This window comes from Phragmites australis, chromosome 1 (genome assembly GCF_958298935.1).
Source record: "Phragmites australis chromosome 1, lpPhrAust1.1, whole genome shotgun sequence".
NCBI classification, from domain to species: Eukaryota; Viridiplantae; Streptophyta; class Magnoliopsida; order Poales; family Poaceae; genus Phragmites; species Phragmites australis.
In genome coordinates this window covers 32,664,879-32,721,042 of record NC_084921.1, presented here as the reverse complement: position 1 = coordinate 32,721,042, position 56,164 = coordinate 32,664,879, and the positions used below count along the sequence as shown (strand labels likewise).

The window sequence follows — 56,164 nt, the reverse complement described above, 5'->3', positions numbered from 1 at the left end:
CTGCTAGCAGTAACTCCATCTGGATGCACTGAATTAGGGAAAAAGTAAAAGAAAATTCCAACAGAATATGAGCATGTGTATAAAACTATTGTATCACACTTTTCTTCACATGAAAGGAAGTATGCATGGTGCTCATTTCCATTAACTACTATTTACCACTTAAGTATATATGCCTTGTATCCCAAAAAGAAGAAGAATCACGAGCCTTAGGTCACTGAAATGACAAAATAAAACTTCATGTCCCTTGTAAATGTGAAGAGGCCAAAGAATAAGGTAGGGCTTGTTTGGTTCATCTCTGACGCCAGCCCTGCTAAAATTGGCATGTCCACGCTCGTGAGGGCCGCTGCTTAGTTCGGCACCCGCGCCAGTGTAAATTTGCGCCCACGCGCAGCGATTCCGCGGCGACCGAATCTTTCGCCAAGGATTTGACGGGCGTCCTGGACTGAATTCAAAACAGCCCCTAATCCTCCTATTCCACAAACAAATGCCTGAACGTAACATGATATGAAATGAGAGAATGAACTTGTCCACATCATCGGATTCATAGTCAACAACACGGCGGTAATTTCTCTTCTGTTCTTGGCGCCCTTCTTTTCACGTATATTTGCGACTATTCTAAATCACTAGAACACTAGCTGGAAGCTTACGGAATAGGAGAATTCAGACACAATTTTTTTTTCATTCTTACTTTTCTTTTCTCGCAAACTTAGAGAATACCATATCCTAGCACAAAATGTCAATTCATGTACACCACATGAAAGTTCAGTACGTACAGAAGCTAAAAAAGGAAAGAGGGTAGGAAGAACATCAAACGGCTAGACAGCACTACTATTTGCAAAGATCGAACTACAAAACACTTCAGAAGTCACCTACCTAGTCAAGAATCCGATCTGCTTTATACTGAATTATTTGCCTGTGTCGTGTCGCCGCCGCCTTAGCCGCTGATGATCTGCCACCAGCGGCGGAGCATGGGCAGAACATCTCTCCTAGAGCGTATTTTCTTTTAACGAGCAGCAAGTACATCCACTATAGAGCTCCCAAATCCAGCGCGCGTCCTCGTCACACTAAACTGTCGAAGAAACACCACTTACTTGGCATCACCAATCACCTCGCTGGCATGGAATTCTCTGAGATTTTCCGCAGTGCAAGGAATATCGCGGCATAATTGGCACGATTGAAACTTGGCCATAAATGGAAGAATTAGATGTGTGTAGGTAGCATATGTGTGGCATGTGTAACCCATAACTGACAGTGCATGAGTTGATGTTTGTGCTGTTAAAAGAAGTTAGCAGAAGTTTGGTAGTATGAAGTGCAGAAAAGTGCTGATCTTTTTTCCTTTTGGTATCGCTGAGGAGCTGTAACCAACTGAGAAGGCAGACCAATTAGCAACTCAAATGGGGTACTGCAGCCAGCCAGGAAAAATAAGTGTATTATCGTTCACATTACACATGATAAAAGAGACCTTTTTGCAAGAATTGGAAAAGGTGATGGAAAGAATGGAACAAAGATAAGAAGATTATCCCCTTTTTTTTGCAAGCCTTCTCATTCGTCGAAACCGAGTTTGTTGTGCAACTCATGCTGTCGTGACACGTAATCGACGAGGAACAAATAGTGCATAACTTTTTTTTTGGCTGAATGTTGTGAACAGTTTTACTTGTGCTCAATAGTCAATGTTGCAAAGGGGCTGGTATCGTATTCCAATCCAAGGGCTATGTTGTGTTCGCCCATTTATGCCAACTGAGCTGGCCTTTGGCTATCTCCCGATAGTCCAGAATTTTTTTAAATAATATTTTTTTATTGAAAAATTGTAAAAATAATATCTATTTATGGAAAATTGGCAAAATAGTATCATGTGGGCAACCAAAATACCGACCAGCACCATGTTGGTATTTCGCCTATAGGCATGCCTGTATCATCATATGTTGCTTCAATTGGTGGTGGGCCCCAGCTTTTATTGCGTGGGCAATGCGACTGGGGTACATGTCGGCGGCCGGTATGCCGATAGACCCTGTTGGCACAACAAGTGCCGACAGGTACCCCTATATTAATGCCCGCGGCGCCAACCAGTTTCGCTTTCTGGTGAGCATAGTAGAGTAACGCGCGTGAGAGAAGAGGAGGAAGAGTAGTGCAAAGCAGACGGAGGACAGCATCATGGATTCTTGGAGGAACCACCACATGGGAGTGGCATACTGGCATGAACATCCATTCTACTGGTGTGGTAACGGAGCTCAGATGTCTACATCTTTCGATGTGTAGACTTTTGGTAAACGGTTCTTCATGTGTTCAAATCTTGATGGTGATTTTATGGTGCGTTCTTTTTTTTTCACTTCGTTTGCACCTCCGAACTTTATATTAAGAAGAATACCCAATGTTACATTTATCTTCCACATCCTTGTTATTTTAAGGAATGGATCAACATGGTGAGGCTACCTTACAATGGGGGATACATCAAAGAGGTTAAAACCAAATGTAAGTACGAGATTAGGATGGAGGAAGTGTGCTAATGGTAGGAGGCACATCAAGAGCACCAACGAGGGTGTCAACGGTAAGAACAGGAACGCAAGTTACAAGCGAGGAAGTTGTTGAGTGGCACATCATAGGAACTAGGACTAAAGAAACTCGGTCGTCTCATCGGTGCCCTCCCCGTAGCCCTTGATCCTCAGCCTCTCCCACCTCTAGTCGCCATTGAGTCGTATGGCTTCGGTTGAAAATCAGGGGAACCTTTTTTAGATGCATGGGGAGGAAGAGAACTCTATTCTGGTAGTAAATCCTACGTCGTACACTAATCATAACCTTAAACCCTATATATAATGGTAAATCTTAAGTACAACGGTAAATCTAACATTAAACCTTAAGTACAACGGTAAATCTAACATTAAATGGCGCTTGTCTTGGGCTTTTCAGATGTGGGCTTTTCAGGCTTAAGCATTCTAGACATTGCCTTCTCAGATGTAGACTTTTCAGATCTAGTTTTTTCAACTATAGCCTTTTTATATATAACCTTTTTAGAGGTAGATTTTTCAGAGGTAGGCATTTCAGACGTAGGCTTTTTAGATGTAGGTTTTTCAGACATAGCCTTTTCAGACATAGGGTTTTTAGAAGTAGGTTTTTTAGAGGTAACCTTTGCAAACATAAGCTTTTTAGACCGCTCCAGGTGTAGGAATCAATTCCTTGTCCCAACTATTCACCATGGACTCAGTCCATAAACCAACACGCATTTTCAGTATAAATAGTAGTCCATGAGTCCACTTCTTATACTCCCACTAAAATGGTCTCTGATCCTCTCCTAAAGAAATATATGATGCCTACTACACCTGCTGGGGTTGAATTTTTGATGTGCTGATGTGGAGACTTTTGTAAGATGAAGAAGTCCAGTGACTTCTCGGACACCTATGATAGGAGATTCTTCATATGTTCGAACTACAAGTACGACCCACCGGAGGGCAGCATCCATGGTGGCTACCGCCAGGTATACACCAATGGCTAGACTATATCACAACTACCTGTCACTTACCACTGATAATTTTGTTCTCCGTTGCTAGTCTCCACCACCACTCTATTACTTCATACAATAGGTGGATATTGAGCAGAGTTAGCAGATGTGTTCCTACTCCACAAGGAGCACTAGGCAGTATGGAGACGATTACATCAAATAGAAGCAGATGAGAGGAAGGAGGCTGAGCTCAAACGCATTCAAGAGGAGCATGCGCGCTTGAAGGATAAGTATACCATATATGCTATCGTGTATGTTGTTTGCGCGAATAAAAATATCATATTCAACTATTCCTGTTGGGTGATTCCACTTTAAATTGTTTTCTGCTCGACTAAATCCTTTTGGCTTATAGGTGTGTATGAAACTCCTCTTGCATTCCAAATAACCCAGAATTTTTCTCAGAGATATCGCCCCTCAAACGCTTTACCGAGGAAGGAGTATCTGAAGAATACAAATATTGTTGGACATATCTTTATCGCGAGTACTTGAATAAGATCTCTTCACTCTGTAAGCAAGAGAACATGGAAGAAAAGAACATCAAGTTACGAAAATGTGCTGGCAAAAGAATTAAAGGTTGTTAAAAAGTAAATATGGTTAAAAACATAAAGGTTGTTAAAAAAAATAAAAATAAATAATTTTTGGTATCTGGTTTGTTAACTAGGGCCTGTCAATAAAGCAGACAGGCATGTCAACCCACCAGAGGCTAAGAAGTCCTGTCGGCAAGAGCCCATGCTGATAGAACTCTCAGTCAGTAAGCGAAATGCCGACAATAGGCCTATCGGCAAGCGAAATACTAACATGGTGCTAGTCGGCATTTCAGCTGCCGATAGAATGCTATTTGGCAATTTTCCATAAACTGGTTTTTTTTTAATTTTCCAATAACAATATTATTTAAAAAATTCCAATAATTCACGGTACAAGTGCCTTTTTTTATAGTTCACGGTACAGGAAATATTAGCATCACCCAACCTTCTGACTCGCACAGTCTTTGTTGTCGAAATAGCCGTGATATTCTGAAGTTGAACGGGCGTTTGCACTGATCTTGACTGAGGTCAAGTAAAACCATTCTACGCCATCTGATGTATCGAAGTTCAATAACAAATCACAATTCAGGATGAAAACAGGTCAGGAGTTAGAACCATTGATAGAATAACTTTACCCGCAAAATAAATTTACATCAGTGCTTAGTATGAATAAAAGTAGCAAGTATATACCACAAGCTGTACCCATTACTCATTAGCGCTAGGAAAATGACATGGAGATTGCCACAGAATGCCAGAATTATTTAGAGCATAAGGATGGAAATAATGCATAATAAGCACTCTCGTAGTCATAGCAAGTCTGGTTTGAGATTCATCGAAGATCTAACACAGTCATCTTTTATTCGATGATGCTCTGAAAGAAAGGCTGTTGGAAAACTGCCCGCCACACTAAGCAGAGAAATAAGTGTGTTGCATGACTGTATTACATGTCCATCACATCCGATGGCCCATTAGGCAACAACAGAAAACAATCCAACAGTCATCTTTTTTTCGATGATGCTCTGAAAGAAATGCACAGGTCAACTCTGGAAAAGTTATTTGTTTGGACAAAAAATCCCTAGGCGAAAACTACCACCTGCTTGATGGCCAAATGTATATTTATAAAAACAAGGACGATGTAGAGCAGTCTGGTACCCTTGTGCTAAAAAAGTGCAAGTAAAATTGTCTGCCTCATCAAATTCTTATTTTCAGAACCACAAGGCATCCTTAGTGATGTGTGTTATCGTCATCATCATGCCCATCTGGATCTCCACCATCACCAATGACCTTAAGCTGTACAAGGCAAGCAACCAAACAGCTCTGTTAATGAACACTAGCAGATCAATACAGCTTGGCAGCATGTGCTACTGCTGTATATTGCAGATTGCAAATAAATTAATAATATGCCAATCAACGATTTGGCGATTTCAATTACCACAAAATATTGCGAGCAGACTGGACACTCATGCGGCTTATCTTTTTCCAACCAGAACCATACAACGTCATGTTCATCCTCTGCAAACAAAAAAGGTGAAAAGGGGAAAGAAAATCAAGTCAATTGTCACTTACCGGCCAGATAGTTTGCGCAACAAAAGAAATGGCTAGGACAACACTGAGTTACCTCCTTCACCACCAGGGCAACCAACTATCCTCTTGTTATAGTAAGACTCGATGACAGCTGGTTCCTCCTGCAGGTGCATCATCAACGTGAAATGATGAATATCACAGATGAATAACACAGTGCGTAATACTTATGAGCTCGAATTAAGTTAAGAGGAGGATAGAACAACTAAAATTCTCATGTTTAAATCCAACACCCCATTAACAGAATAAGACACATATCCAAATATTATAACAGTCCATGAGGTATTGCAACACAAACTGTAACTTAAAACTGTGGAGCAGCATTTACGCAAAATAAAAAAGGGGGAATCTGTACATAGTTTCAGATGCAAAAGCAAAAGCAAAAGGGTAAGTGGAACAGCACTGCGAAGTGATAAACACCCAATATTAGTGTACAGGTGTTTGAGAAAACTAGAAAGGACATAATGAGAATACAATAAAAGAAAACTTTTGATGGCATCAGCGCTGATGAAATATAAGTTTCCATAAAGGCTCAAATTTAAAAGCTTCATCTCTGCCAAGTAATCTGAATTTAAAGTATTCACAATTTCATTATGCAATACACTATCTGATGATCATATCACTAGCTTTCCATAAAATATACCTGCAGCTCAACAAATTTACACATGATCTACAACAATTCTAGAATTTCAGTGAGAAAGGAACAACTATTTTCCAAGAAACAAGCAGTGTTTAAAGAAGAGCTAGGCGGTAGGTGGGTGGTCAGGCTCATTTCCCAGCCCACCTAGGTGGCTCAACTATTCTCCATGGCAGGGAGCACAACAGACAGAAGGGAGGAGGGAGGAAGCCAGAGAAGTAGGAAGAAGAAAGTGGGAATAGGGGTGGACAAAAAGCGAGCTTCGCGAGCCAACTCGGCTCGGCTCGGATCAGCTCGTTGTATTTTGTAACAAGCTGAGGCCCGAGCCATCTCGTGAGCCAGCTCGCTAGCCTAGCAAGCCAGGCCTAGTTAGTCAGCCCACCCGATGCTTGAGGCCTAATAAACACTGCTCCATGTGACCACGCCATAGCTCTGCGTGAGTCACTCGACGCATCGGCAGCGCCCTTTTCCCTAGCCACTGTCGCCTCCAGCCCTCGACAACATGCTATCTGGAGCCCTCAACGTTGGCACGTCATGCCGCCTAGAGCCCTCGACATCGCACCACCCAACCCTTGACGCCCGATGTGGTCATGTGGGGTCTAATTGTGATGTCTGTCACATTGTCAGGTTCCATGATCTGATTGTGTCATCTATCACATTGTTGTGGGCAATTGCACATTTGTTTCTTAATCGTTGTGCTGAATCTGTGTCTATCCAATTGGTGTTGATGCAGTTGCCACTCCGAAGCAGATCTGGGAGCTGATGAAGGTGGATGGGCTCACAAATGGTGTTAGTGCAATACACGACATCGCAGCAAGCAGGGCCGTGTCGATGACTTCTGTGGACCGACTATGTCTGGCTTGCGAGCCTAACAAGCTAGCTCGCGAGCTGGACCAAGCCGGGTCGAGCCTATCTTTTAGCTCGGTTCCAAAAGGAGCCGAGCCAAGCCGAGGCAGCTCATTAGCATAATGAGCTAATCCGAGATGGCTCATTATCCACCCCTAAGTGGCAACGACTGGGTGTGAGGTGGAAGGAAGAGTAATAAGCCTAGTGCCCCATTATACCCTCATATGGGCCTTAGCTGCCTCATAGTCCCAGAAGACCCAACCTAACCCTAGTCCCACAGCCACGTTCTCCCACAGCTATTCGATTCAACGTCGTCTCCTTCATTATTAAGATAATTCCCTATGTGCCACTGAATGTTAACAAAATTCTCGATATGCCGCTGAAAAAATCATGGCCCCTTCCATGCCACCAATTTAGTTTTTTTATCCCTTAAGTGCCATTGCCATCATAACGAAGGTTATGGTAGTGGCACACAGGGGATGAAAAATTAAGTTTTTTCATCCCTTCTGTGTCACTGCCGTCACCTCCATTATGACGGCAATGGCACAAAGGGAAAGGAAAAAATTAAGTAATGGCATGGAAGGGACCATTATTTTTTCAGTGGCAAATCAAGAATTTCGTTAACATTTAGTGGAACACATGAAATTATCTCTTCATTATTCTCCTCCTTCCCTATCACCTCCTCCATTCTCTATCTCCCCATGTGCTCCTCCTGTGACACCACCCCTATCCCTCTACACCGCTCCTCTCTTTGGTGTGTCGTCACACCCTCATTCCGTCATGGCATGCAGTCGGCCAAGGATCACCACAAGCCACCTAAGGATCCATCACTCGACTAGGCAGCACCAGGGCCTAGTGTGCCGAAGGCATGGCGATTGGGTGCCACCAAGTTCCTAGGCGGCCACCACATTTAAACACTGGAAGCAAGGTGAACACCTTCCCAGATGATAGCACATGTGCCTATTTTGGGTGGATGATAACACAAGACTAGAGTGTTTACCCTAGCAAGAAACTAACATCGGCATGGTGATTTACAACCTTGAGATAGCAATATTAATGTTACAGCTCAAAGAACAAGAAAGTTGAATAAGTGGACTTGAACTCAGAGTTATACAAGGACGTTCTACAACACGTAATCAGAATCTTACAAGCTGTGATCCATAAAATGAATCTTACAAGTTGTGATCCAAAAAATGGATCTTACAAGCTGTGATATTAAAGCAGTGGTACATATCACAACCGGGCCAACCAGGACACAAAATTACTTAACAGAAAGGGGTCTTAAGTTGAACTGGAAGATGGGATTAAAACATAAATCATTTACACCAACAGCTGAACCATCAAGCTTTTACACCACCATATAACATTCCAAAACATAATTGTTGATAACAAACTCTTACTGCCATACAATACTTATGAAGTTAATAATTAGTGGCGTCAGTGTGCACAATGTCTCTCTGCAATAAAACTGTATAATAACAACATTGCCAAGATAAAACACCAGCTATTAAATATTCGGTTTTTCTTTTGCACAAAAATGTACAGATGTTCTGAAGTAAAGCAAGTGCATCTCACAATTCTATTAGTCTCCCGTCATTGCATTTTTATTTCCACATTCCAGCGTGGCTAGGCGAAGGGCATAGCCCAATGGCGTATCCCATAAAAACAGCTTGAAATAGAAAAGGAAGCATTTTACCATGCATATACATCAATAATTTGAGTCAGTCTAGGCAGGCATTTACTCACGTAGATGTAGATATAATATGGAACTTTGAATGTGATTGTATTTCTAAGCATAGTTTGAAGGCATCGGTGTATCGTCACTATGGCGACGCTATAGCACTGTGGTGGAAAATCAACGGTGACCACACTGATGCCATGGCTCCAGCGAGTATGGCGTTTGCCTAGTCCTCCGCCTAGATCTCCCCCGCCGGATCTGGGATCTCCGCCTTGCCGTGGCGCCATTAGCCCCTGCTACTGATCCGCCCACCCGTCGCCCAGCCCGCCACTCTCTGGCTGCCTGGAGAGTAGGGGGAAGAGAGGAGAGGGAGGATGGACGCTGCCTGGAGAGGAGGGGGAAGGGAGAAGAGGTGGCGACTGCTTGTACAGCTCGTGGAGACGACGGGGAAGGGGAAACTTTACTGCTAGGGCAAAGAATGGGAAGTAGTGGGCTGGTTTAGTGGGCTCATGGGCTTTTGTTTGGCTAATGCACCAGTTTTATTGTTTTAGATTCTTCACAGTGTGGTTAAGGTCTGCTTCTCTCTACACTGTTCTGAACAACTATGGTTTGTACTCTAGTTCTAGCTCTGTTCTAGTAAGGTACTAAGGTCTGTACACTGTAGTGTTTTAGTGATTGGTAGTGGTAGATCGTGATGCGTGTATGATGTGTGTATTTGCCACGGCGATGTGTGTATGGCGTCGCCACACCGCGCGACATAAACGTTGTAAAGGTGTGAAGGTGGTGGGTCGCTGCGCCTCACCACATCACCGTAACAACTATGTTTCCAAGTGACCAAGTATAATATGATATTGAGCAGACTTTACTGTGTACTATATCACACATGGTGTTAATGCATGGGAATTTGAAACAAAAATGATCCATCTAATATGATGAAAGTAATTCCCCATGAAACAGGCAAGCAGGCTCACAGAACTAATCATTAAATTAGCTAGGAAGATATGAATGATTTGCACAATTGCACCAACAGTACTAACAATCATTTAGCAGAAAAATTGGAACAGCCATCGATGCTACAGTAGACACAATGAACACAACACAAAATTTTGTAAAACAACGTTATACTGGTAAACAGGATTTATATCAGAGCATATTACAATCTGACAGAAAAAATATGAGTACCAACAAATGAGGCACCAAAAACAACATAACATACTGCATTTCCCCTCTAACAACAATGTCGAAGGTTTGGAGGGCAACACAAATCTGATCACTTACAAGCAATTTACCAAAAGTCCAGAACATGATCAACTCAGGAATATTCATCCCAGTCATTTCATTAGACTACCAATAAATAATGCACCAAATTACTCTAATTAGCCGCCGTGCATAACATGATCTCAGATTCAAAACAACAAAAATAACAATCAAATGTTCGACAGCCACCTCACCTTGGTACCGAAGGGACCGACGGGAGGATCCATGTCGAACCGCTTCTTACCCTGCAAAAACCAAACCAGATCGAGGATTCAGAACCCATTTTCACGAACCGAATCAACCAGCAGCCCACAACGGAACCCCAAAAAAGTCCGAGCCGTCTCACCTGTAGCTCAGCCTCGAGCTCCTCGCGCTCAAGCCCCGTGGCGATGGGCATGACGTCCTCCACCGTCGCCGGCTTGTCTCCTGCACAAAGCGAACCCACCACCACCACCACCACCAAACCGATCATCAGCGCCCGATGCCGCCAGATAACACGAGATCCAAGCGGGGGCGGGCTCACCTGAGAGTAGCGGGCTTGTGCGGCGGAAGGCAGCCGCGGCCGAGGAGAGCGGGGCGGTGCGGGCAGCAGAGGAGGCGGGTGCCGCAGGGGCGGCGGCGGCGGCGGCGGCGGCCCGCCGCAGCGCGGGGGCTAGGGTTTGAAGGCGACGCCACATGGCTGCGGGTGGGGTCGAGGCTCTCTCGTGGGTGGCGGCGGCCGAGGAGGCGGAAATGGAGAGGTGAGCTCGATTTGGTTTGACCCGGGGATGGAGACGACGGGGAGGGGAAATGCTAGGGCGGCGGAGGTGGGTTGGTGCGATGAGGTTCGTGCGAGAGGTGATGGACGGACGAGATCGGGTCTGAGGCGAGGGCGCATCCTCCAATGTTTGTCATTTTGCTCTAATGTTTGGAACTCTTCTTCTACCTAAGATGGGTGCCACAGCATAGTAGATTAGAAAGAAAAAAAAAACTCACCGATCTTCTCTCTCCTTCTCCGCGACCACTCCTTTTTCCTTTGAAACATAAGTTACAATTGTTCTGGTTACTCTTTTATGGTCATAGATTAATTTTTTCAATAGGTTAGATTTAGTTTCACATTGAAAATTGAGGATAGAGAAATACGATTAAAAGTTGGAGGGTCTCTTATCTATCAGGTTAATCTTTTGTGTTGAATTGGTTCAGGACCTTGATCGTGACTCTGGTTAGGCTTGTGCATTTAGCAGATCCATTAAAACATGAGTTGGGGCACTGTCTTGTGGGTAGTGAGTTACGTCAAACCGTTGCGCACTCTAACAAGTGGTATCAGAATCTAAATGTAGTGAAAATAGTCCTATTAGGTTATGATTGTGATTTTAGTGATTAATGATAATATATTTATTAGAACTAACATGTTTGTCAAGAATATATTTTTTAAAGGGGAGGCCCACACCCTCCAGCCACAAAGGGACTGAGAGGCGCCTCCGGGGGTGGGAGCCGGGGATCGAACCCGGGTCTCCCACTTGGGGACAGCCTCCAGGAACCACTCGGTTCAGCTGCCCCTTGTTTGTCAAGAATATATGTTAGTAGATCTCATAAATGTAATACATTAAGAAGTTAACGTTGCTCGAATAAATTTTGATTAAATTGGAGAAGTCTCAAGAGAATTGACCTCACCAGAAAGTCCAGTACGGAATAGTTTGCACTCACGGGAGCAATGTGCACAAAAAGCAGGTAGCCTCACTGTATAGTTCGGTGCTCCATGTGCTGAACTCACCGGAATAGTTCAAGTAAAGGGGGAGTAGGCTGAGGATCTCACTGGATAGTCCGGTGATTTACGTAGGGTAACACAGGAACATTTCTTGCAAAGAAGAATGCGAGTGCAGAAGATTAAATATGAACCCACCGGAAGGTCCGGTGTTTAGTTTGTGTACACCGGAGTATAGTACCAGAGCATTTCTTTCTGGAGTGACTACAAGTGCGGAAGAATGAAGATCAACTCACCGGATAGTGCAGTGATCACAGAGATAGTTGCACCAAAGTATTTTTAGGAAAAAGAAGAGAATGTTTAACTCACCAGATGGTCCGTTGTGAATTTATAGCTAGGTGACGCAGCTTGAAGAAGAGATCAATGAGTGATTCTAGCTTGTACCGAGTAGTATGTCAACACCTTGGAGTTTTGGTGACTCGCCGGCATCTTAGGCCTAGGTAGCTCAAACTTATTGACCCTTCGACTTGATGTGGAGTGGTGGTAAGACACGTGTATGGGGACGTGGAGACCATTGCTTTGGTGGCTCAAGCTTCGAAGTGATCACGACGGCAAGTGGCTGGAAGAGAGGATAGTGGTGAGATCTTGTCTTAGCGGCTTAGTGGCTCATCGTGTTTGAGATCTTGTCTTGGTGACTTGGTAGCTCAAGAACCGTGACCGAAGGAGACTTGATGACCGAGAGCACATCCTTTGTGGAGCATCAACGTGAACTAGGAGTGACACTTATGTCATCGATATCATAAGATAAAAATTCTTTGTGCCGAGATTGTCTCTTTACATTATTACGTTTCTGCATTTACATAGTTACAATTTATCTTATTAGAGTAGATTGCAATACTCTTAAACGGTAGAGTAGACATATTAGATAAATTTATATCATATTTAAATATAAAATGATATAGATTTATCTTGTGAAATTTTTAATACCAATTTATTTTAGATTTCTAAGTGTCATAATTAATCTCTCTTAAGACGTCACCGTTTCTCATACTAAGGTCGGCAAATCCAAAACATTTTCATGGCCGTACGATTGCGGGTGAGCTTAAAATATCTTCAGATCATACGTGTTGTGTGTGACGGGATAGATTGTTAGGATCTGATGTGTGACGAGGAAGATTGTTGGATTAATCCTGCATCACAAATCGGTACAGGTTCAGCAATTTAGTTCTAACAGACAATTCTGAAGCGTATCATGCATCAGAGATGAGTTTTGTAAGGGCCTCACTTAGTCACTTGTGCATTTGTATGGAGCTTCACCACACTCAAATGCTGAAGAAAATGCCCGCCCATCATCATAGATGGGGCCCGGCGGCAAATAATGAAAGTGGTGGTCGGCGAGCCACCCCGCTTCTGCAATAATGACCATTCGGAGCTCAAACCTTGTTGATGAGTCACATCGTCGATTATCTGAGAGCCTATTTGGGTTCTGTTTGGGATAGCTTTTTTCTGATAAGCTGGGTCGGCGGCATGGGATAACTTTTTTTCCAAGAACCTGCTCTCCCCTCCAGCTTCGCCCCATCACCTATCTAATCTAACGGTGGCTAGGGTTTTGGCGCCTCCTGTCCTGTGCTCGCAGAGGTTCTCGCTGATGGCGTGAGGCGTGCGGGCGGAGGTGGTGGAGGCCTTCGACATCAATGACGTCGCCAACGACGTCTACGAGCTCAACTTCGGACACCGCCCTGCCAGGTGCGCTCCGCTCTCACCCCAAAATCTTCTGCGCGATCGCAATCCTGAAACCGAAGCGAAATTGATTTGTGCTTAATCAGGTTTGCGGTTGGCACAGATTTAGACTTGACCCATTATGCCAAGGCGAAAAATTGCAGTTATGACGAGCAGTGAGGATTCATAAGCTTAGCTGCACCTTGCGCCACCAGATTTTCAGATAATGCCATTATGCAATCAAACTTCTACGCATGTATGCTTGATAATGTGACCAGAATTGTTAGTTGACTAGGGCTACGAGCGAGCTAAGGTCTATGGAGATGTCCTTAAATAGCTAAATGAGGACAAGCTTCATCAACTTTGCAAGGGAAGAGTGGTCACTTGCTTTTCTCATTTCTGTATGGTTATGCACCTGGCTCATGTACCGGCCTTCCAGAAGGATCTTGTCATTCTATTCTCATGCTATTTTTAAGACATTTTGATTGGATACGTGAATTAGCTGACCAGTGCTCTGATAATTTTATTAACCGAACAATTTGTATCATTCTCTAACTATAGGGGACCATTCAAACACTCACCGCTAGCGACCTAGACAAATACATGGCACATGCATGTCTTCTTTCTCCTCCATGTCAGCCATACACGGCAAGGTTTCCTTCTCGAACAGCTTTATTGTAGTGCTATCTGCTCCTTTTTGCAAGTTTGGTTGATGGATGAACCATCATGTAGGACTTCAGAAGCATTCAGCTGATGCTCATGCATTTTCGTTCATCAAGATTCTTAACCTCATGCAAAACATGAGCTATCCTCCGCAAATGTTGTTTGTGGAAAATGTAGTTGGATTTGAGGTTGGTATAAATTTTCTTTGAAGATTAGTTTTTGACCGTAATATTTTTACACTGGATGAGTCTGTGCCTTATTCGTTTGTCAGGTGTCTGATACACATGGCCAGTTGCTGGAGGTCCTTTCAAGTCTAAATTTTAATACACAAGAATTCATCCTAAGCCCCTTACAGTTTGGTGTCCCGTATTCTAGACCTTGCTACTTTTGTTTGGTAAGAACATTGAGTATCTTAGCATGTCTAGGCTGTGTCATGGCATTCTGACAGCTCTTATTTTCCAATGCCTTTTCATTTGCTCATCACTTCAAAACCACCGGATTTTACTGAGCAATTCTGTTATTACATGGCAATACTTGTATATACAGGCGAAACAAGAACCTATGTGTTTTCAAAATCCATCGGTCAATAACAAGTTGCTCCGGATACCCTTCTGGCTAAGCCTTAGATTGAACAGTACATCACAGAGCAGCCATGACCAGGATGAAGAAGAGCTGGAGCTAGTATGTAAGCCAATAATAGAGTTTCTTGGTAAGTAGGATTGTTCACTGACCATCTTTGACAGTAAGTTGCACCCTATGTTTATATTTAAACTGACAGGAAGTTTTGAAGAAGCTCATTCACCAATTTAGTTGTAATGAGTAACGGCACTGTTATCTTATGCAGTTAAGGAGGCTGATGGAGGCATTCCAAGAGAAACAGTTTTGCAAGATTACAGAGTCCCACTAAACTTGATTGAATGGTGGGGGAATGCTATGGGTATCCTTAATTCTTCCTTATACTGAATCACCTTCTTAATATGTTTTTGTTAGTCTTGTAGTGGAGTTTTTTTTATGTAATTTTCATTTATGCTTTATAACTAGTTTCTAGTAACGATTGATGAGTCCTTGACTATTTGCAAGATATTGTATACCCTGAATCAAAGCGTATGTGAAGGGGACAGGCTCATTGTTGGCTACACCTGAAGTAAGACTCGTTCTACTCCTCTTTTTGTTTAGTTTTCACTCATTTACACATCCTCTGGTGTTGCCTGCAAATCTTTTTTTTCATGAGTCATGACCTTTTATGATAACCTACATCAAATACTAGAACCTCAATCAGGTTCTTGAAGAGAAGAACCTCAAACAGGTTCCTGAACAGAAGTTTGAAATTTCTTCCCTGAAGGAGTTGAGCCTTCGGTTTTACACCCCTCGAGAGGTAGATGCTTTTTCACACTTCATATATTTACATCCTTACACTGGCTATCATTTACATTTGCTGTTCATATGGTTTTTCAGGTCGCTAATTTGCATTCTTTCCCTTCAAGTTTCTACTTCCCGGATCACATTAGCCTGATGCAACAGTGAGTTTCACTTCCACTTTACATTTCTGATTTAATTCAGTGAACTTCAGGAGCATTTGAACTGAAATCCATTTAAGAACATGAACAATACAGTTATTTTTTTATTAGAAATAAGAAATCTCTATCTGAATGATCTGTAATTGCCACTTGCCAGGTAACTTGTGAAATCCTCATTTTGCAGGTATGCTATGTTGGGCAATAGTCTTAGTGTAGCAGTTATGGGTCCTTTGTTGTGTTATTTGTTTGCTGAGGTATAGCGAAGCTCGGTCAGCCAGCTGGTGACATTTTACTTGACACAAACACTTTGGCCTGCTTTCTGCTGTTGGTCAAAATTTTGTCATACTTCAACCAAGGTTGGTGTCTAAGAATGGTATTCTCTTAAGCACTTCTTTTTGGGATTAAATGTGTTCGTCTCCAGTCCTCCACCTTCTGAATCTGATTGTTTTGGTATGACGACCATGCTCATTTTAATCATTGAATGATTTGCATGCCGCAGGATTTGGGGACTTCGGTTTGATCTACTGGTGGGGACACTGCAAAGAGGAGGCTGCACCTGCGCTCCCAAAGACGCTACATGCATGGTGAAACTCTGCCATGGATGTAACCTGCTATTGAGCAGGGAGGCTGTTTCTGCGTTTAGCCCTTCCTCCTGGCATATGTTTTTTCAGAACACGCCTGGGCGTGTTATTTCATTAAGAGGAGAAACGACAGAGTTACAGGAAAACAGCACGCGCTGCTCACTGTCTGGCACGGCCAGAGCCGAGAAACGGAACAACTAGCAAGGAAAATGCCTAAACAGCCGGCACATACAAAGCCTAGAAAACGAACACAAACACAAGTTAGCAGAAGACAACATTAGAGTAGCAAGCGACCGGAGATGGCTGCTGCGTGAAGCACAACAACCCTTCGTTGCCGGCAGACACCCAGTTTCTTGCTTCATCACATATCAGGGAGCTCAACTGGCCTGGCAGCATCGAAGACTGATTGAAAACACGCCAATTTCTCTCCTTCCATAAGCTCCACGAGGCCAAGATGAACATAGAGTCGAAGCCCTGACGCATGTTCTTGTTTATCCGTTTGCGCGAGATCAGCCACCAATCGACCAAGGCTGAGTCAACTGATGGAACAAGATGTTGAAGATGAACCATTCTCAGCAATTTGAACCAAACTTCCCGACTGAAAACGCAACCCAACAGCAGGTGGTGAATGGTTTCAGAAGCCTGACCGCAGAGGGAGCACGATCCTCCGTTCCTAAGGCTATGACGTTGGAGGCGATCATTTGTCCAACACCGATCGAAGAAAGCTAGCCAGAGAAAAAACTTGCACTTAGCAGGAGCCTTGGACTTCCACAGTTGCTTTGCCCCCGGCAATTCTGTCTGACCAAGGAAAAACGCCCTGTAAGCAGAGGACAACGAGTACTGGTGTTTAGGAGACCAGCACCAGATGAAACTGTCAGGGTCTTCAGTTAACTGAACCGATTCCAACAAATCCCATATTGTCAGGAACTCGATCAGAACTGTGACCGAGAGGGCCCCAGCAATGTCACGAACCCATCGACGATTACACAGAGCATCAGCTACCGTTCGCGACCTCACATTGCGCATCGAGACCGCATTGAACAGATTTGGCGCCAAATGCTTAATTGCGCTTCCTTCGATCCATTTGTCGGACCAAAATAGCGCCTTGCGGCCATTTCCAACGACAACAGAGACCGAAGCTTCAAACATAGCAGTAACGATGTAGTCACCTTTCATCGGTAGAGAAACCCAAGTACGCGAATCATTGACACGGCGAAGCCACTCCCACCGTAGCCGAAGCGCGTAGCCAAGCAATGTAAGATCATGAAGTCCCAAACCCCCCATGGAAAGAGGCCGGCACACTCTTGGCCAAGCAACAAGGCATCGTCCACCAGAGACTGAATCGGAACCACTCCAGAGGAAGGCACGGCGGAGCTTATCAATGGCTTGAATTGCCTAGGGCGGCAAGCAAATTGCGATCGATATGTAAATAGGGATAGCCGTCAAAAGTGACTTTGGTGAGAACAACCTGGCCAGCCCTGGACATCAAGCCGGCTTTCCCAGTTGGGAGGCGATCAGCAACGGCGTCAACCAACGGTTGTATGTGGCATTTACGAAGCTTCCTCAAAGTCAATAGCACCCCCAGGTATTTCACCGGGAAGTCAGCGACGCGACAGGGGAAGAAGGACTGCACCAAATCTAGATCCGTTTTAGAGCATCGTATTGGAGACACTTGGCATTTGTTAAGGTTTGAATGGAGGCCGGATGCAGCAGCAAACAAGTCCAATATAGCTCTGATCAAGACAAGATCTTGCTCAACTGGTGAGAGAAAAACGACCAAGTCGTCCGCATATAAGGAAGACCTGTTCTTGATTTGCGGCATTCCCAAATTTGCGAACAAGGAGGTACTATCCGCGCAGGAGATCATCGCATTGAGAGCTTCCATGACCAACACAAATAGCAGCGGGGAGAGGGGATCGCCCTACCGAAGGCCCCGGGCATGACAAATGCGATTGCCTGGCCTCCCATTTATCAAGACCTTGGTGCTTGCAGATGAAAGCAAAAGGGCCATCCAGTCAATCCATCGTCTTGAGAAGCCTAAATGCTGAAGGATGTCAAACAAGAATATCCAGGAAACGGAGTCGAAAGCCTTGGCAATATCAATCTTCAGCAATAGAGACGACCGACCCTTTCTATGGAGAAGTTTGGCACCAAGATCAACCGCTCTAAAGTTGTCGTGGATGCGGCGACCTTTAATGAATGCCGACTGATTCGGCCGCACCATTGCAGGTAATCTCGGTGCGAGCCTTAGAGCAAGGGTCTTAGTTAACAGCTTGCAGAAACTGTGAATGAGGCTTATAGGGCGGTAGTCTTTGAGCTCCTGGGCATTTGGCGACTTGCGAAGCAGGAACATGTATGAGTTGTTGACGAGGTTTAAGCTTCTCCCATCCAGGGACCAAAGGGCATTGAAAGCTGACATAACATCCTATTTAATAACCTCCCAAGCAGTTTTGTAAAACATCCCCGTGAACCCGTCAGGCCCGGGTGCCTTCTCGTCCAGCATATCTTGTACAGCCTTCCAGACCTCCTCTTCAGTGAAGCAAACATCAATGCCTGCCAAATTATGCGAGGGGATGTTAAGCGCTTCAAAATTCAGAGCGACCTGTCTGGGCTCTTGTGCACCCAACACGGCACTGGAGTAATCAAATGCGGCCTCGGCCTTGCCCTCCTCGGTGACAACCGAGAGCCCCTGAACTTGAAAGCTGTCAATGAAATTTTTTCGACGACGATGGCATTCTTGAAGGTGGAAGAACTTCGTGTTCGCGTCCCGCTCCGCAAGGAACAAGATACGCGATCTTTGTCTGGCAATTGTCCGAGCCAAGGATGCAAGGCCTAAGCTTCTACATTTGAGCTCCCTCCAGAGCTGGTGCTCATCCTGTGAAAGGTGAAGGCGATCCATAGCCCATTCAAGGCGGTAGATGACCTCTCTAGCGATTGCCAATTGTAGACGGATACTTCCAACAAACCTCTGACTCCAACTCTTGAGAGCTTTGGCAGTATTGCGAAGTTTCTGATCAAGGACACGGAAGGCATCCACACCATCTGTTGCACACTGCCAGGCCTCCTTTGCCGTGTCCAAGAACCCCGGAAAACGGGGCCATATGGACTCGAAACGAAAGCGATGCTTAAAGGTTGAGCACCAGTTCGTATGCAGCAGGATAGGGGCGCGGTCGGAGTAGTCCGAAGAAAGAGCTCGCAACCGATGGTCGGGGAATTCCTCTTCCCAGTCAACCGAGGTGAAGACCCGATCAATATGTTCAAGAGTAGGGTGCACTCTCTCATTGCTCCAAGTGTATAAGCGACCTTGAAGATGCAATTCTTTTAGCTCCAACTCGTCCAGGAACCGCCGGAAGCGCCCCATAGCCCAACGATTCAGCACATTGTTGTTTTTGTCTTGAGCACGATATACCATATTGAAGTCACCGCACAACATCCACGGTCCGATGCAACCGGCCCTAAGATCTTTAAGCTCCTGAAGAAAAGTGACTCTGTCCGAGTCACTATGGGGGCTGTATACCGTGGTGAGCCACCAAGGCGTGCCACCAGACAAGCACACTTTGATTGAGATAGAGTATTGTTTTGGTGTTACATTAGCGACCGTCCAGATATCCGACTGCCAAGCAACGAGAATGCCCCCTCGGGTACCCATTGCCGGCAAGAAGCAGTAGTCATAGGCCGAGCCCAGCATTTCCATTGCAATAGCATTATCAACAACATTCAGTTTAGTCTCTTGGAGACAAAGCAAGGAGATGCGCTCTTGTTCTACTGTTGCATGGACGACATCGCGACGAGCCCAGGCATTCAACCCCCGGACGTTCCACACAAGAATATTTTTGCAGTCCATTGAAAGGGAGACGACCGAACATGGTGCTGCGCTTCAAGCGGCACCTAGCGGAGCCATGGTTCCCGACCTGTTGTCTGGCGCACCCTTGGAGAAAAGCTCATGGATAGCTGCTTGGTGAGACGCAGATAACGGAGCCTCGAACACACGTTCATACTCAGCAATAGCAGCTGCGTCCGGCGGGCGGGAGGCAGAGGTAATTCCAAGGCTTCTCATGAGGACATTCTGAGCCTGAGTAATGGGATTGGAGACCCTAGTAGATTGCGCAGCGACTCGTTTACTTCTGCGAGGCATTGAGACCGCGCCACCCTCAGGAGCCTTAGGGCGACGTCGTGGCGGCGCCGAGGCTAAAATCGACTACGCCACCGGAGTACCCAAAGATGCGATGAACTCGGACACCAAAGTGTTCACCTCCAGCTCCACCGCGTGAATCTTAAAAGGGAGCGGCGGTGGGGCAAGTGACCCAACTGGACTATGCGAGGGCGCGATCGGAGGTACCAAATCCGTAACAGGGGTAGCCGTTGAGACGTCAACAGCTCGCCCGCCAAGAGAGACTGGTTGAACATGCAAGGAGGACTCAACGAAGGGGGTAGGCTCGAAGGAAGGAGCCGTTGGGGTCATTCGAATGCAGCCGACTGACGCAGCCCTCACTGGACGGAACGGGAGCGTGCATGTCGGGCGCCCGCGGCTCACCAGATGGTGGGGCCGGGTCAGGGTCATTATCCTGTCCGTCGAGAGCCAAGACATGAGAGAAACACGTGATCGCGCGCAAGGGCGTCGACTGGTCATCGTCCGACAGCGCGGATCGCGTAGTGACCTCCGTTAGCATGGGGTCCCAGGACTGGTGCAGAGGCTCAGACGAAGAGCAAGGGCCAACCGGCCCCTCGAACACGTTTCGGCGCCGCTCCGGGATATGATCGACCCCAGATTCCAAGAGCATAGGGTCAAACAGACGCCTTGTAGGCATGTGGCACGCCGAGCAGGAAAAGCAGAGTGGGTCACATGACGCCCCAGAAACCCTCCGGGCATCAGGCTTCACGGGCGACGGATTCACGCGTTGTAGCATGGCAGGCGACAGGGCGACAACCTCGTTGCAAATCTTTGCCTTCTGACACACGTGACCGAAGCGGATTGGGCCCACTAGCGACCCAGCCAGGCACCTCCACGGCGAACCGTCACCGGAGGGGAGGAGTAGCAGGGAAGCAACCCGCGGCGCGCGGGAGCCGCTGGTAGCACCCGGAGGCCCGGATAACGTGGCCGCCGCACCAGGAGCTCCTCCAAACCTAGTTCTTTTTGGCCATGGCGAAGAACGACCACCGTCCTCAAGGCCCGGAAACTCATCTTCATCACTATCCCAATTGTCTGGAGGGGTGCCGTCAGATGATGAACTGGAAGGCCGGCGCCAGTCCTGAACCTCCAAGATGGTGACCGTAACCTTGTAACGTAGACCTTCGAGCTTGGAATGCAAGACCTCCTCAGGGCAGAGAAAGAGGCCCTCCTTGACGTACACAGCAACAGGCTCTGGCACGAAGAGGGAGGCTTCAACCGGATGAAATCAGGATCAGAACACCAAGCAACGACCCGAAAAGAACCAAAATCTTGTCTTGCTGCAGTATCAGGCGTAAGGAGAAGGTCAAAACAGGAGTTGCCAAGGATGCGCTCCGCCGTGGCTAACTGCCACGCATGGGCAGGGATGCCCCTGAGCTCAACCAAGACGCGAAATCTCAGAGCGTCGGCGGTTGCCATCGATTGCCTGAGCCATTGACGGAACCAGACCTGGAACGGTAGGCCAGGCGGAATTGGGGCGTGCAGAACAAGATCATGCGCGACCGGATCAGAGAAGATCACGAGGAAGTCTTCGAGGCAGCCTTTATGGACGGAGAACACCGCCGATGAGACGCCATAGAACTCTATGATCAGCGACTGAATCTGGTCAGCGGGCACTGCTGGCCTCGTACCCACAACCTGCACCGCAATTGCAAGCGCCAGGCGGTTCTCTTCACGAACAAGTTCCTCGGACCGTGGAACGTTGCAGAACACAAGTTGTGGACGGCGCTCAATGGCTCCATGCACCGATGCAGATGGAGATGGAGCGCAAATGGAGGGCGGCGAGCAGGCACAACCGATTTTACGGGAGGCAGTGGATGGAGTGTCGGAGTTCTCAAGCGACCCAACGACAGGTGCGGGAGCTGGCGACAGATGTAAGCGAGCTTGTTGACGAGGCCTCGACGAAGGACTGGCCGGAGAAGGCAAGGCCGCAGGAGGAGAGCGTGGACGCCTGCAATGGCGAGCCTGGTGGCCCTCCTACCTGCAGCGCAGACATTTGGACGGGTTGCGGCAGTCAGCAGCCACATGGTCGGGGGAGAAACAGTTGAAGCAGAGGCCGACGAGGTCCACCGGAACCGAACGCGAGGGAGGTGGCGGGGGACGCGAAGGCCGCTCCTGCCTCCTACGCTTTCCCACCACCAGCTGCCACCCGTCAGCATAAGGAGGCGACATACGTGCGGCTTGAGGCGCTGCGTCTGGAGGGTGAACCCTCGTCTGGGGGCGTTGATCGGCGGCTACAATCACGGACTGCAACCTGCGAGAGGGTGGCACATGTGGCTGCGACCCTAGGCGACCAAAGACTCCTTGAGGAGCCAACAACAGCTTGTCGGAAGAAGCGACCGGAGCGCCCTTGCTGCCCTCGAGGGCGCGCGAAGGACGTGAACCCGAGGGTACGTCGGAGGCAACGGAGGACGCAGAGGAAGGGCTGAAGAGCAACCATTCCGGGAGTTCATGGCCAGAACGAGATGGGCCGGCTTCCCCAGATCTGAACGGAGAAGCAAAGGGGTTAAGGCGCGAAGACCTGGCCAGAGATCCGTGCCCAGGTCTAGGATCGGTAGGTGGTGAGGTGGTGGTTGCGGCGGAACGGCGTGGAGGAACCTCCGGCGGCGGAGGAGGAGGGCGAGAGCTCATCCTCGCCCGGGACCACGTTACTCACCTCACCACCACGGTGAGTTTTTACTTCCTGACGAAGTGTAACAACTGACCCAGTGATGTGTACCTGGTCTGGACGAGGTCGTTGTAATGATTGTGGATCTTAACTTGAGGACTTCAACCCTGTAAAAAGTTGTAACCAGTGGCCAATCGAGCAGATCAACTCTTGTTTTTCTAAATGTCTCTGCAAGGTCTGGCTTTCATCATGCATCGTCAGTAATCGCCAGTGATCTCCCATAACTGTCAGCCAACTACTGCAACGGAATGCAGCAAAGCGATTGCATCTCCTGCTGTACAGGCGCAGCTACCTGCAGGGCTGTGACTTGGAAGCTGGAATGGCTATGCAGCACAATGCCAGCAGCTCATCAGCAGAGTTCAAAGTTGTACGCCAAGGCTCTGTTCACAAAATTTTCACATGAAGCAGTTCAATAGGAATTTAGAAAAAAAAATGTAATGTTAGTAGAAAGATCACATCAAACTGTTCAATGTTTACTGGAATTGAACAAAATTCCGGTGATTTTTGGGAGTCTGAACAAGAAAAGAAGCATCGCGACTTCGCGAGTGGCAAGAAGAAAGCCCATCTCTTCTTTCCAAACCCTAAACCCCTTACCCGCCACCATGCGCCTGCCACGGCTCCTCCGTGCCGCCTCCTCGTCGCCGCTCCCACGGCGCCGCCTATGCACCGCCGATACCACCACGGCATCTTCCTCTCCGGCCGCGCTACCGCAGCCCGCCGAGCCCCTCTCCGCCCACTTCTCCAGACCCCGCGCCCCGGGCGTCGCCGATGGCCTCGACTTCTCCCTCCGCGTGCTCCTCGCCTCCTCGTCCACCCACCCCCACGCCTTCCTGCTACTCCGATCCGCCGCCCTGGACGCGCGCCTCGCACCCGACGCCCTCGTCGACGCGGTCCTCTCCGCCGCGGACGCCGGCTCCCCGGCCGCGCCCGCGCTCCTCAGCCGCCTCCTCGCCTGCCTCTCGCGCTCCGGCCGCGACGGCGCCACTGAGGCAGCCGCAGCCGCCTACGCTCGCATGGTCGCCCGGGGCGTCGTCCCGGACTCCAAGTCGCGCACCGACCTGCTCGTCGCCACGGCGCGGGGCGCGTCGGCCGCGGACGCGCTGGCCCTGTTCGACGAGATGCGGGGCAAAGGGTGCTACGCGGACGCGATGATGTACGACGTCCTGATGCGGGCCTGCTTCAAGGAAGGGTTGCACAGGGACGCGGTCAGGCTGTTCGACGAAATGGTGGGCGCCGGGATCAAGCCCAACGAGCGTGTGTATGCTCTCTCAATTGCGGCCCTGTGCAAGCTGCATGAAGCGGACCGTGCGCTGCGGGTTCTTGGGGAGATAAAGGAGGCGGGGTTTAGGCCGTGGGACTTGACGTACAACTCTGTGATGGATGTGTTGGTGAAGGCGGGGAAGATGGAAGAGGCGCTGCAGGTGAAGGATGTGATGCTGGCTGCTGGGAAGAAAATGGATGTGATTCTCGCGACAAAGTTGATGCACGGGTATTGCTTGCATGGTGAAGTTGGGAAAGCGCTGGATTTGTTTGACGAAGCTGTTAGAGACGGTTTAGCACCAACCAATGTGACATATGGGGTGCTGATCAAAGGTTGTGATGCTGAGGGGATGACAGATAAGGCATATGAGCTATGTCGCCAGATGATAGACCGGGGGTTGTTGTCGAGCACGTTTGAGTTCAATTTGTGATCAAAGGCTTCTTGAAAGACAAAAGGTGGGAGGATGCCATCAGCTTGTTTGAGGAGATTGTTGATACTGGGGTACCTGATGTCTACACATACAATTCTCTAATTCATTGACTCTGTCAGCATCACAAACTCCGCGAGGCACTTGACTTATCGGATAAGATGAAGGAAGCTGGAGTGAAGCCATCTATTGTGACATACCACTGCTTGCTGCTGGGTTTTTGCAAGAAGGGGCGCATGGATGAAGCGCTCAAGTTATGCTTTGATGTGCCTGAGAAAGGATTCACACCTAATGTTGTCACTTACACAACTCTAATGAAAGGGTACATCAATAAGAAGGCTTTTGACAAGGCCTATGCCCTGCTTGATGAAATGCATCAGAATGGAGTTTCTTGCAATGATTATACATATAACATTCTCATAAATGGCCTTTTCTTGGTCGACCGTGTTTGTGAAGTTGATGAAATGCTGAATAGATTTATAAGCGAAGGTTTTGTTCCAACCGCAATGACATATAATAGTATCATCAGTGGATTTGTGAAAACTGGTATGATGGGCTCAGCATTCGCTATGTATCAGCAGATGTGTGAGAAAGGTATACCCCCCAACATAGTAACATATACCAATTTTATGGATCGTTATTGTAGGACTAACTGCTGTGATCTGGCACTGAAGCTGCTAAATGATCTGAGGCGCAAAGGCGTTCGACCTGACATTGCTGTATACAATGTTTTCATAAATGGGTTTAGCCAGCAGGGGAATATGTCTCATGCACTCCAATTTCTTGTTGTTCTGCTGAAAGATGGTTTAACACCAAATGTTGCTGTCTACAATAGTTTTATTACAGGGTACAAGAAGTTGAAAATGATGGAAGAAGCTTCCAAGTTCTATTCTAGCATGATCAAAGGAGTTGTTGTTGATACAGCAACCTACACAACCTTAATCGATGGGTTATCAAAAGCTGTCAATGTAGCCTTTGCTTTGGGATTGTACTCAGAGATGTTGGCCAAAGGCAATATTCCTGATGATAAAACTTTCACAGCGTTAACACATGGCCTTTGCCGCAGTGGAGACATCGATGGTGCTAAGAAGTTATTGGATGAGATGAGTAGATTAGATGTGCGCCCAAATGTTTTTATTTATAACATGCTGATAAACGCATACCTTCAAGATGGTAAACTGCAAGAGGCATTCCAGCTGCATGATGAAATGCTCGACAGGGGAATTGTGCCTGATGATACTACATATGGTATACTAGTTAGCCAGAAATTTTTGGAAGCTGAAAGTCCTGATGATGCAGAATATCGTATTATAAGTTTCGCCAGTCAAGAATGAATAACCTTAGCTTGAGTCTTGAGCAGATTGAAGTTTCCATCATATGGCATGGTTGAGAACTTGAGATGGGAAATTTGCACAGTAAATGAAGTGAATCTTTGACAAGACCAGATGGAAGCAAAGGTACGATCGGGACATGAATGTTGACCAATATTTGATGTTTTTATTATCTGTCGTTGACATCACTGTTGATGCTTTATGATGATTTCCCTTCCCTATTCATTTGCATTTTATGTGTCATAGTTGCACTTTCCTGTACTATTAAATTTAGCAAAAACCTTTAGGTTCAGGCCTTGTTTGTAAGTTGCAACTTGTAACTGGTAGTTTTGTGTAACCATGCTCCTATTCTAAGTTCTAACACTTCTGGCTGTAGTGATTCTTGATTGGATCTGACTTTGAATGGTCAATACATGCCCTATCAAATAATACTTGGCTTAGTTATCCATGACCTTGACATTTCAATTTCTTTGATATATGTAGATTGTTTTTTTTTTATTGCAGTGACTGATCTAATCACGGTTGCATGCATTCATTAGATCAGGCCAATGCCAGTTTTGGCAGACCTTGTAGCTGCAGTGGTTGATGATTGTATGATATATCAACTAGATTAGACTTTACAGGAACTCTAATATTTTGTAATAGATGGACCCGTTTCCCTATGCTCCACTGGGTTTTAGTACCCCAATAACAGAGTAAAAACTAGGATAGAATACTTTGAAGCCTGCCCAGTGGGGGAAGTTGGCCGTCCAGGGGGTTAACAAAAGCCAGATCCTCCCCCTGCCCCCCCCCCCCCCCCCTAAAAAAATAGGTAGGATTGTCCCCAAGCATGCATTGAAAGAAAAAAAAAAGGATTCGTTTACTGACCATTGTGCTGTTTTGGTGGCTGGGTTGAAACCTGGTTCAGCCAGGACTGCGATAAAGATCACCCTGGTTCGGAAAACACATGGAAGTTTGAAGCATAAATCCAACTCCAATACAGAAGGAACTCAAAAAGACTGTTTTATACCATCACTGGAAGTCTGGAACCATATATTGCAAAGAGGCAATTCTAAAGTCTATTCAGGTAGTTCATGACATTATTTCTGCTATCTTTGGGAAACAATTAACCTAGATAACTGGAATGATAAAATACTTTACAACTAGCTTGCAAATGCTGACCTGTTAAAACTACAGGCGGCTTATATTTTGCTCATCCTGCGATAGAACGACATGTGCAGCTAACATTTTCCTTCCATTTGATTCACGTGATGCAGAACCTTAATGACGTTGTGAGCACCTTTTTCACGAAAAAGATCATGCCTGCTGGGCACGGCCTACGGCGTACCAGTGTGCATAACGCGGAGTGGTTTGGGACAAGGAAGTTCTTTGCCTTGTTGCTGAAACGCATTCTGTTCCGACAAGCGCACGGCAGCAATATATTCAAGGTGAAAAAATAGCGGGCTAGCCAGGGAACTTCATACATCTTGTATATATCATTTTGTTGGTCTCAGACGAAGTCTCTCTTGTCACTATAAATGATGCCTCTGCTGCTGATCGAGACTTATTATTGGGAACTAAAATTATTTAGGAGCTGGAGATTGCTGTATTTTTCACCGACTTGCTGTTAACAAAATTAACAAGGAGTTTCTGTATGTGAATTGGGACCAGATCCCCAACTTTCGAGCATCTCAATATCCACAAGAAATCGTTGAAATATTACCCTACCTCGTGTGGTTGTATGACTTAAGTAATCAGTTCAGTCAGTGAAAATAATGTAGGTTCTACTAGACCTCCCATTGTAAAAATGATAGCCAGCATACAATGCTTAATGAATTATGTATTGTGTAATTTGATCTAATGCCTCGTGCATGCTGGCCGTCTGGGCTCTGTAATTTGCAACGCATGGCAAAACTGCTGTCGGAATTGCTTTGCATGCATATCAATGAGCCAACCATCAGTTAACGGCGTGGGAACAGGATCGGACTGGCAGGACCCATGGGTCAGCCTCACCAAGTCACCATTCGCGTTGGCGGACGCGGCGCACGACGCGGGGCGACACCCGCGCGCAGCCGAGCAAAGGACGCCTCGGTTGCATGCGTATGCTCGACAAGAGGCTTCCGAATTCCACCGTACACCACCACACGCAGCACAAGGGAGGACTAGTGCGGCACGACCATATCGGGAGGAGAGAAACATGCACCGGTCGTCGAGCTACTGCCTATCGACGTCGTCGACGGCGACGTCCTCGTCGGGGACGAGCGGGACGGCGGGTATAATGGACGTGGACCAGCTGCCGACGTACGACCCCCGGTCGGACGTGGCCAAGAAGGAAGCGTTGGACGCCTCCCGCGCCGGCCTGGCCCGCACCCTCGTCCACCTCATCCCCGTCGTCGTGCTCCTCTGCGGCCTCCTCCTCTGGTCGCTCTCCGCCACCGATACCCCCGGTACGAATCAAGGCCTATTCTCATATTCTGTGCTGATTTAATCTCGATAAGGATGTTCATACTCCGTTACATATAATTTTAGATTGAGGTTGCGTTGGGAATGTTCAAAGACTACTGCAAAAATACTTTGAAATTTTGTGAAGATCCTTTCATCTAAATAAAAGATTTCTCCATTCCAAACGGGTCCAATCATTCACCGGACCATATGAATCCCTAATGGTCAACACTACAGTGTGTGCGCACGTGTACCATCTAGGACAAGATTAAGGATGGCAATGGGCACCATACAAGCAGGTACGGCCATACAAATACACGCCAGTGACCGGTAATTTTTAAACCAACGCACACACGGATTACCCACCATGTATAAGAAATACCACCCACACCTATCAGTACATGCAAGCATGCTCGTATGCATACCAGCATGTAAACATGCAGTGAACATAATAACAAGTATATAATAATAATAATCTCAATTTAACTATGCATCTCAACTCTGATAGATAATGAAATGGTGAATAAGCACTTCATGCAGTAGTTCACTTCACACATATAACATATGAGTATATGATAGTGTTCAATGCAACACAAACGAACATTGCTCAATAACATAAGTCTAACCATGCAAATAAACATTAATGCAACCCTGGGAGGGGAATGAGATAAAAAGAAACCCTAACATTCACGTGCTAGTTTATATACCTAGTTAATTTAGACCCACATGTCAGGTACTTGGAGCGGGTACATAGACAAAACGGGCATGGCTAAGACTTTCTCACACCCATGTCTATCTACCCGTTGGGTTTAGAATCAAACTTCCACTCAAATCCATGAGTAAAGAATACGACAGAAACTTGCGCTCATTAAATTGTTTACACACGTAGACACAGGTAATCCGTACACATTGCCATCCCTAAACAAGATCCATACTTGGGCAGTCAAGGATAGAAAATAGTACTAGTTCTCTAGGATTAAATGTAATTGAGGCAGTTAATGTGGAAATGCACATATGCTTCTAGGAGGTTCTTTTTTACTCATTGTTTTGAACATTGATATGACATTCAATGCATGCATTTGATCGTTGCTTTTTTAAGCATTTTTTTTTTATCAAAATGTATTAAAAATATGATCATTTGAAAGTTTTTCATGACAAATTTACTAATGTCATTTTTATGTGATAAATCTTAATACTTTTGTGTATATAAACAACCAAAGTTTATAAAGTTTGACTGCTCATATTCCTATCGTTGAAGTTACTTTTTTTTCTTCTGACACTTGTACACGTCTCATCTATATGAATGCTTGCGAACAGATGTAGGTATCATGTTAGAGAAAGGGGGCGGCGATAAGATGGTGACACATGTCAAGCTGATGCCACAGAAGACTAGATCTCCGTCGCGCTGGAACAGTTCAGGCATGATGACCGGGATGGAGGATTCGGATCCAATAGACAAGGCTCACGTAACAAAAAGGAGGGTGTTAAGAAGTGAAATGTAAGGAGCCAATATCTTGATCGTGTTCTTGAGGCCGGTCAATAAGAAAGGCTTGAAACTCTCCTATAAGTGGTTCAAATTCTATAAGCTTCTACTCTTCCTTTTCTTTTTTCTTGGTTTTGTTGTCTTCATGGCTAGTTCTAGTTTGAGGGATGATTCATTAGTCATTGCATGACGCGTGATGTTCCATTTTTTTTTTGTCTATGGGCAAGAAGAAGCTAGGTTAATAGAGAAGGAATGTGCTCTGAAGGGCAAATGTTAGTTTACTTCATCATCATAGAACAACGAGAATTTAAATTGATTTTGCAACGTCGACTACTCCCTACGCTCAAACAGATTGGATGGTTCAGATTTGAATTTTGCTCCCCCAGTTTGCTGTGTATACGCTCTTTTTGACCGATTGCGCACACACATTGGATATCTTCTCCATAGGACCGCAGCTGCATAGCTGAATAGCACCATACTATGTAAACAAAATAAAAGGCACTTATAATACACCTCTTTTCGCTAGACATTGAAATAGCAAATGCCTCCCTCGACACCAAGCTACCTCTTTGCCCTTTCTTATAGTCTCAACTCCAACTTGAGATGCCGTCGATCCACCGGTCACAACGAGCTGGATGTAGTAGACCACTGTGAGTCGGACACCACTCTCATGGATCAAATTGTTGCGGGGGCGTGGAATGTACTAGACCGCCGTGAGCACACATTGTCAACTACCGTGTCCGATGAGCATCACCGAGCCTTGGCCGTGGATGTCCACGGTAGAGCCATCGCCGAACTTGACGGAGCCTATGACGCCGGTGTCCAAATTGGTAAAGGCAGCCTTGTTCTTGGTCATATGATTTGAAGCCCGTGTCAAGATACCACTGCGAGTCTAGCACTCTGGCATGCCTCCTTGTTTGTAGAGTTGCGGGTCTGCTCACTCCTCGTTTAGCAGCACTCCCTTTGTGCGTTGATTCTTCCTCCTCCGTTTGTGCGAGATTGTCCTCGTCTTGCTTCTTCTTGCAGCACTCCCTTCTAGTGACTAAGCTTGCCGCAGTACTGGCATTTGTCTTGGTTTTCTTCGCGCGTGTCGTTCTGCGTGTCCTTGCCATCGTGAGTGCCGCTGTCACGGGACCTAGTGTCCCTCCCATGGCCACGACCGTGATGACGGGAGGTGTTGAAGCCAGTGTTCTATTCCTACTTGCGGTTGCGCTCCTGCCATTCAGCTTCAGTCAGCAGGAGCTACCCGCTCAAGCGATCGTCCAAGGACAGTGATCAATATCAAGCTAAGCTTCAATTGAAAGTGCCACCTGGAAATACTTCGATGGTACATCGTGCATGAACTTTTTGCATGGAGAAGTCTTTGATGTTCTCCTTGTCCTTGAACCGAGAAGCTTTGAACTCTCTCCTAAGCACATGTGCTTTGGCCATCCGCACTCGTTCCACACCCATCTTCATTGTTTTGATCGCCTCCCATGCATCCTTTGTCAAGCACTTGGCGACCAACGCAGTGAGCATGTCATCGGGACCGACACACATGATGGCTTCAAATGCAAGTCGATCGTCGTGGCACTCAGCTTTGTCATTTGGGTTGACTCCATCTTCCATCACTGCCCACAGTCCCCGTGCCTGCAACATCACCTTCATCAGGAGCGACCAGTCGTCGTAGTTGGCGCACGTCAGCGTTGGATAGTTTGCTGTGCCACCCACTTCCTTGATCACGTGCTACGCCTTCTGTTGCTGGTGCCCGCCACTGGCATGGTGCCTGAGCCAGCGCGGAGGGGGCGATGGTAAACGATGGCTCCTGATAGATGGAGGGGTCTTGGACCTGGTCGTTGCTCGAGCACGTGATGTCGACATGCCGGAGTTGGAGACGATGCTGATGTGGCTTTGATGCCTGTCATAATCGCGCAACGATTTCTAGGACCGCTCATGAGATCTTCACCTAACGAAACTGGATATTTTCAGGTGGGTTTCGGATTGTGAACAGTAGCCTGACGAAGTTTAGACTCTTCATGATTTCAGAGCTGAGAACGAGGTAATTTGTGCTGCTCAACTTTCGCAGCTTTTCAATTGCTTTCTCCTCTATTTATTGAATGAAATAACAGATGTGCTAATCCAGGATCGAGCAATCCTCGTGCCATCCCACGGGAATTGGTCGTGCAGCAGCAAAGACACGCACTCCGCCTGGATATTGGCAAGTGCTTCGACTGACTAAAAATGTGCTAACCTCAACTAACGACTTGACTCAACACTAACCAAACTAGCAGTGACTTGAATTAGATTACAGAAATAAAGAAGCAAAGCTAGATTCATCACATCTTGCGATTTTGTTTCTTTGATTTATCTGGTGTTATTTTGTGTGCTTCACCTCATATACTTGTCGAGTGAATTTCATTGTGTGCTTTGTACAAGCGCGAAAACTGCATTCGCCTGAAATTTGATCAGCTGACTGATGGTCAAAGTTTTCACCCTATAATATATATCAGTTCACAGAAACTGCAATCCCAATATCAACTTCAACAAGTTCAAATGTCTATTTTGGTTGACTCAGTTCCCATATCGATCCATAACAAGAGAGATCAGGGCCGATCGATCGATGCAGCAAAACTGACAAAGAATATTCCTTTTTTTATAATCTTGAAGAATATTCATTTGTTCATTCGTTGTGACTAGAAGTCCCTGAACCGATACTGACGCTGATGTTGTCTTGGCGGCCCGTGGCCCCGAGCGCTCCGGCCAGCTCCTTGGCGAGCACGGTCGGCGAGCCCCTGTCGTCCAGCAGCGCCTCCCACAGCATGGTGGTCACTGAGGGCTTCAGCAGCCTAATTTTTACATAAAGGAAGTTTTTATTGAATTCAAATAATTACATCAATGTAATATAACCGTGCTAAGAACACTCTTAGTCTTTGCATAACTACGATGCACATAGTCAAAAAGAAAAGAAAAACACAAAAAAAAGTTCATCATAAATGGAAGCAGGAAATGCTAAGACACGCCTATCTTCCTACTAGGCTGTCACCCATACATCAAATAAAACACTCCTTGACCATCCTCTCTAATTGCTGACACGCCACTACAACCATATCCCGAGAATCATGTTTCTGTAATATAGCCTAGGTACGAAACCAGTGAGTACACAAGTAGATTACCTGCAAAAGAGAAGAAATATTTTTTTATTGAACACCATATCATTCCTGTATAACCGTAGTGACTAGCAAATAGCAAGCACCTCCAATAGAACTTTCAGTTTTAAGTCTTTCCTAATACCCCTTAGTAAGTACAAAACATATGTGATACACTACGAGGCTTGAAGATCCCAAAGCTGCATGTATGATGGACCAGACGGCTTGGGCAAGACGGTATTGGAGGAACCTATGTTTAATTATCTCCTCTTTGTGACAAAAGCAACAATTTATACTGCCTTACCAATTGCGCTTAGCCAGATTGGTCTCTTGTTAGAACTACTCCTCGACGTAAGTACCAAAGGAAAATCTTGATTTTGAGTGGCACCTTCAATTTCTAAAGGCATTTATTAACATTGGGAACATCACTATGCACTAAGGCAAGATAGTGAGACTTCATTGAGAACTACCCATTTGAGGTTATGTTCTAATGGAACTCATCTTGCTCCCGAGTAAGCCTAATATTAGCGATTTGAGGGAGTAATGTATTCCACACAACTAATTTTGGCCCTATAGGGTCCCTTCAAAAAGAAACATTCGGAGCGAAGGTTTGGAGAACCTCTGCTATAATATTTTGTTTGTTTTTGACTATGTTGTACATGTATGGATATTGTTCTCGTAGAGCTGAATTTCCCAACCACTAGTCTTCCCATAACCTGATCTGGGTGTCATCTTTGATGGTGAAGGTTCCGAAGCAGAGAAAACCTTGCTTCACCTCTTCATAAGGCTGGCCCAAAAAAATATGAGTCCCCAACCCTCCACTGGACCTGCGATAAGGGCTTAGAGCCCAAGTACTTATTGTGTATCAGCTGTTGCCACATGCCATCAGACATGAGTAACTTGAAAAGCTATTTGTTGAGTATGAAAATATTCTTTGTATCTAGATCATGAATCCCTAAACCCCCTTGATCTCTGAGGTGACACAATATGCTACATTTAGCTAGGCGATAATTTTTCTTTTGGTCGTCACTTTGCCAGTAGAACCTAGAACGAAAATAATCTAGTTTTTTAAGCACCCCCTTGGTATAGCAAAGAAAGACATCATGCACATGGGAAGATTGGTAAGCGCTGAGTTTATCAATGTCAGACACCCATCGGTTGAAAGGTGTTTTCCTTTCCAACTACCGAGTCTCTTCTCAAACCGTTCTACAACCCATTTCCAATCTGCATTCCTCAGTTTTCTATAATGAATAGGAATGCCTAAATACCTGTCAGGGCCCCAAACTCGGGTTCTTCTGTGCCTCCTGTATCAGTCATTGGATCAAGTAGTTGATACACATAGAATTCAATAGAACAATATCAAAAACATACTTTGAATAAAAATAATTACCTGAAAGGGGCGAAAGATGTTCTCGTGGACAAGGATTCACAGCGGACTAGCTAGGCAGAAGAGCCTACATCGGAGTGGAGCGAAACAAATAGTGCAACCCAATGCCACAAGCAACTTGGGTGCGGACGCGACATTAAACTTATTCTCTTTAACTTCATCTGGGTTGATGTTGATCTCCATATCAACAGTCTGAAAGCAACAAGACTGAGTACAAAAGGTACTCAACAAGTCCTATACTAGTTCAAGGTGTTGATAGATGCATAATGGATGATTCAAGGATAGGGCTTTACAGTATAGTTTTAAGTATAAAGCAATTTTATGCAGGTATTCAATTGAGTTCTCTAATATTAACCTTTAAACCAATTTGAATAAGAAAAACCAAGTGACAAGGTATATTAGGGGGTTTTTCGGTCCTGGAGGGGCTACACCTCGCTCTGCAGTTCCTATCATTATATCTGGTGTATCTCTAGTACCACACAACTCCTGACGGATTGAGCCAATAACCTCATCACATGGACATCTAGTCCAGACACTCACTCATCAGGACACACACACACACCTGGAGTCTAGTCAAAAAGGTTCTGCTTTTGCATGTACATGACCGTGGATACAACTATTCAAATAGGTCTACACTCTGCAGAGGTTATACACTGTACCCACATGATATTCTCAGCCTCCAACCGTTGTAAGCGGAGGAGCGAATCATACCGAGACACTTCAATCACCTTTCCTGCCGAGCTTTTCGACGAGACACCCCAAATACTAGAGGCCTTGTACTAAATACCAGGTTCCATTTTTTAGAACTTGTCGGTCTCTGCACATTCAAACAGAGGGAGATATAGTCATTTGACTTCTTGTTGCTCTCAGTCTCCTAGTATCCAGTGATAAAAAAGTCAAGTACTACCCATACAGGACGTATGGTTGCACTGAGGTGGCTTAACCATGTGGCGAAATAACTCGGTCCTTAAGCGACCAGGACATGCATATTCTGGCAATGAATACCATAGAGATAACTCAAGCCCGCAAGAGCATCCTCGATGGGAGTACTACTCTTCCTACCCCCGCCAAAATAGTTTTCACACATTTTTACACATCTTCCACTATATCCCACACGACATCAAGGATTTCACAACCATCAAGGATCCATGGTATATGGGTTAATTTGATAAACAGTGAATCGATATATCCGAAGAGATGCATTTTAAGGTAACGTCTCTGAGGAGACGTATTCAATCCTAAGCATGCTAGATATCAAGGCGTCGTTCAACATTAATATAGATAACGACATGAATCCTAGGTTGATATGTATTCTGGATGCTAACATTTAAGGCATGACAAGTGTTGATAGGATTAACTACTACAAGTAGTTTGAAAAAAAACGCAATACATAGCATAAACGATAATAAGTTGAGTTTTAGTTGATCTTATAGATTATTTGAAAATATTGTTTTAATATGATCAAGGAGATATGACTTGCCTCGACAAAGGTCAAATCTTCTTGTCGTTCGAGTCTTCTAGGTTCTTCATCATCGGACCTCACTTTCAGTTCCTTCCTCACATCCTTACTTAGACTCTTGACTTCGAGCCTACGCAGATTAACGACAAAAAGCACACATCGACTAAGCAATAGAACACCAGAGCAAAACCAAAGGAAACACCAAAGCGGAAGAAGAATGATTGCCAAAACAACAAAAGCTAACCTAGCGGAACAACAATCGATAACACTTAGCTAGGCGAAACTGATATACATAGACTAGTGAGGTTATCTAACAAAGCTAGGACAAGTTATTAGCCTAGTTGTTTTATTAACTATAGAGAAAAGCCTAAACAAGTTACTAATGACCAGGTGAGCGTCGATTAGTTTAACTGTCAAAAAATGATAGTTAGTATTCCTACGTGTAGGTGAGTACACGTATACCGATATAAACATATGTGTGATACTTATGTCTATATGTATGTGAGCATGTATACATATATACGTAAGTATAACTCTAGGTGACAATATGTGCTTAAGTGTCCGATTAATTATTCTAATCTATAGCACTATACTAAGGTTATGCAGTATATATTATTAATTACCTAGTGTTACTTAATTACCTCTCTAATTAAGCTATAAACTATTGCTATTGCAAAAACATACATGTAATTAATTAACTAGATTAATTTATTGCATCAATCTAATTAATTAAATATTATAAGGGTAAACCATATTTAATTACTAACGTTAAATTATTCTATTATATTCTAATGATATGTATTTATTTATTTAGTAGCTACACCGGTTATTCTTATTACATTAATAAAACTAAGATTAAACCTTATGATTAAAGCATGAAATAACAACCTATTATAAGCATTAAGTAAAAGCAAACCTATAGATAAACTTAGAAGCTATTCTAATTAACAAATGATTAAATCTACACTTACGCTAGATTAACATATGAGACTACGATTATAACCTAACATGGTTATTGAATTAATATACTTGACTCTATTTATTAAAAGACAAAATCTAAATCTAGATTAAACATCTTTGTTTCTCTGAGTATTTTGCTTCCGTTCAAAGTTTGAGGTGCGTTGGGTGATTAAAAATAGGAGAATGTCATCTATTTCATAACAAATTATTAAGACGTATATTCGCCCTACTCTAATCACCACTTTCGATCCTACACAAGTTTTAGATAGGAAAAGAGAATCATGCTAAGTGAAGTATTTGAAGTATGCATTTGAGTGACTGATGCCTAAGCAAGTGTGTATTCACGACGAAGCAACGGTATACAGGGGCGGACCTGCTATGGTGCAAGGGTATTCACCTGAATACCTAACTTTTTGCAAAAAAATCTAGTATATAGAAGCTATACATGCATGCATATACTACCAACCAGGCCAAAAGCTACCAACCAGGCCAAAAGCTACCAACCAGGCCAAAGTGAGTTGGAGTGGATTAGCTAGCAGCCAGGCCAAAAGGCAAAAGCCCATTGTGGCCACTGGCCAGCCATCACCCAGCAGCCATCGTTGGTCCGATCCCCGGACCCCAATTGCTCTCATTGCGCCGTGCTAGAGGCTGGAGCTGCTCGCCTACTCTACTGGCTCGCCTACTCTACTGGTTGCAGGCTGGAGCGGTGCTGCGGTGAAGGTTGAAGCCTGGAAGCGTGGAGCCGGACTGCTGGAGCCTTCTGAGCTCCACCAAGTCCTTGACATTAAATCCGCCATGGTCAAGGACCTGCTCATCTAGGCTAAAAAGCTACAAGTGCCGAATGCACTTTCCTTCTCCCAGTCTCTCTCAATCTGGTATATTTTTTTTTGGCCTCCATGCTTAGATCTCGCTATGTTCCCTTTATGCTATCTATTATACTTGTTGAAACAAAGAAGAATCTCAACTATGATATTATATACGAGCTTCTTAAATTAGTGTTACTTCTTCCTGTGGCAACTCCTAGTGTTAACAAAGTCTTTTCTTCAATGAATTATATGAAGAATAAGCTGAGAAATAGAATAGTGATCAATATTTGAATGATTGCTTGGTTATCTTTTTGGAGCGTGAATTTTTTGTCCAAGCCAAGGATACTGATATCGTAAATCGGTTCCAAACTACGAAAAAACGCAAAGTTGAATTGTAATTTTATTTATATATTTTATAATTTGGACTATTTGGACTATTTGTATCCTAATTTAAGCTATTATGGACTATTTCTATTTTAGATGGAACAATTTTTTTTTGCGCTTGAATACCCAACTAATAAATTCTAGGTCCGTCACGGACGGTATAGGTTGAGTAGTGCCGGTTTAGAAAGCTAAGCCAAGTCTTTCAAGTATGCACGCGTGATAACTGAGAAGTATAGGGTAGCCACAGTGTTCAACCCCTCTCCGATCTTTGTTGATATCTGGCTTTAGGGAGGAGTTCTTTTCGCACTGTTTGAATGCAATCTTCATATTTCCATCCGAACTTCGTAAGGCGAAGCCACCAGGTGCAGTTGGTTGGTTCTCTTCGCCGACGCGCCGACAGTCGTGTCCATGTCCAGCTCCTCTGGCTGCATTCCATCCGGAAGGCTCCAGTTGAGGTAGTAGAGGAGCCGTGCCACGATGAGCTCCAGGGAGGCCATCCCGAAGCCGAAGCCGGGGCAAATCCTCCTCCCGTGCCCGAATGGCAAGTACTCAAACTGTGTGCCTTTGTAGTCTGCCGTACTGTTCTCAAACCTCTCTGGCTTGAACTCCTCGGCGTCGTCCCAGTACTCCGGGCTCCTTGCGATCGCCCATGAGTTGACGATCACCCTGCTGCCCTTGGCCACCTCGAACGCACCGACATCGCAGGTCTCCCGGCACAGGCGAGGAAGAAGAAGCGGGAGGGGTGGGTGCAGCCTCAGGGTCTCCTTGATCACCATCCTCGTGTAGTGCAGCTCGTCCATTTGGGACCCATGGTCACAAGGGCTTGTGTTCTTGAATGCGTGCCACACCTCCGTTTGCGCCTTCGCCATTGCGTCCGGGTTCTTCATCAGCTCTGCCATGACCCACTCAGCGGTTGATGAAACCGTCTCCGTCCCTCCTGTGAATAAATCCTAAACCAAATTGACATGAACAAAGAAAAAAGATAGGTTAGGAGATGGGGAAAAAAGATGGTTTATGCCAAATTGATGATCAGCTGCATCCCAAGACGACATTTTATGAATTATTATGACCAAAGGAGAGTAATCAGGGATTAAAATTTCACCAAAATTCGAATTTTGGAGGCGAACAAAATATCTAATTTTGGATTTTTCTTTCGTCGACATATAGGACTCGATGATGAAAAATAATTAAAATTTTAATAAAATAATACGAATTTGTCTTTTCATCGGTGAATGAAAAAATTGTAAAACGAAACTGAAATCACTGAGAGTTACATTTACCAGAATGATTGCCTTGATGTTTGTGGTGTTGAAGGGAAACTCAAACTCGCCCTCATCACGGATCCTCAGCATGACGCTCAGAAGGTCGTCTTCTCCTCCAGTATTCTTCGCCTTCCTCTCCTTGCGCCGCGCTTCGCACTCAGCAATGATCTTGTCGAGCACACCGTCGAGCTGCCGGTGAGCCCTCCGCAGCCGGCGTTTCGTCCCGGTGACGACGTCCACGAGCCGGAGCGACGGGAACAGGTCCGAGACGCAGAACCCCGAGATGTCGCTTATCAGCACGGAGATGGCCGACAAGAACTGCTCCATGAGCTCCCCGCTGCAGCGGTCGCCGAACGCCGCGATCCCGGTTATGGAGCTCGCGCACGACACGAGCAGGTCGCCGAGGTTCACGGGCTCTCCGCCGGAGGAGCCGGAGCGGCAGAGCACCTCCCTGACGAGGGACATGGTCTCGCTGTCCCTGATGGGCGCGAACCGCCTCACCTTGCAGGCGCTGAGGAGCTCGAGCGCGCAGAGCTTGCGCAGCGCCCGCCAGTAGGCGCCGTAAGGCGCGAAGGCGACGTCGAGGTTGCCGTAGCAGATGATCTCCGCGCCGAGCAGGCTCGGTCGCGAGGCGAAATTGAGGTCGTTCACCCGGAGCACCTCCTGCGCCGCCGCGGCAGAGGAGACCACGACGGTGTCCACCTGCCCCAGCCGCAGGTACATCACCGGGCCGTGCTTCTCGGCCAGGCCGCGGAGGGCGGCCTGCGGCTGCGAGGTGAGCAGGTGGTGGATGCTCCCGACGAAGGGGAGGCCCCATGGACCAGGCGGCCGTCTCTTCTTCTTGGATTTCGCTCTGGATCTGAGGCCAAGTGACGATGCAAGGATTACAAGCAGTGAGAGGATGAGAGCAAGGAGGAAAGAGGTGATCAGTGTGTTGAGCTCCATGAACCAAGATCACCTAATTGTGGAAGAACCTATAGGAAAAGAAACATCAATGTGTAACTGAAAAAGATAATATTTGTAACTCAAAATAATTTTATATACATCCTCTCCGGTATTTACCTTATTCTTTGTGGACCATCACACCCATAAGAGAGCCATCACTCTGGATTTGAAAGCAAATTCTATACAATCCGTAGAGAAAAGATCCTCACGAGATCCTCTCTCATCTTTTCTATAGGTGTCTCTTATTCTTTTCTATATAGACACCTATGCTGCGTTGACCTCTCCCTACACTGTGTATAATACGTGTTAAGCATAGAAAAGGGTCTACTTACGAGGATATATATATAAAATTTGCTTCGTCTAAATTAGATATTTTTCTTTTTTTAAGCGATGAACTGTCAGATGAAGAAAATAAGACCCTGGGTATGTACAGACGCAGAGAATAAGCAGCCTTGCAAAACACATGTGAAGAGTTGTAAGATATTTTGAAGGCTGTCCTTTCGCTCTTAGCACCAAAATCAGTAGGACAGAGTCACGGACATGATGGAAATCTCTAGTCAGGTTCAGAGATATAGAAATAATAGACTAGAGGACGTGACAAGATGCTAACGGTGCTTTGTTGACATATCTTTTATTTTTGTGCTCTAGTGGATGTACCTAGGATTGACAGCTATCTAGCTTAGCAGTTTTTACTTTACCCTTTACTATCTTTTTAGTGCTAAGGTCACCACCAATATTTATCTTAAATTTTCATTCTTAAAAATACTATTACAGTATCTCCTATTACTATTAAGACATTTTTTATTTTTTCATCTCCAGTAGCTACCTATTTACTACTTCTACTCCTCTTTTTCTCTTTCCGATCCCGCTGTCAGCCTTTGTAAACAGTACTGCTACAGTGTTGCTACAGTAGCCAGGCCGTGTTTCAAAATATATAAAACTCCGCAAATTTGCAGCCACATATTCTCTATCCGCAACCTGTAGCATCATTGTACCATAGGAACCGATTCTGCTGGAGATGATTCCATGTGCTACCGTACCCGCAAAAGTACTGTAGCATTAGATTCTGCGAATTTGCTTCCACTGCTGGAGATAATTTGCTTCCACTGCTGAAGATGAACTAAGATGATTTAAAATATATAAATTTTGTTACTAAAACAAAAGTTACCCCGATAGGAAACATTAGCACCCGGGCCATGCAATCTGGTCTTAGCAACCATGACTGAAGTTTTTAGCACCGTTGCTAACTTATTTTTCTCCTTGACTTCTCCCTAGGACCAATAGATGTATGGGCTCTAAGGACTCCAGAGAGAGAGTTCGTAGAGAAAACCCAGATACAAGAGCAAAAGGTAGCAGCAATTGACCTATTCTGCATCTTCTCCCTTAAGGCTTGGTGCTGGCAGCGTCTAACTTTTACTCATTGTGTGGTTACGTGTGACTACCAACCAAACAAGCCCTAAATCTAGTAAACTACTCAGCACAAGTTCTTTTCTTTTACACGGCTCAACACAAGCTAATCTGGTCCGTTTTGGTTCTTACCTTGTTTTGCCTTCCTACAATACCAGACCTGCTACAAATATGATGAGTATCTATGTGTACACAGTGCATGCGTACTTCTTTGAGCTTTCCTGTAGCTTGAGCGAACTTCATTGCTGATGTAAAAAGTTGTGTTCTTGTATGTGAATTTCTTGGGTTATGAACAAGGAACGGAAAGGAAATTTCAGGTCACCTCATCCCTGATCAGGTAACACAAGCCTGCAGGCTGTCTATGCCTGCTGTAGAACACAATCAAGGGCTGCACTAGCAAATACCCTGCATTATAGTGTGCCAGCGTTTCTTGTACACGATTCAAAAATTTGTCTCCAAATTTTGTGCAGATTCACGTCCAAACCGACGGGATGATAGTCGCACGAAAAATATTAGACATATGCGCAGCAAATAACTTCAAAAACAGAGTAAAGCAAAGCTTCATCTGACAAATGGACAGAGCACTTACAGTCCATATATACCAACTGTAGAGAAAATAGTCTTATTAGACTATAATTATAATATTAATGATTAATGATAATATAGTAAATTAAGACTAATATGTTTATTAAGTATATGCTTTAGTATGTCTCATAGATATAATATATGAAGAAGTTATTGTAGTCAGGATAAAATTTGGTTGAATGAGAGAAGCCTTAGGAGATTTGTTCTCACCGGATAGTTCGGTGTATTAAAGGATATACTTAGCGGAGTATTTTAAGAAGAAGAGAAAGGCCTCACCGGATAGTCCGGTGTTAGACATGAGTGCACACCGGAGTATTTCTATCAATAGAGTTTAAGAAAGTTACACTCACCGGAAGGTTCGGTGATGAACTGGCAAAGACGATAGAGTATTTCTAACAGAGTGTGAGGATAGCCTCACCGGATAATCCAGTGCTCAATGAAGCAGTACACACTGAAGCATTTTCAGAAGAAAGCAGTTGAAGATCAACACACTGGAAAGTCCGGTGATTAGAGATGTACTCACCGGAGTATTGCATCGGAGCATTTCATGCAGAAAAGGATTCAAATGTTAAAGATTGAAGATCAACTCTCCGGATGGTCTGGTGATATATGTGTGTACACCGGAGGATCACATCGGAGTATTTTGTACAGAGAAGAATGATGTGGCTTGGTTGGCTGAAGATAACTCACCGGATAGTCCGGTGGTGGTTTGAAGGTTACACCGGATAGTTTGATGTTCACAGTGACTTTCGGTGGGAGTCTAACGGCTAGTTTCTACTAGTGTATATACCAAATGGTCCGGTGCTTGTACCACTATTGTCACCAGATCATCTGGTGTTAACAGTAAAGTTGAGCTATTTGGGCAATGGCTAGTTGGTGGATTTGAGGCATAAATAGCCCTCCACTTGGTCATTTGAATAAGCTGGAGTTCAGAGAAATACAGAGGTACTTGAGAAGACATCCAAGCCACCGAAGTGTTTAAAGTGATCATCCAAGATAATTAAACATATGATTAGTGAGTGATCAGTGCTTATAGGTCTAGAAATAGTGTTGCTACATGATTGCTGCCTAGAGAGTGGATTAAGGAGTAATTCTAGCTTGTACCGAGTGGTACACTGGTGCCTTGGAGTCATGGTGACTCACCAGCACCTTGAGAAGGAGTTGTTCAAGCTTGTTGACCCTCTGACTTGGTGTGAAACGGCAACAAGACGTTTGTATGGGGATACAGAGACCCTTGCCTTGGTGGCTCAAGTTCTGAAGTGAAGACAACGATAAGTGATCGGGAGAGAGGCTAGTTGTGAGATCTTACCTTTGTGGCTTGGTGGCTCGTCCGGGTTGAGATCTTGTCTTTGTGACTTAGTGGCTCAAGAGCTATGACCGGAGTCTTGACGACTGAGAGTATATTCTTGGTGGAGCTCTAACGTGGACTAGATGTGGTATTCATATCATCAATACCACAGGATAAAAATCCGTATACCAAGTTTGCTCTCTCTATTTTATTTGCATTTTCACATTTATATACTTGTAATTTTACTTTCAAAATAGATTGTAAACTCTTTTGATCAGTAAAGTAACACACTAGATAAACTTACAATATATTTAGATAAAAATTGATATAATTTTATCTTACATAGTTTTTAGAGCCGAATAGAGTTGAAGTATCCTAATTCACTCCCTCTTAAAACCTCACCGATCCTCACACCAACTAAAGCAAGTTCATAACTTCTAAAACGAAATGAGTGTACTGATACAGAAAACATCAGTTAAAAGCCCCATGCACCTTGGTCGTTAGGAAAATTTCATCTCAAAGTACATAGGATTGCTTATGACACGGATAGCTCAAAACAAGATTCATCGGGCGACGACGTAAAGCAGCACAGAGCAACATCTACTCGATCAGGTCGTCATCGTCATCTGACAGTGGTTGGGCTGCAGCTGCTGCCAGCACGGCCTCATGCCTGCAAAAACCAAGCAGTAAGAAATCGAGCAGCAACGAAGGTGGCGACAAAAGATAGTTTCCATGGTCAAATACTTACTGCTGCTGTGCAGCCATATCAATTGTGATTCAGGAGGAAGGAGAGCAGGGCTTTCAACAAAGTGGAGATTGACATCACTGACACAAAAAAAGTAAGTTGGTTTAGCCGAAGCCCAATAGATGGATTGCTGAAGAACAAGAAGGTTCCTAGTTGAGACCCTCACTTAGCAAGCTTCCTGACAAGGTACAAGAAAGGCTTCTCATAGTTGTAGTTGCTCTTAGCTGAGACCTCGTAGTACTGCAGGTTCTTCTTCCTGTGGAATGTCACCTGCTTTGCTTTGACCTGCCTGTTCTTCACATCAACCTTGTTCCCACAAAGCACAACTGGGATGTTTTCACAGACCCTGCATCAAGAATACTTAATTTTTAGTATTATATCATTAGGTTATTATATGTGTAAACCATTTGTTAAGTCCGGTTCTTTATATACCTGCATAAATCACGGTGCCAAGTTAGAACATTCTTGTACGTCAGCCGTGAAGTTACATCAAACATAATGATACCACACTGCCCATAGATCCTACAAATAATAATATTACAATTATTACAACATAAAGGAAATTTCTGAGTTATCTTATCTTATGCAACATAATAAAGTAACGAGCTTATAGCAAAAAGCAAATCAGATATATGTTAACTAGATGGTACAGCTAGGCCTGGATTCCAAGCTGACTCGACTCGGCTCGTTCTAGCTTGTTAACAAGCTAGCTCGACTCGGCTCGTTATGTTAACAGTCTAGAAAGTTGGCTCGGCTCAGTTCGTTAAACTCATGAGGTAACTCGTTAGACTCGCGAGCCGACACACTTTTAAGTAAAAAATACATTTTTATTTCTACTATGCTATTGATAAAGAAGCTATGAGTCTCTTTGAATTGCAAAAAATTCCAGGAGTTTTAAAAAGTTTGTTGCATAATTTTCAGCATGAATAGAGAAAAACTCCTATCCAAATGTGACTTAAAACTGTTCAACACCACGCAGTTAATTTTGTTTGCCAGGAGAAATTATCGGTCTAGGAGCCCATCTTTTTTTACAAAAGAATACGCATCAGAAATTCACCATTTCTTTATAATTTATATGTTATTATAAAAATAGGTCTTGCCTATTTTTTTAGGTTGTTAGTGCTACCTAGATCTGGAGCTTCAAACCTCACTTAATTATCAACTGCTTATATGGGCAAATTACTCTTTCGGCACAAGAAACTACACACGCATCAACAAGAGTTATCTATCTTTTGGGGGTGATCTACATGCTTGGTCTTGTAGCCAAGGTGGCGAGCCTTGTTGGTGCGGGTGGGTCTAGTGAGTCGTCAGGTGGCATCGCGTCAAGGTCACTGATGGCTGAAGGTGGCCAGGGCATAGGACCTCGGGTGTGTGCAGAAATTGTGACCTAGGAAACTAGAACAAAGGTTGGAACTGAGAAGAGATTAGTGAGAACATAGACCATGCATTGCTCAAATGGGTCGACTGATATTGTGGGGCCTAGGCTCGTTAGGCTCGCGAGTGGCTCATGAGCCGGCTCGAGTTGGCTCGTTAACTAAACGAGCTAATACGTTGAGTCGGCTTGCTATAAAATACATCGAGCCAAGCCGAGCCGAGTCGAGCCAACAACGAGCCGAACCAGCTCACGAGCTTCGAGCTTTTCGTCTACACCTAGATACAACTAACAAATAACAAGAGACGATGGCAAAAAAACAGACTCTTATCGTGAAGTAATATTTATAAGGTAAGACATCAAAAACCTCAAAGAATGATGTTCAACCCCATGATCAGAGATATGCAGATTGCAGGTCACAGGTCAGAGTGCTCTTGTTGAGCACTTTGTAAGTTATGGTTCAAAACTAAAACTAACAATCAAGTGTAAATTCAAAACTAAATAAGTGATCAATCTAACTAAAAATACCATATAGCATTAAAATAAATCCTGGACCAATAGTATCTGACAACACAAAAGGGCCTATAGTGAAAGTAATTAAAAGTAAAAAAAAAAGTTGAATTAAACAAGCACCAGTGCTTGTCAAGAGTAAACTAAAAAAGCATGGATATTTCTACCAGAAAGAAACATACAATTTTTTCTTAGGCATGAACAATACTAGATGCTTATGACTAGGTTCTTAAGGAAAACGAGTGTTAAGAACCTACATAAAAATTGTAATTTTCAATGCAAATAAAGACTACATGTGATTAAATATTGTTAATTATCTTGTTAAACTAATATAAGCAAAGGTGTTTAAGTGAGCACTTTGTCCTTCGTCTAAGCACCTATTCTAGTGCGGTTGAGAAAAAAAACCCAGATTTTTCCCATAAGCACCTCCTCTAAACACCCTATTGTACATGCTTTTCAGTACTAGAGGAGTCACTGTAAAAAAACTCAAATTATGGAGGAAGACAGTCCACCATGACATCACATATAAAGGTCGAGAAAAGGCATCGAAGGTTGGCCACCTAGGGGTATCTCTGAAAGCGACTTCATGACCGGTCATGACCACACTGAAAGCGACACATAGTGAGGCGCCTTTTCTTGTAAGAACCAAGATTCGAGCCCTGGTTGGTAGCACCAACTAATGGGTGACTTACTGAAGGGTCGAGATGTCACATAGAGGGGGTGAATAGACATTCCTACAAATTAACACTTCACACCGGATTAAATTCAATCCAGAACTACTTATCGGAAGTTCCGAGCTCAACCCGGTCTTTCCAGCTACAAAGCACGAATTCAAAATTCAAGTACACATAAGCAAATTCAATTGATTATAACTATTACCACATGTTTTAAATGATGTCTCGAGACCTTTCCACCATTCACCTGCAGCCACGAACTTACAACCACGTAGATCGGGGCAAATCGCCCAAAAGTCAATACGCACAAGAACGAATACGAGTAAGCAAAGAAGACACGAATTTATTTTCCGAAGCTTGGACCACTCCAATGAGGTTCCTACATCTCTGTTGAGGAGCTCCAAAGAGCTGGATCTCTTTCAACCCTTTTTCTCACCAAACGACCACCAAGATCATGCTTAGACTTACTCAATGTCTTCTTCCCTTACGAGGGCGAGGAGGAGCCTTCACAAATGATCTTGCAGCACACCACAAGTTTGGGTACTCACAAGTGACACCTAACCATCTAGGAACTCCAAGCTCCAAGAGTAACAAACGCTGGATCGATCGGCTTGATGAAGAACTCAAGTGCTTAAAGGTGGGAGTGAAGCTCACTAGCTCTCAATCTCAATCTTGCAACCTAACTCTCAAATCCTTACAAGAACTGAAGCCAAAGGGAGTGGAGAGCGCTACTAAATGGCTTAGAGTATTCCTATCTCGTGGTAGGTCAGCAACCCATAAGTTAAAGGGGTGATGAGGTATTTATACCCAACCCCCAAAAACTAACCGTTACATAGCTTTCTGGCTTAACTCGGAACTTCCGGGTTGACACGAGAACACAGCACAGAGGACCCCAACCTGGAACTCCATCCGAAAGGTCCGGATTAAAATCACCAGAATTCAGAAGTTCCAAACCCATCCAAAACTTCCAGGTCCAGACACTAAGAGCACCCAAGAACCATAGTCCAAAATTAATTCAGAGGTTCCGGCTACTGAGAACTTCTAGATCAGCTCGGAACTTTCGTGTTGGTTTGAAAAACCAGACCGAGCACCTCTGCCCGGAGCCCTATCCGGAGGATCTGGCAACCCGGATGTTCCAGATTGCACTCGGAACATCAAGATACAGAAAACAACTTAGAGATTGTTGATATTTGTGGTGTGATTTGTGTCTCTCATCTTTAGGTTAAATGGTTACTTTCAGCAATGAGACATCCTCAAGACAATTTATACCTATTCCTCTTGATAATACATCATACATATACTCAAATCCAAATTAAAATGAATTTAAATCTATTAATTATCCACATGTCGCTTCTCTTTTCCTTATTGAGGGTCCCTAGCGTCTTTTAACTTTTCCATAGGACTAATACATGTCTCAAAGCTCTTTTTGATAAGAAAGTCTCTAGGACATTCATACCATACTCTATGTGCTTGCTTAACCCCATAGAGCGTCTTATGAAGTTTGTACACATGGTAAGGGAATTTGGGATCTTCAAATCTGGGCTGTTGCTTCACATATACCAATCAGAGATTAGGCCATTGAGAAATGCGCTTCACATCCATTTTATATAGCTTGAAATCATTGTGAGTAGCATAGGCAAATAATATATGAATTGACTCAAGCCTAGCTACGGGAGCATGTCTCACCAAAATCTAAACTTTCTATTTGAGTGAAGCCTTGAGCAACCAACCGTGTCGTGTTTCTTATCACTATCCCATTCTCATCTTGTTTGTTGCGGAAGACTCATTTGGTGCCAATCACATTTTGATTGGGTCTTTCCACCAAGGACTAGACTTCATTCCTTTTGAAGTTTTTGAGCTCTTCTTACATGGTCATCACCAAATCCGGATCTCCAAGTGCGTCTTCTATATTCAAAGGCTCCAAAGAAGAAATAAAAGAGTAATAGTCACAAAATTTACAATTTTAGAACGAGTAGTTATCCATTTTGTATATCACCAAAAATATTATCAACTGAGTGATCTCTTTGGATGCTTTGATAAACTCTTGGATATGGCACTTGGGATTGAGCTTGAATATCTTCCACTTCATCATCATCTAGGAAATTGTTTGTGAGGAACCGTCCAAATAATATTCTAATTAATCACCAGGAGGATCATTATTCATAATCACAACCTCGATGATTAACCAGAATATCATCCCGGTAGTCCCGACACATGTTTTGTACCTAAGATCGGAACACATGCCTTTTCAACATGTACATCACAACAAAGCTTAAGAAAGAGCGAGTAATTAACATTATATTACAAGTTCTTAAGCATGCAACAAGTTATCACAATTTACAGCAAAAGAGAGCTAGGAGGAGACTAAAACCTGCTCAACTCCTAACCAGCAAAAAAACTAAGTATTGGAAGACTAAAAGCTATACAACAAAAATGGGGATGGAGCCATATGCCCTTAGGTTCTATCACAAAAGCACAACCACCCAGAGTAGGATGCACTACTCTTGCCCACCACCTGCATTGGCGGGCACGAAGTAGCCAAACACCGCCTCTTCCTTAGCAACAGGAGTACCTGAAAGCGCAGGCATGAGTACGAAGGTACTCGCAAGACTTAAACCATATAGAGCACATATACATAGCTCGACTCTAAGGATTATGCATTGATCATTAGCAAGGATGAACAACAGGTTAAGTAAAACATATGCACTAAGCCTTCTTAACATATGTGTGAGCGACTGAAACTTGACCAAAAACATATGGAAACTACCCTGCAACTAACAACTGAACAAGTATAACTGTAAACAGCATGTATATCAATAAGTAATAAGTGCCCACATCACCATCTCCCACATACCGAACCACAAATCATACTCGAAACTCTACGACCGGGTGCAGATGAAACAATATCATGCTCATGACCGAGAGCGCGGCAGTTCAAACTATTTATACACCATGCAGGGGATACTCCTGGACCCACACGACACGAGGACCATTCGGCTTGTGCCACCGGCCAAAGTGCACACAAGGGGGTACTCGTGACAACCTTTCCCAACCAGCCCCAACCGTGTGGGGCATGCATCGCTCGGCGCGGCGATACTAGAATTAGTCTCGGAGCAAACTAGTACTGCTTACAAGCCCGCCCGCTCACACCGTTGATGTTCACGCCCACAAAGCCACAACTGTGAAGGTATTCGGCTCGCCTTACCATTAGATCAGCATGTGGTGAATAAGGTAAGTGCTAGAGCCAACAACCCCGATGATCGGTCTTAAACGATGCAAGGGGTCTATAGTGCTTGGGTTTTCTCTCCCGACCTGCCCTTTAGACTTTCCATCGAGGCAGACGACACCCCTACACCGCCCACATCTCGGTGGAAAGTCCAGGGGGTAGGTCGGGAGATGAAACCCGAGCACCATAGACCGCTTGCATCGTTTAAGACCGATCGTCAGGGTAGTTGGCTTTAGCACTTACCTTACTCACCACATGTCGATCTAATGGTAAGGCGAGCTGAATACCTTCGCAGTTGTGGCTTTGTGGGCGTGAACATCAACGGTGTGAGCGAGCGGGCTTGTAAGTAGTACTAGTTTGGTCCGGGAGTAGTTCTAGTATCGCCGCGTCGAGCGATGCATGCCCCACACGGTTGAGGCTGGTTGGGAAATGTTGTCACGGGTACCCCCCTTGTGTGCACTTTAGCGGGTGGCACAAGCCGTATGGTCCTCGTGTCGTGTGGGTCCAGGAGTATCCCCTGTAGGGTGTATAAACAGTTCGAACTGCCGTGCTCTCGGTCATGAGCATGCTATTGTTTCATTTGCACCAGGTCGTAGAGTTCTCGTTGTGGTTTGTGGATGATGGCATGAGGTTGATGGTTGGGCATGTGATTATGGTCTGGGTATGGTGGTTGGTGGTTCGAGTTGGCACTTGTTCATATTGATATACTTATTGTTACATTTACATATGCTCCGTTGTTGGTTATGGCAGGGTAGTTTTATATAAGTTGGTTAAGTTAGTTGCTCACACCTATGTCTAGGATGCTTACCGCTTAATTAACTTAATCGCATGTTTAATCCTTGCTACTAGCTAATGCATGATCCTTGGAGTCGAGCTCTGTATATATGCTCTATATTGTGTAAGACTTGTGAGTACCTTCGTACTCAGGGTGCTACCCTTAAGTTGATGCATGTTCGCAGGTCGGCGAGGAAGAGACGGTGTTTGGCTACTTCGTGCCCGCCGATGCAGGTGGTGGGCAAGAGTAGTGCATCCTACTCTGGGTGGTCGCGCTTTTGTGATGGAGTCTAAGGGCATATGGCTCCATCCCCCTTTTTGTTGTATAGCTTTTAGTCTTACGCTGCTTAGTTCTTTTGCTGGTTAGGAGTTGAGTATATTTTAGTCTCTTCCTAGCTCTCTTTTACTGTAAATTGTGATAACTTGTTGCATGCTCAAGAACTTGTAATATAATGTTAATTACTCGCTCTTTCTTAAGCTTTGTTGTGATGTATATGTTGGAAAGATATGTGTTCCAATCTTAGACACAAAACACGTGCCGGGACTATTGGGATGATATTCTGGTTAATCATCGAGGTTGTTATTATGACTAATGATCCTCCTGGTGATTAATTAGAATATTATTTGGACGATTTCTCACACCCATCCGTTTGTGGATGATAACTTGAGCTCATTCTTAATTGTGTGTATGACTATTTGAGTAGTTCTTGCCAGAACGCACTAGTAAATATTTGATCCCTATCAAAGACTATGGCTTGAGGTAGACCATACAGCTTAAACACATTATTCATGTAAAGTTTGGCTATTGTGAGGGCAGTGAAAGGATGACTAACAGGAAGGAAATGGACAAACTTAGAAAACTTATCCACTACTACTAGAATGGTATCATATTTAACTGATTTAGGGAGACCTTCAATAAAGTCTAAAGTAACAACAGCCCAAGCTTGGTCAGGAAATTGGAGAGGTTGAAGCAAACCTGCTGGTGGAGCTCTCTCAGTTTTGGCATGTTGGCATATGGAGCATTGCTGAACAAACATCTTGATATGGTATTTGTCTATATAGGTGTAGCAAAAATAGCTCTATTAAGCTATGATTATGATTTTGGTGATTAATGACAACATAGTCATTGTGACTAACATGTTTGTAAATAATATATGTTAGTAGGTCTCATAGATGCAATACATCAAAAAGCCACTGCAACCGGGACAAAGTTTGATTGAATTGGAAAAGTTTTCAGAAGATTTGCCTCACCGGATGGTCCAGTGTAAATGAGTTTACACTCACCGGAGCATTGTATCCAGAGGCTAATAATCTCACCAGATAGTCTGATGAATAGGACATGAGACAACAGTAGTGTTTCTAACAAAGGAGGAGAAGGTTGAGGACCTCACCGGATAGTCCGATGATCTGCACTGGGTAACATCAAAGTATTTCCTACATAGAAGAATGCAAGTGTAAAAGGCTAAAGATCAACTCACCGGATGGTCCGGTGCTTGGTTTGTGCACACTGGATTATAGCACCGGAGCATTTCTGGCAGAGGCGACTGCAAGTGTTGAAGAATGAAGAATAACCCACCAGAGGGTCTGGTGCTCTGAAGATCAATGCACCGGAGCATTTGTTGCAGAGAAGAAGTGGTACGGGCTGGCTCAACTTAACCCACTGGAAGGTTCGGTGGTGGAGTTGAAGATCTCACCGGAGTATCCGGTGTTCACAGAGTCATTGAGTAGAGTTATAGCATCTAGTTTCTAAGGTTATACTCACCGGATGATCCGGTGTTAGTACTACTATTCTTACCGGATCATCAGGTGTTAACAACTTTTTTGAGCCATTGGAAAATAGCTAGTTGATGGGTTTGAGGCTATAATACCCCTCCACTTAGTCATTTGAAGGTCTGGCATGCTGCTGGAGTCCAGAGAAATCCATATACACTTGAGAAGACATTCAATTCACCAAAGTGCTTAAAGCGATCATCCAAGGCAATTAAGCATAAGATTAGTGAGTAATAAGTGCTTACAGGCCTAGAGAGAGTGTTGCTAGGTGATTGCTGCCTAGAGAGTGGATCAATGAGTGATCCGAGCTTGTACCGAGAGGTACGCTGATACCTTGGAGTCTTGGTAACTCGCCGGCATCTTGGGTCTTGGTGGCTCAAGCTTATTGACCATCCAACTTGGTGTGGAGCAGCGGCAAGACACGTGTACGGAGACACGGAACCTTGCCTTGGTGGCTCAAGCTCCAAAGTGATCACGACAGCAAGTGATTAGAAGATAGTCTAGTGGTGAGACCTTGCCTTGGTGGCTCATCCAGTTTGAGACCTTGCCTTGATAGTTTTGTGGCTCAAGATTTAGGATCAGGTGCCGATCAGGAGTATATCGTTGTTGGAGCTCCAACGTGGATTAGGGGTGGCATTCATGCCATCGATACTATGGGATAAAAATCCCGTGTATCGAATTTATCTCTCTACCTTATTTACGTTTCCGTATTTACTTTCTTACAATTTACCTTGCTAGAGTAGGTTGCAATACTCTTCAGCGGTAGAGTAAACACACTAAATAAATCTAGAGCATATTTAGATAGATATTGAGATAGGTTTATCTTATGAAGTTTTTGAAGCCGGTTAGATCTTTTAGTATCTTAATTCATCCTCTCCCCTCTTAGGATGTCAATGTTCCTCACACCAAGCAAATAGCCTTTTGATTTTGTGATAGGTAGCAAAGAAGGCTGAGTGTCCACCGATAGCACTTGAATGCAAGGTGGAAATGATGTGTTTTTGGATATCATTACCAGCTCCGATCCAGATCCTCCCTTTGAATCTGAGAACTTCATCAGCCAATGAGTAATCTGAATGAGAGGCTCCAGGAAAAGCTAGAGTCTGCTGCATTTGTTTGGAAAACTGGGTTAGATTCTTTGAATGATAGCTTGTAGCCATGCTGGTCTACAGACCGAGATTGCAACAAATTCTGTTGCTGTTGTCAGTGGTTTCCTAAACAAGGCATCAGCCATTTTGTTGAAATGTCCTTGCTTGAATTGGATTTGATAATTGAGCCCCATTAATTTTGTCAGTGCCCTCTGCTGAATAGGTGTATGAACCCTTTTCTTTGAAAGATGAGTCAAGCTCTTATGATCAGTTCAAATCAAGAAGGGTGACTGCTGCAAATAAGGGTGCCAATGGTCTACTGCAAGCAAGATGGCAAGGCATTCCTTTTCACATGTAGTCAAGCCTTGGTTCTTAGGACAAAGAGCCTTACTCAAGTAAGCAATTGGGTGTTGATCCTGCATAAGAACAACTCCAACCCCTCTGTCACTAGCATCTATTTCAACAATAAAAGGCTTAGAAAAGTCTGGTAGAGCCAAAACTGGTGCCTTGATGAGTTTATCCTTCAGCTCATGAAAAGCAGCATCAGCCAGGGGTGTCCACACAAAGACTGCTTCTTCAACAAATCAGTGAGGGGTTTGCAGATCAACCCAAAATGAGGCACAAATTCTTGTAGTACATAGCTAATCCTAAGTAGCTTCTCAGTTCTTTGACTGAATTAGTCACTCGCCATGACTAAACCTCACTGATTTTGTCTCCTGGGGTAACTCCAGCTGAGGATATAACATGTCCTAGGTAAGATACTTGCTACTTTGCAAAATGTCATCAATAAAGACTAGCACAAATTTGTTCTTTATAGTGACAGCATTCTAGTGCTTATAGTCAATAGAAAACTACCGTGTTCCATCGTTCTTCTTGACTAGCAAAATTGGAGATGAAAATGAGCTACTGTTGGTCTGAATAAGTCTAGTCTGAATCAGCTCTTTAACTTGTTTCTCTATCTCAGATTTCTACTGAGGTGTATACCTATAAGGCCTGATTGTCACTGGTTTAGTATTTGCCATCAATGGTATGGAATGATCCCAAGGCCTATGAGGAGGTAACTTAGTTGGAGCTTCAAACAATGCGGCATATTCAGTCAGCACTGCCTTCATTTGTTTACGTATGTCTTCCTGACCATTTATTGAAACCTTTTCTGTTGAAACACACAAGTGTATCAGGTGATGTATTGCATTGCTGAATATGAGCTTCTGAAGATAAGCTGTTGTCAATTCAAGGCAAGCATCCAACTTGGGTTTAATTTCTTGCAGGGAGATAATCTGTTGGTGATATTCAAAAGTCATCCTCTTCTTGTCTCATTCATGCACATTTTTGGGCTATGGGCTTGAAGCCAATCCATGCCTAATACAATATCATAGCACCCTAGAGGTAAAATTATGAGATCAATGTGAAAGGTATAGCCCTGAGCCCACCATTAGCATCTAGTGAACTGGCTATTGCAATGAAGAATTCCACCATCGGCCACTCTTACTGAAACTAGGGAAATAGAGGTGCTTCTCATCTGTAGTCTTGAGGCCATCATGGAGCTGATGAAGCTATGTGAGCTCCTCGAATCAACAAGTATCAATACTTCTTAGTCTGCTATTAATCCACACAACCTCATGGTTCTAGGACCCTCATTGCCATTAGTCACCAGCTTAGAGATGGACATCAACGTCTCTTCCTCTGAATCCTCAGTTGCTGATTCGGATGACACCCCCTCACCATTCTGCAACATATCTAACAATTCCTCCACAATATGTAGTTGCACAGTAGGTGCACAACAATGTCCTTTCCTCTACCTCTCACCGCACTTGAAGCATATGCCACGAACACAATGGTAAGCTCGTAGAGTTGCCAAACGGTCCTCAGGCACGTGACGCTCTTGGCCATGCGTCCCATCCGTACCCCGGCGTTCTCCAATTCCCTCCATTATTGTCCGCCCTGAGTTAGCTAACAGCGGCGGCACGATTTTGTGCCGGAGTCCTGGATCATGGTCCATCCTAGTGGGGCATGACTGGTATGTCCCGTGATTGCCCTCCTGCAGCATCGTTAGGGAGTATGCCATGTCGAGATCTTTGGGTCGGTGCAGGAGAATCATACCTCGGACCTCATTCCGCAAGCCATCCACGAACCACGTGGTGAAGAACACCGGGTCATAGGACGGATTATGTGCCAGAATCTGGTTCATCAGAGGCTCAAAACGCACCATGTACTCCGTCACGGATCCTTGTTGCTTGACTTCGAACAACTGACGAATGACCTCTTGGTACTGATCTCTGCTGAAACGGTCGATCACACGAGTACAGAGATCATTCCACGAAGAGAATCCCCTTTGAGCTTGTAGCCACAGCGCAGCGCTGCCTCCAAAATGATAAGTCACCACGCACACCCAGAGCTTCGACGAGACAGCGTACACGCCAAAGTAATCCTCGCAGTGCCTCTTCCAGAATTGTGGATTCTC

The 56,164-nt window shown here is 44.7% G+C and overlaps 3 protein-coding genes and 3 pseudogenes across 5 annotated transcripts; 3 read left to right on the top strand and 3 right to left on the bottom strand.

Annotated features, from left to right (window-relative positions):
- Positions 1–4,851: 4,851 nt before the first annotated feature.
- On the bottom strand, positions 4,852–10,837 carry LOC133915689 (putative cytochrome c oxidase subunit 5b-like). The gene is made up of 6 exons (XM_062358952.1): positions 10,540–10,837; positions 10,363–10,442; positions 10,211–10,261; positions 5,636–5,702; positions 5,450–5,529; positions 4,852–5,307 (listed from the first exon to the last, which is right to left on the bottom strand). Exons 1-6 carry the CDS (start codon positions 10,691–10,693, stop codon positions 5,242–5,244), a joined length of 498 nt encoding a protein of 165 aa, XP_062214936.1. The 5' UTR covers positions 10,694–10,837; the 3' UTR covers positions 4,852–5,241.
- Positions 10,838–13,133: 2,296 nt separating this feature from the next.
- Positions 13,134–16,294, top strand: LOC133888746 (tRNA (cytosine(38)-C(5))-methyltransferase 2-like; annotated as a pseudogene).
- Positions 16,295–23,575: 7,281 nt separating this feature from the next.
- Positions 23,576–27,703, top strand: LOC133915681 (pentatricopeptide repeat-containing protein At3g54980, mitochondrial-like; annotated as a pseudogene).
- A 256-nt stretch (positions 27,704–27,959) lies between these two features.
- On the top strand, positions 27,960–29,958 carry LOC133884166 (uncharacterized). The gene is made up of 2 exons (XM_062323522.1): positions 27,960–28,461; positions 29,774–29,958. The coding sequence occupies exons 1-2, from the start codon at positions 27,960–27,962 to the stop codon at positions 29,956–29,958; spliced, it is 687 nt and encodes a 228-aa protein (XP_062179506.1).
- An 8,262-nt stretch (positions 29,959–38,220) lies between these two features.
- Positions 38,221–40,482, bottom strand: LOC133915670 (9-beta-pimara-7,15-diene oxidase-like). Of its 3 annotated transcripts, none has more exons than XM_062358923.1 (3): positions 40,385–40,482; positions 39,341–40,296; positions 38,221–39,010 (listed from the first exon to the last, which is right to left on the bottom strand). In XM_062358923.1, the coding sequence occupies exons 2-3, from the start codon at positions 40,265–40,267 to the stop codon at positions 38,384–38,386; spliced, it is 1,554 nt and encodes a 517-aa protein (XP_062214907.1). In that variant the 5' UTR covers positions 40,268–40,296; positions 40,385–40,482; the 3' UTR covers positions 38,221–38,383. The 3 variants fall into 3 exon arrangements, with proteins under 3 accessions (XP_062214907.1, XP_062214914.1, XP_062214899.1); XM_062358930.1 differs by having other exon boundaries at positions 39,341–40,280; positions 40,385–40,450; XM_062358915.1 differs by lacking the exon at positions 40,385–40,482 and having other exon boundaries at positions 39,341–40,368.
- Positions 40,483–44,147: 3,665 nt separating this feature from the next.
- On the bottom strand, positions 44,148–44,807 carry LOC133888737 (GTP-binding nuclear protein Ran-1-like; annotated as a pseudogene).
- Between the last annotated feature and the right edge of the window lie 11,357 nt (positions 44,808–56,164).

Excerpts from the sequence above, each read along its gene's own strand:
- LOC133915670 (XM_062358923.1), bottom strand. The coding sequence starts at position 40,267 with ATGGAGCTCAACACACTGATCACCTCTTTCCTCCTTGCTCTCATCCTC. Across the intron at positions 39,011-39,340 it reads ACATCAAGGCAATCATTCTG|GATTTATTCACAGGAGGGAC; the intron begins GTAAATGTAACT and ends AATTTGGTTTAG.
- LOC133884166 (XM_062323522.1), top strand. The coding sequence starts at position 27,960 with ATGAGCCAACCATCAGTTAACGGCGTGGGAACAGGATCGGACTGGCAG. Across the intron at positions 28,462-29,773 it reads CTCCGCCACCGATACCCCCG|ATGTAGGTATCATGTTAGAG; the intron begins GTACGAATCAAG and ends GCTTGCGAACAG.
- LOC133915689 (XM_062358952.1), bottom strand. The coding sequence starts at position 10,693 with ATGTGGCGTCGCCTTCAAACCCTAGCCCCCGCGCTGCGGCGGGCCGCC. Across the intron at positions 10,443-10,539 it reads CACAAGCCCGCTACTCTCAG|GAGACAAGCCGGCGACGGTG; the intron begins GTGAGCCCGCCC and ends CGCTTTGTGCAG. Across the intron at positions 5,703-10,210 it reads TCGGTCCCTTCGGTACCAAG|GAGGAACCAGCTGTCATCGA; the intron begins GTGAGGTGGCTG and ends ATGCACCTGCAG.